General features: G+C 47.5%; 1 protein-coding gene across 1 annotated transcript; it reads left to right on the top strand.

The window, feature by feature from the left end:
- Positions 1 to 750: 750 nt before the first annotated feature.
- Positions 751 to 49,408, top strand: LOC138288404 (zinc finger protein 572-like). Its single transcript, XM_069229963.1, has 3 exons — positions 751 to 821; positions 35,331 to 36,475; positions 48,588 to 49,408. The coding sequence occupies exons 1-3, from the start codon at positions 751 to 753 to the stop codon at positions 49,406 to 49,408; spliced, it is 2,037 nt and encodes a 678-aa protein (XP_069086064.1).
- Positions 49,409 to 60,948: the final 11,540 nt, after the last annotated feature.

Below are 60,948 nucleotides of genomic sequence, written 5' to 3'. Positions count from 1 at the left end.
GCAGTGCATCGGGACACATGTGCTGGTGATAATTACATGAGCAGCAGGTGCAGTGCACCGGGACACAAGTACTGGTGATACATGAGCAGCAGGTGCAGTGCACCAGGACACAATACTGGTGATACATGTGCAGCAGGTGCAGTGCACCGAGACACAAGTACTGATGATGTTAACAGGAGCAGCAGGTGCAGTGCACTGGAACCAAGTACTGGTGATACCATGGAGGGCCTCGGCTGCTCCGGCACCTACTGCGCATGCGCGGGAGAGAAGTGCCGTTTCTGACTGCGCACGCTCGGAAGAGATGTGCCGTGTGCTACTGCGCGAGCCCGGGATAGCTCCTTCGTGCCTTACTGCACATGCCCGGGAGAAAGGTGTCCTGTCTTACCACGCATGGCAAGGAGTGTAGTGTCTAAACTGCGCATCCTCATGAGCTAAGTGCCGTGTCTATAGTACGCATGCCCATTAGATAAGTGGCGTCTGTTTACTGCGTAGGCCCTTGATATTTGTGTGTTTGCAGCGCATGCGTGAGAGATAAATGTACCCGCTGCTAAGATCTTGTGTGCCAGGAGAACGCCGCCGCTGATCCGAAAGTTCTTCTCATAGACAAAATATAAACCTCACCGGAAGTGGCTGGACACTACTGTTGGACACATGCGCAGACTGCCCACAGGCACCAGACGTAAACAGGAACTACTCTCCCACATGCGCAGACTACCCCCATTACCGAGAGGAGACACTACTCTCCCGCACATGCGCAGACTGCCCGAGTCGCCGGAGGACGAAAAGGAGCCTTTGTTTGGGCCTCGTGGGAAACTGAAAAGGTAACAAGGAGCCCGGAATTCTGTTATTTCACCTGCGTTTCATGTAGGAGACACAAACATTAGCCCCCAGCCCCTTACACAGCTTCAGGCCGAGACAGACAGGACTGAAGGGAGCTCTGGGGGTGATGCAGCCGGGGCCCCCCAAAAGAGGCAGAAACTCATTAAAAGGGAAAGAAGCAAAAACCTACACAAATCAAACAATCTGCTCTGCCTCTCACTCACTCTCCTCCTGCACTGTCACTCACTCCCTGCACTCCCTCTCACTCACTCCCTTCCGGCACTGTCACTCAATCCCTACACTCCCTCTCACTCATTCCCCTCCTGCACTGTCACTCACTCCCTGCACCCCCTCTCACTCACTCCCCTCCTGCACTGTCACTCACTCCCTACACTCCCTCTCACTCACTCCCTTCCTGCACCTCCACTCACTCCCTACACTCCCTCTCACTCACTCCCCTGCTGCACTGTCACTCACTCTCACTCACTCCCCTCCTGCACCTCCACTCACTCCCTCCACTACCTCACTCACTCCCCTCCTGCACTGTCACTCACTCCCTGCACTCCCTCTCACTCACTCCCTTCCTGCATTGTCACTCCCTCTCACTCACTGTTTGCACTGCCTCTCACTCCCTTCCTGTACTGTCAATCACTCACTGCACCTCCATTCACTTCTTGCACTGCCTCTCACCCACTCCCCTCCTGCACTGCCACTCACTCCCTGCACTCCCTCTCACTCACTATTCCATTGCCCCTCACTCACTCCCTGCACCTCCACTCACCCTCTGCACTGCCTCACACTCACTGTTTGCACTTCCTCTCACTCCCTCCCTCTCACTCATTATTTCCATTGCGACTCACTCCCTTCCTGAACTGTCACTCCCTCCCTCTCACTCACTGTTTGCACTGCCTCTCACTCACTTCCTTACTGCACCGTCACTCACTCCCTGCACTGCCTCTCACTCATTGTTTGCACTGCCTCTCACTCACTCCCTTCCAGCACTGTCACTCACTCCCTGCACTGCCTCTGACTCACTCACTCATGCACCTCCACTCACTCCCTTCACTGCCTCACACTCACTCCCCTCCTGCACTGTCCTTCACTCCCTGCACTGCCTGTCGCTCACTTCCTGCACTGTCACTGACTCCCTGCACTGCCTCACTCATTGTTTGCACTGCCTCACACTCACTCCCCTCCTGCACTGTCCTTCACTCCCTGCACTGCCTGTCGCTCACTTCCTGCACTGTCACTTACTCCCTGCACTACCTCTCACTCATTGTTTGCACTGCCTCTGACTCACTCCCTTCCTTCACTGTCACTCACTCCCCGCCTCTTAACCTCTTCCTGCAGTGCCACTGAAACCTCTTCCTTAGAGGAAGAATTCCTATTCTGTCCCCCATGATCTCCATGGATGCTTGTAGTGCTTTGTTTATCCCACTATGTTACTCATTTATGTACATAGTTTGATGTGCTCCCAAATTGTTTGCAGTGCCTCTCACTCACTGCCTGCACTGCCTCACTCATTGTTTGCACTGCCTCTCACTCACTCCCTTCCTTCACTGTCACTCACTCCCCGCCTCTTAGCCTCTTCCTGCAGTGCCACTGAAACCTCTTCCTTAGAGGAAGAATTCCTATTCTGTCCCCCATGATCTCCATGGATGCTTGTAGTGCTTTGTTTATCCCACTATGTTACTCATTTATGTACATAGTTTGATGTGCTCCCAAATTGATCTTCCTGTGTCGTTATCTTAGGCCTCCCTAGAGACAACTTGCTGTTCTTGTGAACTTCAGGTATAAGGTAAAACAGACAGTTTCGGTTAATATGTCTTCAGGAATCTGAGTTCATCATAGCTAATGTGTCCTTGATCTCTTCATTCCACTAAATCATTAGGGAAATCTTGTTTTTCCTTCAGATAATATGCCTTCGCATCTTTTTTATAGCACTCAGTATTTGAAAGTTGACTATATGATTCCTGCATATACAGCTCAGTTGGCTGTAGCACTGCATTGCCACCTTTGTCATGCACCTATGACACAATCTTTGTTATCTATCAATTTAGTGCTGGTCTGTTTATGATTACCCACGGCACTGTTGAGATGTGGCCAATCTCTTCCTGGTTGTTTTTATTTGCAAACTGCAAAGTTCTCTAATCACTGTTTCTTAAAACACATCTATGCTATCGGGTGAAATAATGAGTACAAAGAGTGGTCCAGTGTTTTGCTTTTCACTAATGACCGAGCTGACAGAAATCGCTGAAATGCACTTCTCAGTTCAAAGAATACATTTGTTATTTCACCACGAGGTTCCTAAAAGGAGATTAGCATGTTGAAAGCACACGTTTAAAAGTAGTCACAGCAATGAAAGGAAAATATACCAAAATGATTCTCCACTGCACTATACATAGCAAATATATGTAATGCAAAGCAAATAATGAATTAAAAATGCATCACCGTAGGGCCTGCCAGATTATTCATCTTTCTCATGCCAGCAAGACAATGACCCCGTTTGACTGAGAAAGAGATCTGTACCCTCACGGGAAAGATATCAGGTATCTGACGTCTAGAATCCTGATTGAGGCTACTCACACTCTCACTATCGCACTGGGTCTTTTTATATCTTAAAAAACAAAAGGAGCTTTCTAGAAAACCCCCTCATTTCGCAATCGAAACATGCTGGCTCGTTTAGGTCAGAGTTTAAAGAAACAGGTTAGAACTGGCCAGTTTCCCAAGGTGTCTCTCCCAAGCCAAAGCTGTTCCCTGCTGTACCATAAACATCAGTCTAGTACATCCTTAGCATGCTAACTGACTAACTCCTCCATATTATGTACTAGCTCTTCGGTGAGAAAGAGAACAAAAACAAGACAGAATGCACAGTTTACAATGTAGAAAATAATGGGCAGCTTTAACATGGTAGTGTCTAATGCTACGATAAAGTCAATAGGCAGAATGAATCTAAAGCTAAACTGAATACAAAATGTAGTCTGCAACTGGTGAACACTGGACAGCTAATCCAGGTGCAAAGTGATGCTACAAAGTCAGTGGTCAAAACACACATTTCACTATATTACGCCCTCTGATCAATGACTTTGTGTAAAGGACAGATTGAAAATCAATTTCTCTCTTTTTTTCCTCTTAAATTGTTTTTTTACAACCCATTGTACACAGCAACATAATGAAATGACAAAAGCAATCACTATAAAGAAATGGAAGTGGATTAATGTATTGATCTTATAACCAGTTAAACCAGACACACCTACAAGGAAAAGACTGAAGCTTATATATTCTGATTGGGATAATAACTGATTGAATAGTGTCTCTAGGATAGCAAGTTGGTTTAGAATAAGATAGAAACATCATGAGTTCTAATCATGTAAAGGTACACGGTACACCTGTAAGGTTTGCTGGAATATAAGTGTTCCCATACGAGAATAGTCAGCCAACTGGCAACTTAAACGTGCTTAATGAGACTGGCAGCAGTCATCAGATGGGTTAGTTTGAAAAAAAAATGTAATCAAACAGGTTAACAGAACATCCATGGTACTCTGCATTGTTCCCATGCAGAACTTTGATCTGAGAAGCACAATTAGCACTAAATGGATCCATAGGTTTTGTACTTTAAAAGCAGCAGGAGAGTTGCAGAAAAGTGAACAATCAGGTTCAAGTTGGGGGTGCGGTCCCTCCCTGACCCCACACGCAAACGCCCAAAGGGAGACCACACAGCACACTCATGGTCAGTGGCAAGTCGTAGTAAGATCTGTAAAAGAAACAAGTATGATTTTTCTTGCAAATAACAATTGTCATCTGAAAAGTGCTCCCATTTTTCCTTTCCTTGTTTTATTATCAGCAGGACGTTATTAAGGCCCTTGGCTATAATTTCTGCAGATTCTGGAGGGCCATTTGAGATTCAACCCACACTTTAGCACTGAGGTTTTTATCTGCTGAACTTCCCTTTCCTCGCACTGTCAGAAGGGCTGGGGCAGTCCCCTTCATCACCAATCCTCCATACACTGCACTTATGACAAGTTGGGCAATTCTCTCTCCAATCTTTATTAATAAATCAGCTTCTCCATTATTTAACAGAATAGGTTTGATTTCTATCTGTCCTGGTAACTTTCCTCTCCCCAATTGACCTTTGACTGTTGGTGGGACAGATCTCTGTTGTGTGTGCTGACAAATAGGACATTGCACAATCACAGTTTTTATCAAATCTAGGGGAATGTGCATCCCTCTCATCTCTTCTCCCCTGTAAGTGGCTTTTTCTCCCAGGTGTCCAAATTTCTGGTGCGCCCATTTAGCCATCCCCACCAAGTCAGAATTCTGGGTTGCCACACCTGCTTCTGAAATTTTGGCTTTGTCGTCTGCAAGGGAATTGAACCAGTGTTCTAGTGAGTCAGTGGGACAATGAGCATCTATGACTTTATTCTGTTCTAACATTTCCAAAATTTCTTGCCACAACTCTTTGCTCCACACCTCCTTTGAATGAATGAACCAGTTATGTGCATGCCATGTGGGAAGCCAAATGGCTTTTCCATTGGCAGTGGACCAAGAATCAGTGTAAACATGACAAGTCCCAAGTAGCTCTTGCTTTATAGCTTGAGACACTGCATACAACTCTGCATATTGGCTACTTTTTCCTTCTCCTGTGGTGGTCAACAACTTTTCATTAACTGGATTGTATAACACTGCTTTTCAAGGTCTTTTGGTACCCACGTATTTGAATTAACTATTAGTGAACCAAGCATGCTTCCTATCCTTAGAGGACACAAATTCAAATGGCACACCCCATTTCACTGGTGACTCTTTTACCTGTGGTACCTCCTGCACCCTCTACTCATCCTGTACAGGGGCTTGTGACACCTGTTCATGTAGGGCTGCAGTGCCTGCCGGACCTACTTAAGCCTGTCTTGTATGTACCATTTCCAGCATATGATACTAGCCTCTTGTGCATGTCCTGTACGGTGAGATTTAGGTGAACTCATCACCCACTTCATAATTGGTATTTCAGGTCTCATAATTACATTATGACCTAGTGTTATTTGCTCAGTATCCACTGGAGCCCAATAACAGGCCAAAGGCTGTTTTCCAAAGGAGTATAGCGCTCCCCAGAGTCAGGTAGTTTTCTAGTCCAGAATCCTAGGGGCACCCTCGGCCCCCATTTAACTGCTACATATTCCAGTTTGCATATTGTCCCTGAACAGTTACATGCAACTCAATGTCTCCCTCTTGCACTGGCCACAAGTCTAAAGTAAGTTGAATTATTTCATTTGTCAAATCAGAAGCATACTGCTGCTCTTCACCCCATTCAAACTCATGTTTTTTTCCTGGTGACTTTTTTACCAAAGGGTTAAGATTTTACTCTGATGAGGGTCATACTGTTTCCAAAAATCAAACAATCTCATGAAACTCTGTGTCTCTTGTTTAGTGCGAGGAGTAGCAAAATCTTTTGTTTTACCTGTAACAACATCTCTACGTTCTGGATTCCACTGAATTCCTCAAAACTGCACATTTTGCAACACCCCCTACGTCTTGTCTGAATTAATTGTACACATCGTACTCTGCAAAAGTTGTCTGAATATACCGGTAACATTGTCAACTTCTTGCTGTGTATAATCTTTTAAAGAATGCATTTAAACTCCTGCCGACAACTGTGGGCTACTCTCCGCACAAATTACGTTCTGCTCATGCAGCTCATTCTGGCCCCCACCTTTTTTAACCTCCTCATTACAAGAATATGAAAAGTCAGATTCCCCTGTAACAGCTTGGCAGTTTTTAGCTTTATCTTGTAATAACGTGTTCTGGCTAAATTGCTCTCTTAATTTCTTATTTTGATATTCTAACTGTTTACATCTCATGCATTTTTCTATAAGCAGACAAAAGTATCCAAACCCTCCTGTCAAGAACAAAAGGGATATCATGCCATTCAAAAAGCACCTTTTCTAAACATGTAAACACATTTAATAAGTTTGTTTTATCCAAGCACCCATCCCAAAATTTAGAAAATCCTGATAAGCGAGAAAACACATTTGCCAAGGCATTTTAATTTCACATGCATTTTCAAACATGGTTTGCGGTGCGTCCTTTAACTCTCTGAATAAAAACATATTTACACTTTTAAATTGTGCACTTCTAACCTCTGTTTTTAAACTGTCCGATCTACGCCAAAATGTTCTGCTTTTCACTAATGACCGAGCTAACAAAAATCTCTGGAATGCACTTCTTAGTTCAAAGAAGACATTTATTATTTCACCACAAGGTTCCTAATAGGAGATTAGTATGTTAAAAGCACACGTTTAAAAATAGTCACAGCAATGAAAGGAAAATATACCAAAATGATTCTCCACTGCAATATGCATAGCAAATACATGTAATGCAAAGCAAATAATGAATTAAAAATGCATCACCGTAGGGCCTGCCAGATTCTTCATTTTCTCATGACAGCAAGACTATGACCCTGTTCGACTGCGAAAGAGATCTCTAACCTCACGGGAAAAATATCAGGCATCCGACATCTAGAATCCTGATTGAGGCCACTCACCCTCTCACTGTCGCAGTGGGTCTTTTTAGATCTTAAAAAAACCTTCTCATTTCGTAATTCAAACATGCTGGCTAGTTTAGGTCAGGGTTGAAAGAAACAGGTTGGAACTGGTCAGTTTCCCAAGGTGTCTCTCCCAAGCCTAAGCCGTTCCCTGCTGTACCAAAAACATCAGTCTAATACATCCTTATCATGCTGACTGACTAACTCCTCCTTATTATGTACTAGCTCTTCGGTGAAAAAGAGCACGAAAACAAGACAGATTGCACAGTTTACAATGTGGAAAATCACGGGCAGCTTTAACATGGCAGTGTCTAATGCTACGATAAAGTCAATAGGCAGAATGAATCTAAAGCTAAACTGAATACAAAATGTAGTCTGTAACTGGTGAACACTGGACAGCTAATCCAGGTGCAAAGTGGTGCAACACAAGGTCAGTGGTCTAAACACACATTTCACTACATCCAGGTCTAAATGTGGTACCTCCTTCTTCAGTAATTTATATAGTCTCATTCTGACTATCATTTTTTCAGTAACACTCCCAGTGCTGCTTGCACTTTTATTCTCCAGTTCCAATAATTCTTTCATTACGTCTAAATCTGATTTCGGCATATTCTGTATCCAGTATTGGTGGAGTCTCAGTATTTTACACAAATTACTAACATTGTTTTTATAAACTTTCATTAGCTCGAGTTCCTAATATATTTATACAGATCTATTTTAGTCTGAATATAAGAAAATTCTAACTTTTCACAAAATGATAGTCCCTGAGTTAGTACCTTTATTTCTGTGCGTTCATCTTCAATTATGAATGATGGAACTCTTGTTCTACTTCTGTGGATGCAGGGTGTGTGCCAGTGAGAATGATGCTGAGCGAAGTTGTCTGTTTCGTTGGTGGCTGAGCGAAGTTGTATGGTGGGATGGTGAAAGTAGAGCTGTTGATTAAGGTATACAGGTGCCATGTTGTGTTGTGACTTCAATGCATCTGTGAGAAGTTTGAACTGGCATCACTTCTGGATGGGGAGCCAGTGGAGCTGTCTGTGGTGGCATGGTGTGGTGTGGGTTTGGTGCAGGAGGTCGAGTATGAGTCTGGTGGTGGCATTTTGGATGTTTTGAAGTCTGTGTAGAAGATGGGATGGGATACTAGCGTAGAGTGTGTTGCCATAGTCCAATCTGCTTGTGATTAGTGCAAACATGATGGTATGTCTGGTGCCCAGTGGGAGCCACTTGAGGTTTTTACATAACATGAAGAGGAAGTGGAAACATGAGGAGATGACGGTGTTGATCAGGGACTTCATGGTGAGGTTGGTGTCGAAGATGAGGCCTAGGTTCCTAGCTTAGTCAGTTGGGGTGTGTGGGGTCCACGTTCAGGGGGAGTCACCAGGTGGGGTCTTAAGGTGAGCTTTTATTCCTGAGGATTAGCACTTCAGTTTTGTTGCTGTTAAACTTGAGGCAGTTTTGTTTAATCCAATTGGCCACGTTGATCATGCAACAGTGTCCGGGGGGGCAGGAGCCCAGGAAACCCCGGATGAAGGTGCAAAGAAGCTGCCTCCGGTTGGAAGAAGTGTGGGGTTCTGCCAGAAAGAAGAGGACTAGGGACTTCTCCTTTGGAAGACTGATGTCCCACGTCGCGATGAAGATTGCAGAGGTGTTCCCACGCAGAAAGACCGCAAACAAACCTTGCTAGCTGCAAAGGTCGCAGTAGAGGTTTTTGGGTGCTGCTGAGGGCCAGGAAGGACCAGGATGTCACCTTTTGGAGGAGGAGACAGAGGGGACGCTCAGCAACTCAGAGAGCCCTCACAGAAGCAAGCAGCACCCACAGAAGTACCCCAACAGGCACTTGGAAGAAGAGTGAACCAGAGTCCATGCGAAGTTACAAAAGGGAGTCCCAAGACGTCGGAGGACAACTCAGAAGGTTGTGCACTACAGGACGGAGTGCTGGGGACCCAGGCTAGGCTGTGCACAAAGGAAATCCTGGAAGAGTGCACAGGAGCTGGAGCAGCTGCAAATCACGGAGTACATAGCTTTGTAGTCTAGCGTGGGGAGGCAAGGACTTACCTTCACCGGACTTGGACAGAAGAGTCACTGGACTGTGGGAGTCACTTGGACAGGGTTGCTGTGTTCCAGGGACCACGCTCGTCGTGCTGAGAGGGGACCAAGAGGACCGGTGATGCAGTCTTTTGTTGCCTGCGGTTGCAGGGGGAAGAGTCCGTCGACCCACAGGAGATTTCTTCAGAGCTCCTGGTGCTGAAAGGAGGCAGGCTACCCCCAGAGCATGCACCACCCGGAAACAGTTGAGAAAGCCGGCAGGATGAAGCGATACAAGGTTGCTAGTAGTCGTCTTGCTAGTTTTTTTGCGTTTTTGCAGGCGTCCTGAGCAGTCAGCGGTCGATTCTTTGGCAGAAGGTGAAGAGGGAGATGCAGAGGAACTCTGGTGAGCTCTTGCATTCGTTATCTGAAGAATTCCCCAAAGCAGAGACCCTAAATAGCCAGAAAAGGAGATTTGGCTACCTAGGAAGGAGTATTGGCTACCCAGAGAGGTAAGAGCCTATCAGAAGGAGCCTCTGACATCACCTGCTGCCACAGGCCACTCAGAGCAGTCCAGTGTGCCACAGACACCTCTGTTTCCAAGATGGCAGATGTCTGGGACACACTGGAGGAGCTCTGGGCACCTCCACTGGGAGGTGCAGGTCAGGGGAGTGGTCACTCCCCTTTCCTTTGTCCAGTTTCGTGCCAGAGCAGGGCTGGGGGATCCCTGAACCGGTGTAGACTGGCTTATGCAGAGATGGGCAGCATCTGTGCCCATCAAAGCATTTCCAGAGGCTGGGGGAGGCTACTCCTCCCCAGCCTTCACACCTATTTCCAAAGGGAGAGGGTATTACACCCTCTCTCAGAGGCAAACCTTTGTTCTGCCTTCCTGGGCCAGGGCTGTCTGGACCCCAGGAGGGCAGAAACCTGTCTGAAGGGTTGGCAGCAGCTGCAGTGGAGACCCCGGAAAGGCAGTTTGGCAGTACCCGGGTTCTGTGCTAGACACCCGGGGGATCATGGAATTTTCCCCCCAATGCCATGGCATTGGGTGACAATTCCATGATCTTAGACATGTTACATGGCCATGTTCGGAGTTACCATTGTGACGCTGTACATAGGTAGTGACCTGTGTACAGTGCACGCGTGTAATGGTGTCCCCGCACTCCGGGGAATTTGCCCTGAACGATGTGGGGGCACCTTGGCTAGTGCCAGGGTGTCCACACACTAAGTAACTTTGCACCCAACCTTCACCAGGTGAAGGTTAGACATATAGGTGACTTAGAAGTTACTTAAGTGCAGTGGTAAATGGCTGTGAAATAACGTGGACGTTATTTGACTCAGGCTGCACTGGCAGGCCAATGTAAGAATTGTCAGAGCTCCCTATGGGTGGCAAAAGAAATGCTGCAGCCCATAGGGATCTCCTGGAACCCCAATACCCTGGGTACCTCAGTACCATATAATAGGGAATTATATGGGTGTACCAGTATGCCAGTGTGAATTGGTAAATTTAGTCACTGGCCTGTTAGTGACAAATTTGTAAAGCAGAGAGAGCATAACCACTGAGGTTCTGGTTAGCAGAGCCTCAGTGAGACAGTTAGGCATCACACAGGGAACACATACAGGGCACATACTTATGAGCACTGGGGCCCTGCCTGGCAGGGTCCCAGTGACACATAGACTAAAACAACATATATACAGGTATATATGGGGGTAACATGCCAGGCAAGATGGTACTTTCCTACAATAAGAGCCACAGATAGTTCCAAGGAAAAACAAAATACATATCTTTAAGCCAACACATCAGCTTACGTGGACCTGGGTCAGTAGTTGAAGAGGCAAACGAGTCCGATAGTCCATCGTTGTTGTTGGCAAAGTACCCAGAGGCAGTTTGTGCAAAAGGTGTCGCCGTATTCAATGGAGGAGTTGGTGTTTCTCACGGTGGTACACTGTAGATAGCACCATCCTCCACGTCAGAAATCATGGTGACTCGATCAAATGTTTCTAAGTTATTTGTTGTCAGTGGAACTAATGCAAGATCATCATCCACCCTCCCCAAGATCGGAGAGGCAACAGTGTTGGTATAGATAACTTGAAGCGGAACATCTTCCCCAGTAGTGAGAGGGATTTGGGAACTACTGGACGTTCCTCTTGGTCTGCTGTGCAGAATCGGCCACATGTTGTAACTTGACATTGTCAATAGAGACAAAGCGATTTTTTTTGGCACCTGGCAACGGTGGTAAAATAACAGTTCTCGTTCCGTGTATCCCCAACACAGGGACTGGTGCTCGATAAGAAGGGCCAAATTCATTTTTCACTGCGACCTTTTCACGCACAAGATCCCCAACTCTGGTAATCCAGCCAGTAGGTGTTACTGGCACATCCTTAATTCCTGTGGAGACAGCACTTTTAGAAGAGTTATCTTCACGGAACTGTTGTAATTCCTGCAAAACAGTGACACGGTCATTTATGTCAAAAGGTGTTTCCGCTGCCTCCACACCAGGACTATCAAGATCCGGACCAAACATTCGTGTTCCGAGCAGGCACTCATATGAAGTACGACCCCCCCAGGGACCTTCTAGTCAGGTTATTCATGCTCTCTGAACTCCATACAGGTGGGTTAGCCAACTACGACCTTACCTAAGACTCTGGCTGTTAAGGATTGCTTTAAATCGCGGTTTAATCGCTCCACGACAGAATTTCCCTCAGGATGAAATGGAGACGAGAAGTGGAGCTGGACCCCAACGAAACCATGGTGTGCCTGAATGCCCTTGAGGCAAAAACAGGGCCCTGGTCCGAATGGAATGCTGCAACTGTATATGTACCGACAAAGACACACAAATCTTTAATAACAGTTCGAGCGTCAGCCGAGCGATGTGGCCACACCCACCCAAATCTGGAGCAAGAATCAACAGCGACTAGTATATATTTGTATGCACTATCCGGTGTGAGTGGACCGCAATGATCCAAGTACACACATTGTAATGGTCTGTTGGATATTAAGAGGGGTGTCTGCGGCGGGCGCTTAGCTGTTGAAACTTTAATTTGTTGACAGATGTCACAACAAAGGACATACTGCCTAGTCTCTTTATAGAGACCAGGCCACCAGTAACTGGCCTGTAATAGCGAAATTGTGGCGGCCACGCCAGCATGTGCAGATGCCACTCTCTCATGTGCTGCATTAATCAATTGTGGTCTTACAACTTTATTGGGGATCTCGCGTATGCCTACACTAGGTATTTTAACCTCAGCGTTGAGCATACTTCCCATGAAGTATTGATATTTATTAGGAAATCCTTTAGGATAGGGCATGCCATCAACCGTAGCTTTAATGGCAGCCAGAATCTCTGTGTCTGGTTTGGAACTCGAACAAGTCACTGTGGCCACAGTGGCAACTGCCACTGCCGACTTTGTGGCTTCATCAGCCAAAGTATTCCCAGCAACGTGTATTCCAACAGGCTGGTGTCCAAGAGCATGTACAACATGGACTTTGGGCAGCGTCTCCTTCAGGTCTGATACCTTCCCCCACAGTAGTCTCTGTTTTATGGTGTTGCCTTTTGAATCTCTGAACCCATTCAAGCGCCAGTAATGTAGGTATTCATTAAAAGACTGGACACAATACGAATCACAAACAATCAGTGTGAACTGTGTCGGATCTGTATGTTCTAATGCCATCAATAGAGCTTTCAGCTCAGCCAATTGTGCCGTACAATCCCCTAAGGTTTGTGTATAAGTATGTTGGGGCAGAATTTCTCCCCCTCCAAATGGCCGCTCATTACTGCACATGCAGCAGAATATTGGTGTTTTGTTCCCACCGCCGGTTGCGCAGAGCCATCGGTGTACATGACTACTTGATATTGATCAATAGGCAACGTGTCAGAGGGAATAGGATATTCAACTTCATATTGCAGAAATTCTTGAGTTTGTAATTTTGGGTCGAAAATGTAATCTACATCAGTGGCTGTCAAAGACGTAGCCACTGTATCCATCACGGGTGCAGTGCTTTTGCGCGCGGAACGCTAGCTTTTGTAACAGCCTCCAGGGCTGGAATTGGGGAAACAACAATAATGCGTTTACCCTGGGCAAGAGGTCGTTCTTTAATAACAGCCATCTGTACAGCAGTGAGTATTTTCTCTGTGGGTGCAAATCGTTGATCAGCAGCCGAATACAAGTGGGACTTGTATCCAATCGGGACTGTCTCACCTTCATTAAATGTTACATACGTAAACCCAATGGCCCCAGCTATCACCCTGATGACCAAATGCGTCTTATTGTCCCATGTATGTAAATGTTTTGCAGCTAGGAGATCTGCTTGTAACTCCCGAAGAGTATGTGTATGTTCAATTGTCCCGAATTTGCTTGAAAAATCAGGACGGATTAATTCGTATAAAGGTTTTATGCGTGTAGCATAATCAGCAATGTATGTTGTGCCAAAATTTAGAAAGCCCAACAATGATTGGAGTTTCTTAATCGTATTAGGTGGTTGCAATTGTGCACACTTTTCTAAAAAATTGTGGCGCTAGGCTCTTACCTTCATTTGAAAGCTCATATCCCAGGAATATGCCGCTGAGGAAGGCAATTTTAGATTTTTTGCAGTTAAATTTGTAGCCAATTTTGGCAAACCCCACAACAATGCGGGCTACCCGTGTCAAATGTTGTAGTAACTCGTCATCTGTGAGATATATATCATCTACATATGACAATGCTTCAGGGTCCAACTCGTGTAAAATTGCCGTCACACGAGCCGCAAACAGTCCCGGGCTATTCTTATACCCCTGAGGCAAACAACAGAATTTTTTCTGGGAGCCTAATGCGCTAAAGCTTGTGATATCCCTGCTTTCGGGTGCTATATTCTGGCAGAAGAATCCATTCGAGATGTCTAAAGTCGTTTTATATTTTTTCTGCACAATGTTATTCATCAGCGCGGCGCTATGTGAATTTTGTATAGCGTATGTACGTGTACATCCGTTCAGATGTCTGTAGTCTAACACTATTCTATATCGAAGGTCCGGTTTAGGGATTATTCATCGGTGAGACACAGGGTTCAATTACCCCCTGGTATTCCAGTTGTGTAAGTATTTCTCTCACCGGTGCCCTTGCTTCATGTTTTATGGGATACTGCGGTTGTGGCTGAGGTTCGCCTTTAATCGGAATTACATGATATGGAGAATCCCTATCCCACCCTACGTGATTTCTATATAAGGCAGGTGCTCGTGCTAGAGCCCATTTGATGCAATAGGACTCTGCAAGTTCCCCTGTAACACGTGGTGAGAACGAAGGTTTAATAACCTTCTCCCCAACTGGGCAGGTGCGGACAAAGTCAGGCGGCCATTCCTGTTCAGCCTGCAAAATGTCATATATCTTGACTAGACAATCCCAAAATATTGCGTGTATCGTGCGTTCAATGTCTCCTTCCAATTGTAAAGTCATTGTATACACCCTATCGGGTTCAGAGACACGCATATCTGCTGTTTCAATTTGTATGAAGTCATCAGTTGCTTTCACCTCCAGATGCTCTAGAAGATTCCGGCGAACTATTGTGACCTCTGCCGCGCTGTCTAGTAGTGCTAGTGCCCATGTCTTGTTCTTCAAGAGAACTCTCTTCCTGTGTGGCATGTCTAAGTGAGACTGCCGCCACCTTTTTCTTTTTAAACTGTTGTTTTTGTTGTATCGGTTTCTCTTCCTTCTTGACAGAAACCTCCGAAGAGCGTTGCGATTCCTGTCTTGGTTTCACGTACTCTGTTCTCCGCTCTGACCGCCCACCTCTCTCATTTCTCTTTTCCAATGAGTCCTGAAAGGAACGAGATTGCCGTGTATCAGTGAATTGATATCTATCAGGCGTTTTCAGGTTATCTCTATTTCTGAGATTATACCTATTCTGTGGGGTCTCCGTACGTGGAGATTCTCCCCTTTCTTTTTTAGGTGCCTGTTGTTTTTTCTCCCAGCGCTTCTTATTACCCTCAGGTTGCTGTTTAGCATTGTCTTTACTAATTTTTCCTTGAAACTGTGTTTTTTGCCGTCTAGCCCCTAAGCTATATCGACCGATACTGGAATATGTTTCCGCTGTTATTTTTGGCAATTCCCGCTCTTGATCTAGTTGCGGGACGTCACGAAGACGCATACGCACTGCAAGTGCAACTGCCTCCCTTTTAAGATTACTTAGTATTATTGAAGAAACCGTGGCAAAGTTGCCCATCAGTTGCATTCCTAAATCTAAGGCTGGGGCAGCCCCGTATTCATCCTGAATTTGTTTAAGCACTTCCGGTAGGTTGGCCAAGGTCGGTGTACTGTGTGCCGATGTATAGAGCGCGGCAAACACCGTGCCTAATGTATTACAATGTTCCACTGTGGGAACCATGCCAAATGGTAAACACATAGCTAATATTCTAGGTCTGTCCTGAGGTCCCGTATGGGGAAATACCGCCTCCAGCGTATTAATTTTCTGTGCCAGCCAAAATTGAGTTCCTCCCGTTTTGCTGGAACTTTACCCATGATAGAGTGTACAGTCACCGGGTTTATACCTGGTGTAACTGCATGTGATTGTGCTGGAGCAGCATGCGCTGGGTTTGTATTTAGTGTCTGCATCACAAATTGTACTAAACGTCTATATGTAGCCGTTAAGTCCGTATATAAACGACGAACTTCAGCCACCGGCATATTTGCAACCGCAGGATGTGGTGTATATGTGGCCAATAAAGGCCAGGTCGGACCATCATTACTTAGTGGACCTAACCTTACTGGCAATATTGTATGGGGTAGCATGCCATCAAGCCAATTATTATGTTCTTGATAAGATAGAGGTATCTCTAGGTATGCGTACGCCCTGTACTGGCCAGGCGCGTTCGCAACCGTATATGTGTGAAATGTATTTGTATTCCCATCAGCTGCTGGAAATGTGACCCAGGAGTAGAAAAGTTCTGTCCTATAGGCTGCGTGGGCGGCCACCACAAACGTGACTGGACCACCCTGGATCGTAAGACCATGTGCAAGCAAATGTGCTGTGAGCGGCTGTCTCATATTAAGAGCTATTTGTATTACCTGGGGATTCGCCATTAGAAAAACAACGATGGTTCAGAGAAGGCACACCAAGACGGGGTCTTTCCTTTTAAGGCTGAAGCTTGAACAACCATCCGCTATAATTAGGGTTACCTATATCGCGGTGGTGGAAGTCCTCAGTGCCACGGACGTCTCCATTAAAGGAACTGAGGGATCATTATAATATATGAGACCGAGAGAGACTGGTGGACCCGAAAATTAGAGCCAGACCATTCGTTGGCGGCACCATGTCGCGTAGGCTCTCATTATCCTAATGAGACTACTGGATTTTTGGGCGGCAAGATCGTTCACAGTGTGGGGGACTAAGTCTAACCCATGGCGAAGGACCTTTGTCACCCCAAATCCAGGTTGAGCTCTGGCTAACTAGCAGTGCCTTATCTCTCCCAAAGGGAAGAGACAATTGGGCAGCCGAGCGCATGACATCTTAGTGCTTCCCAGGGAAGTCGTGGTCACTCAGGTCCCAACCAGTTCTCTCATACACAGTGTGGTCTCATATATAAATGACAAAGGCAGTTTAAGTTTTAAAGATTGGTTTAATAAAACTACTGCATTTTAGATAACAAGGCGTGAGCCGCAATAACCAGAACCATACAACACAGTAGGATTGAAATAGTAACGAGGAGAGTGAAACATAAGAATAATGCTATAATAGTGCAACTAGATTACATTCTCTCTCTAAGTTCCATTTTAAGCACAGCATGTTAAGCTCTAAGCCTGCCTTTCAGGTTCCCCCGGGAGGACATCGACCCTCATACCTGAGCAAAGGCCTGTGATTGGGATCAGCATCTGCAACAGGGCAGTCAGCATCTAGTTGTGGGTTCCTGGTCGGAATCTCCCTCTTACGTGTACCAGGACTAGGAAGTGTTTTTATAACTAACACGCCGGTGTTCTAAGAAACGTCCCTACGTAAGAATGTGCACTTTCTACGAACCCTAAAGACTTAGGGCCAGATGTAGCAAGCAGTTTTGCCCATTCTTTGTCTATGGGAAAATGTGTTCATACATATGACCCTAAACTTCTACCACGTCTATCGGCAATGTACCAGACTGTACCCTTGACTGAAGCACAGAGCAAGCAAGAATGTATTGTTTGAGAACTTCAGTGCTAAAGTAAGCTAAACAGTGTGATAGAAGGAAATAAAACAAGACCGTGAAACTGGTTATTGTAAAATAACAGTGCGAGGCTAAATAAAATGCATCTAGGGCAAAGTGCACAGAGGCCTAATACTTTAAGCAAACGCGCAGAAAGCTACATTAAAAATGGCTACACTACAGTGCTTGTACCAAAGCCTCACACAAAAGATGGAAAAAGGGAGATGAGATTTTCTGTAGACTACAGTGGTCTCAATCAGGTAACAAAAACTGATACTCACCCTATACCCAGGGCAGATGAGATCATTAATACACTGGCATCTGCCAAGTATCTTAGCACTTTTGATTTGATTGCAGGATATTGACAGATCAAATTGGCAGAAGAGGATAAACCTAAGACTGCATTTTCAAGTATTGGAGGGCACTACCAATTTACAGTGATTCCCTTTGGTTTGAAAAATGCACCTGCCACTTTTCAGAGGTTGGTGAACACAGTCCTGCAAGGGTTGGAGGCTTTCAGTGCAGCATATCTTGATGATATTGCTGTCTTTAGCTCAACCTGGGATGAGCACCTGGTCCACCTTTGGAAAGTTTTGGAGGCCCTGCAAAAGGCAGGCCTCACTATCAAGGCCTCAAAGTGCCAGATAGGGCAGGGTAAGGTGGTTTATCTGGGACACCTGGTAGGTAGAGAACAGATTGCACCACTACAGGGGAAAATCCAGACAATCATGGATTGGGTTCCCCTACAACTCATACCCAGGTGAGGGCCTTCTTAGGCCTCACAGTGTATTACAGGAGGTTCATTAAAAACTATGGCTCCATAGCGCCCCTCTTAATGATCTCACAAGTAAGAAAATGCCTAAAAAGGTATTATGGACAGCTAGCTGTCAGAAAGCTTTTGAGGAGCTCAAACAGGCCATGTGCTCTGCACCTGTCCTAAAAAGCCCATGTTACTCCAAGAAATTCATTGTTCAAACTGATGCATCTGAATTAGGGGTAGGGGCAGTCTTATCACAACTGAATTCTGAGGGCCAGGATCAACCAGTTGCTTTTATCAGCAGAAGGTTGACCCCTAGAGAAAAGCGTTGGTCTGCCATACAGAGGCAGACCTTTGCTGTGGTCTGGTCACTGAAAAAGTTGAGGCCCTACCTGTTTGGCACTCACTTTATTGTTCAGACAGACCACAAACCTCTACTTTGGCTAAAACAAATGTAAGGTGAAAACCCTAAATTGTTGAGGTGGTCCATATCTCTACAGGAAATTGACTATACAGTGGAACATAGACCTGGGAGTACCCACTCCAATGCAGATGGACTCTCCAGATATTTCCACTTAGACAATGAAGACTCATCAGGTCATGGCTAGTCTTATTGTCCTTTGTTTGGGGGGGGGGGGGTTGTGTAAGAAAGTACCATCTTGTCTGGCATGTTACCCCCATATTTCACTGTATATATGTTGTTTTAGTCTATGTGGCACTGGGACCCTGCCAGGCAGGGCCCCAGTGCTCATAAGTATGTGCCCTGTATGTGTTCCCTGTGTGATGCCTAACTGTCTCACTGAGGCTCTGCTAACCAGAACCTCAGTGGTTATGCTATCTCTGCTTTACAAATTTGTCACTAACAGGCTAGTGACTAAATTTACCAATTCACATTGGCATACTGGTACACCCATATAATTCCCTTGTATATGGTACTGAGGTACCCAGGGTATTGGGGTTCCAGGAGATCCCTATGGGCTGCAGCATTTCTTTTGCCACCCATAGGAAGCTCTGACAATTCTTACACAGGCCTGCCACTGCAGCCTGCCTGAAATAACGTCCATGTTATTTCGCAGCCATTTACCACTGCACATAAGTAACTTATAAGTCACCTTTAGGTCTAATCTTCACCTGGTGAAGGTTGGGTGCCAAGTTACTTAGTGTGTGGGCACCCTGGCACTAGCCAAGGTGCCCCCACATCGTTCAGGGCAAATTCCCCAGACTTTGTGAGTGCGGGGACACCATTACACGTGTGCACTATACATAGGTCACTACCTATGTATAGTGTCACAATGGTAACTCCGAACATGGCCATGTAACATGTCTAAGATCATGGAATTGTCACCCCAATACCATTCTGGTATTGGGGGGACAATTCCATGATCCCCCGGGTCTCTAGCACAGAACCCTGGTACTGCCAAACTGCCTTTCCGGGGTCTCCACTGCAGCTGTTGCCAACCCCTCAGACAGGTTTCTGCCCTCCTGGGGTCCAGGCAGCCCAGGCCCAGGAAGGCAGAACAAAGGATTTCCTGTGAGAGAGGGTGCTACACCCTCTCCCTTTGGAAATAGGTGTGAGGGCTGGGGAGGAGTAGCCTCCCCCAGCCTCTGGAAATGCTTTGTTGGGCACAGATGCTGCCCATCTCTGCATAAGCCAGTCTACACCGGTTCAAGGATCCCCCAGCCCTGCTCTGGCACGAAACTGGACAAAGGAAAGGGGAGTGACCACTCCCCTGACCAGTACCTCCCAGGGGAGGTGCCCAGAGCTCCTCCAGTGTGTCCCAGACCTCTGCCATTTTGGAAACAGAAGTGTTGGGGGCACACTGGACTGCTCTGAGTGGCCAGTGCCAGCAGGTGACGTCAGAGGCTCCTTCTGATAGGCCCTTACCTCTCTTGGTAGCCAATCCTCCTTCCTTGGTAGCCAAACCTCCTTTATTGGCTATTTAGGGTCTCTGCTTTGGGGAATTCTTCAGATAACGAATGCAAGAGCTCATCAGAGTTCCTCTGCATCTCCCTCTTCACCTTCTACCAAGGATCGACCGCTAACTGCTCCAGGACGCCTGCAAAACCGCAACAAAGTAGCAAGACGACTACCAGCAACATTATAGCACCTCATCCTGCCAGCTTTCTCTACTGTTTCCTGGTGGTGCATGCTCTGGGCGTAGCCTGCCTTCACCCTGCCCCAGAAGCTCTGAAGGAATCTCCCGTGGGTCGACGGAATCTTCCCCCTGCTAACGCAGGCACCAAAAGACTGCATCACCGGTCCTCTGGGTCCCCTCTCATACTGACGAGCGTGGTCCCTGGAACACAGCAACTCTGTCCAAGTGACTCCCACAGTCCAGTGACTCTTCAGTCCAAGTTTGGTGGAGGTAAGTCCTTGCCTCCCCAAGCTAGACTGCAAAGCTGTGTACTGCGTGATTTGCAGCTGCTCCGGCTCCTGTTCACTCTTCCAGGATTTCCTTTGTGCACAGCCTAGCCTGGGTCCCCAGCACTCCGTCCTGCAGTGCACAACCTTCTGAGTTGTCCTCCGACGTCGTGGGACTCCCTTTTGTAACTTCGCATGGACTCTGGTTCACTCTTCTTCCAAATGCCTGTTGGGGTACTTCTACTAGTGCTGCCTGCTTCTGTGAGGGCTCTCTGAGTTGCTGTGCGCCCCCTCTCTCTCCTCCTCCAAAAGGCGGCATCCTGGTCCTTCCTGGTCCTCAGCAGCACACAAAAACCTCTACGGCGACCCTTGCGGCTAGCAAGGTTTGTTTGCGGTCTTTCTGCATAGGAACACTTCTGCAAGCTTCATCGCGACGTGGGACATCAGTCTTCCTAAGGAGAAGTCCCTAGTCCTCTTCTTTCTTGCAGAACTCCAAGCTTCTTCCAACCAGAGGCAGCTTCCTTGCACCTTCATCCAGAGTTTCCTGGGCTCCTGCCCTCCCGGACACTGTCGTGACTATTGGACTTGGTCCCCTTGCCTTGCAGGTCCTCAGGTCCGGAAATCCATTGGCGACATCATGGTCCCTCCTGGGCAACAGCAGCACACAAAAACCTCTACTGCAACCCTTGCAGCTAGCAAGGCTTTTTTTAGGTCTTTCTGAGTGGGAACACCTCTGCAAGCCTCATCGCTACGTGGGGCATGCACCCTCCAAAGGAGAAGTTCCTAGACCTCTTTTTTCTTGCAGAACTCCAAGCTTCTTCCAACAGGTGGCAGCTTCCTTGCACCCTCAGCTGGCATTTCCTGGGCTCCTGCCCACTCTCGACACTGTCACGACTATTGGACTTGGTCTCCTTATCTTACAGGTACTTAGGTCCAGAAATCCACTGTTGTTGCACTGCTGATGTTTGTTCTTCCTGCAGAATCCCCCTATCACAACTGTTGTGCTCTCTGGGGGTAGTAGGTGCACTTTACTCCTACTTTTCAGGGTCTTGGGGTGGGGAATTTTTCTAACCCTCACTGTTTTCTTACAGTCCCAGCGACCCTCTACAAACTCACATAGGTCTGGGGTCCATTCGTGGTTCGCATTCCACTTTTGGAGTATATGGTTTGTGTTGCCCCTATACCTATGTTCTCCTATTGCAACCTATTGTAATTCTACACTGTTTGCATTACTTTTCATGCTCTTACTTACCTGATTTGGGTTTGTGTACATATAACTTGTGTATATTACTTACCTTCTTACTGAGGGTACTCACTGAGATACTTGTGGCATATTGTCATAAAAATAAAGTACCTTTATTTTTAGTAACTCTGTGTATTGTGTTTGCTTATGATATTGTGCATATGACACCAGTGGGATAGTAGGAGCTTTGCATGTCTCCTAGTTCAGTCTAAGCTGCTTTGCCATAGCTACCTTCTATCAGTCTAAGCTGCTAGAAACACCTCTTTTACACTAATAAGGGATAACTGGACCTGGCACAAGGTGTAAGTACCTCTGGTACCCACTACAAGCCAGGCCAGCCTCCTACACTTACCTACAGTGGGTGCAACTGTTACACACAGCACCCAAGGCCAGGGCTTGAACAGGGCCTTATATCTCTGACTCGCAGGTATCTCCCTTATCCTGACTAGAATAAGGGTCCCTACAGGGTGAAAACCGACCCCATTTCTAACATTGGCTGTCAGGGGTGAGGATAGGACTTGCACTTGGCTTACAGTGATTGGTGTACACTACCACCATATCGCAGACCACTATGTGCCGCATACAGATTTTTGGGTTTTCAAATTTATTTCTTTGATCTGTTTTTGATGTTGAGTTCAAGTGAACCCCAACTACATTATGTCTCAATCAAGAGCATCTTCAGTTCCATCCCAGGATTTGATTTTTGAGGAGGATAGGTTGGAAACCTATACTGTAGAAGAGCTGAAAGCAGTTTGTAAAAACCTCAAAGTTCAGGTCAGAGGCCTCACCAAAAAGTAGGGGCCACAAAAGACGCTGATGGCATGGGCAGCCACCAGAGCTGCCAGTGGACAGTCTGAGGATCCAAATGGAGATTTTTCTGACACAAATTCTAGTTAAGATGTACTGAGGGTGCAGGAGCTGCCAGGGGGGGAGGTACCCCCTGTGCCAAGCAGCATTGGTGGATCAAAAGGCCTGACTCCAGAGGAGTTGGAGGACAGCAGAGAAGCCAGGAGGCACCAGATTGAGTTGGAGAGATTAAACATGGAGGCTCAGAGGGAGCAGTGAACCATAGAGGAAAGAAAGATGCTTTTGGACCATGAGCTCAGAGTGAAAGAGCTGGGTGTGAGGAGCAGGTCCAGCCAGGATGGTGGCATCAGTTCATCAGTGCAGTCAGACAGAATTGTGCACATTCCTAAAAACGTAGTGAGAGAATACAAGAAGGGAGATTACATTCAGAGGTGGTTTGCTAGCTTTTGGTAAGGGGGTACAACCTCACCTACGCTGACATGAAGGAGGCCCTTCTCACTCGGTATGGTCTCACTCCTGACAAGTACAGGGATCAGTTTAGGCAGAGTAAGAAAACTGAAACTGAATCCCAGACCTGGTTAGAATGTGTAGATTTGTTTTGCAGAGCACTGGATGGTTGAAAGAAGGGCAGTAATGTGACAGATTTTCAGGGGCTGAACAACTTAATTGCGTGGGAGCATTTGTCTAGTCTGTGTTTTGCAGAGCTGCGCCAGCACTTGACTGATATTAAGCGGACTGACCCCAGGAAGCTTGCTATGGAGGCGGACTGCTGTGTGAGTATCAGAGTCCACAAAAAGGTATATGGGGAAGATTCTGAAAAAGGTGGGCAGGGTTCCCAGCAACAGAGTAGGGGGGAACAAGGTAAACAAAAGGAGTTTCCCAAAGGGCCCCAATCTACTAACCCGGGTAGGAAATCTCACCCCCAAGGAGATAAGAAACCATGGGCCTCTTCAGGAAAGCCTGCAGAGGCAGCGCTTTGCTTATGACCAGGAGCGTCACATGAAGAGAGATCCCAAATGTCCCAAGTGGACACCACCACCCAGCGGTGGGCAGACCAAGGGGTTGACCAGTGTAGTGCTTGGAGAGGAGGTGTCCCAGGTTGTGTGGGGATCCCACAAGGGACGGCGAGATGGTCCAGACAAACCTAATGCCTGATAACACTAAGAAATACAGGCAGTGGGTGACCATCATTGGGCAGAGTGTAGAAGATCTCAGAGACACTGGAGCCAATGTGACCATGGTCCAGTGTCACCTGGTGTCTGAAGAGCACATGGTTCCTGGTGTATTCCACCAAGTTGTTGCAGTGGACAAGTCGGAGCGCCAATGTAAGGTGGCGCAGGTTCCCTTTGAGTGGGGCAGGATCTCAGGTTCCTTGAGGGTGGCTGTGAGTCCTACCATGCCAGTTGACTGTCTGCTAGGCAACGGCCTGGAGGCTTCCACCTGCAAGGAGGTGGAGCTCAGGTTGCACTTGGGGATGTTGGGGTTGCCAGAGTGGGCATGCCTGACCACTCGGTCTATGGCAGCCAGTCAGGGTGATCAGACAGACCTGGAGCCTGAAACAGTGCCCCAGGTGACCACCAAGAGAAAGGGCAAGGGGCGTGGGAAACCCACCCCAGAAGGTCCCATGGTCTGGGAGGAGGCTGACCTCGAGGGGGGAGCCCCAGCACCTACAGGGGAGCAAGTGGCTGAACTGGGAGACTAGCTGACCTGACCCACTGGCAGCAAGCGCGCGGTCCCATTAGGGAGGAGTTCTGCACAGAGCAGAAGGTGTGCCCTACTCTCATGGGTCTTAGGCAGCAGGCCAAAGACCAGGACCCTGGTACTGAGCCCAAGGATCACCTGATATACAGGGAGAATGATCGTCTGTATAGCCATCCTAAAATTGCTGAACTTGGGCAGCCCGTGTGCTGGTGGTACCCAAGCGCTTCAGAGCCTTCCTACTGGGTTTGGCTCATGATATGCCTTTGGCAGTACATTTGGGGCAAGGCAAGACCTTTGCCAGGCTTGTTACCCACTTTCATTGGCCTCAAATGTGAAAACATTGAGATGCGTTCTGTGGATCCTGCCAGACTTGCCAAGCGAGTGGCAAAAGTGGAGGGAAATGTAAGCCCCCTCCAACCATTTCCTGTTGTGAGCACCCCTTTTGCTTTGACATAGTGGGGCCTCTGGACCCCAAGACAGCCCTAGGCAACAGGTTCATCCTGGTCTTGGTGGACCATGGTACCCAGTACCCGGAACCTATCCCTCCGAGAACAGTGACAGGTCCTGTTGTGGCCAAGGCACTGATGGGGATCTTTACCTGAGTGAGTTTCCCCAAGGAGGTGGTATCTGACCGGGGTACCAACTTTATGTCCATGAACATAAAGATCATGTGAAAGGAATGTGGAGTGAACTACAAATTCACCGCTCCTTAACGCCCCCAAAGTAACAGGTTGGTTGAAAGATTCAAACGCACCCTGAAAGGCATGATTGGGGGTCTGTAAGACTCCATGAGGCGTAAGTGGGACTTCCTCTTACCATGCCTTTTCTTTGCCTACCAGGATGTACCAAAGAAGGGGGTTGGCTTTAGACCCTTTGAACTGTTGTATGGGCACCCGGTCAAAGGACCTCTGAATCTGGTGAAAGAGGGCTGGAAGCAAGCTCCTAGGAAGCCACCCCAGGATGTATTTAGTTACATACTAGCCTTCTGAAACCAGACCGCCCGCTTCAGGAAGCTCTCCCAAGAGAACCGTGAGGCAAGCCAGGAGGACATGAAACACTGGTACGACCAGAATACCACTCTGGTTGAGTTTCAGCCTGGCCAAAAAGTGTGGGTCAGGGCCCCCGTAGAGCCTTGTGCTCTGCAGGACAGGTGTTCAGGGCCATTTGAGGTGAAGGAGTGCAAGAGTGACGTCACCTACTTGGTGGACTTGCAGGCTCCTAGGAACCCCTTGAGGGTTCTACATGTGAACCGCCTCAAACCTCACTTTGAGAAGTCCAAGTTAACCATGCTTCTGCCTACAGATGATGGGGCAGAAGAGGATAGTGAACCTCTCCCTGACCTCCTGTCTGCCAAGGAGCAAGATGGGTCAGTAGAAGGCGTAGTCCTCTCCCCTTCTCTGACTCTAGAACAGCAGAGTGAGTGTCGCCAGTTACTGAAACACTTTGCCACTGTATTCACACTCACTCCTGGTGTCATCCTTCTATGCTTGTATGATGTGGACACTGGGGACAGCCTGCCTGTGAAAAACAAAGTTTACAGGTTGGCTGATAGAGTGAAGGCCAGCATCAAGGAAGATGATGAACTTAGGGGTGATTGAGCGCTCTAGCAGCCCTTGGTCTAGCCCATTGGTCTTAGTACCCAAGCCTGCTGCACCTGGTGCCACACCAGAACTTCGGTTCTGTGTGGACTACCGGGTGCTCAATGCTGTCACCAAAACAGACGCCCACCCCTTCCCCAGAGCTGATGAGCTCATAGATCGGTTGGGGGCAGCCAAGTTCCTCAGCACATTTGATTTAACGTCTGGGTACTGGCAGATTGCCTTAACCGAGGGGGCCAAGGAGAGGTCAGCATTCTCAACAACAGAGGGGCACTTCCAGTTCTGGGTCATGCCCTTTCAGAGGACAGCCAATCAGGTCCTGGCTGGGCTTGAAAACTTCAGTGCCGCCTACCTTGACGACATTGCTGTTTTCAGCTCCAGTTGGGAGGGCCACCTGCACCACCTCTGGGAAGTGTTGAAGGCGCTGCAGGCTGCAGGCCTCACTATCAAGGCCAGTTAGCGCCAGATAGGGCAGGGGTCGGTGGTGTTCTTAGGACACCAGGTAGAAGGTGTCCGGGTGGCACCCCTACAACTCAAAATTGATGCCATTCGGGCTTTGACACCCCCCAAGAACCAGATAGAGGTGAGAGCCTTCTTAAGCCTCACCGGGTACTACAGGAGGTTTGTCAAGGAATATGGCACCAGTCCTGCCCCCTTGACAGAACTGACTTCTAAGCAGCAGCCTAGACAGGTGATCTGGACTGAGGCGTACCAGACCCCATTTGACAACCTGAAGGATGCCATGTGAACAGCGCCCGTCCTCCAGCCTCTAACGTCTCCAAGAAGTTTGTGGTACAGACAGATGCTTCTGAGCATGGTGTGGGAGCAGTACTTTCACTCCCTAGACCAGCCTGTAGTCTTCCTTAGCAGGAGACTACTCCCCAGGGAACAGAAGTGGTGTGCAATTGAAAGGGAAGCTGTGGTCTGGACATTGAAGAAGCTAGGATCCTACTTGTTTGGGTTTCACTTCCGCGTTCAGACCGACCACAGGTCCACAGACCCCTCAGATGGATAATGCAGATAAGGGGTGAGAACCCAAAACTGCTGAGGTGGTCCATTTCCCTACAGGGGATGGACTTTACGGTGGAACACCGCCCTGGCACAGAACACGCCAACAATGATAGTCTGTCCATGTTCTTCTGCCTTAGTGAGGAGGACTCCCTAGGGGTTGAGTAGTTCCCCCTGCTCTCAGCTGGAGGGACATGTGTTTGACCTGGCAGCTTTTTGGCGGTCTCCTCTGTCTTTTTGCCTTCTGACCTGGTTTTATGGTGTACTGGACTCTGTTTTTGCTGGTTTATTGTCTCTGCGCACTGTACCACTGCTAATCAGTGGTAAAGTGCATGTGCTCCCCATATAAGTTGTACTGTGGATTTGGTACTAATAAGTCCCTAGTGAAGTGCACTAGAGGTGCCCAGGGCCTGTAAATCAAATGCTACTAGTGGGCCTGCAGCACTGGTTGTGCCACCCACTTTGGTTGCCCTGTAAACATGGCTCAGACCTGCCACTGCAGTCTGTGTTTGCAGTTTTCAGCTGCTAATTCGACTTGGCAAGTGTACACCGGTGGCAACCTAGTGGTGTCAGTGGTCCGACCGCGGCGGCTCTGCCACGGTTGTAATGTGACTGCCGGACTGGCACGAGCGTGGAGGTCTGACCACCACTGCGGGCCTGGCAATCCTAGGACCACAATCAATCAATCAAGCAATCAGGAATTACACTACTCACCCGTAAGGGTCTCAAGGTGCTGAGGAGGGTGGGGGAGAAGGGGGCGGAGGTGCTGCTACTCCTCGAACAGCCAGGTCTTGAGAAGTTTCCTGAAGGTAAGGAGGTCTGTGGTCTGGCGCAGGTGGATAGGAAGAGTGTTCCACGTTTTTGCGGTGAGGTGAGAGAATGATCTACCGCTGGTTGTAGTTCTGCGGACGAGTGGGACGGTTGTGAGGGCAAGGTCGGCGGAGCGGAGATGTCGGGTCGGGGTATGACCGCTAGGGTCATAATGAGGGCCATTGTGTCTAATAAAAAACTGAAGGGGCCTAACAAATAGTTAACCTTGTTGAGCTTTAACTATCACAGTTACCTTATTTTTCCAGTTTGTAAGAAAAATTAATTGGTGTACTCCTTGGAGAGAACCATAGGCCTGATTTTTGATTCCTGAGCCTCTGAATGTACTGTATGATCTTCACACTCTCATTAAACTTTGATACAATCATCACTTATTAGATGAAATTACCAAAACCCTTTTAAAACATGTTAACATTCTAAAGAAACCACAATCAAAGCATCAATGTAAAAACGAAGTAGAACGTAAGAAGGAAAGTATATAATCTGCCCATCTTGGAAGTCGTTAGACTCCGTCTGGAATGAATGTAAATGGCTGGAACTCTTCATCATTATACAGCAAAGAAACAAGAAAAGGCTTTAGGGGACAGTAAATACTAGAGATTGAAATATTTAAACTATAAAAACCTTTCATGTAAAACCACGTACTTGGGTAAACTGATTGGCAAAGGTTTTCAATTCGCATTGTTTAGATGTTAATTTCCCTTCACATGTACATGCAGAGGATGTAGAAACTCTTGCACATGCGCACATAGATACTGCTGAAGTCAGAACGGCTCCTGCCCTTACTAGCCGTCCGGTAGATCGGTTTCAAGCTTGCCCCAAGGTTTTAGACAAAAGTTTAATTATGTTCCTCAAAAATACTTTCTCTTCAGAACTTATTCTAGATTCTTGGTGTGACCCTTTGATAGATCGATATTTAAAAAGGAAGATCAAAAAGAGATGAAAAACTATGGCCTCGTAGCCCGTCTTGGTAGTGATGCTCAAATCTTTACTAAAATTGTATGAACCTAAAGAATGGTTAAAGCCACTTGGATTTCTCCCATTTTTGCAATGACGTACCCCGCCACTGACAATATATTGACTTTTGCAGTGCTGCAAAGTAAATACACAAAACTCATTAAGGATGACAAACTGTATACATGCTTTAAAGACTATTTGGCTGTATTCAATAAGGTGCTTGAGTTAAGCTTTGACAGAAACTACACAGCTGAGATATTTCTCGTTCATTGTTAATACTTCTTACAGATCACAATATTGACACCTGGCAACGGGTACGAGTAGGGCTGAACGATCAACTGACCAAACATATTTACTCTATTTGTGGTGCAAAGCAGCAATTTATTCTTGCTTCATGTTTCGGCCTCTATTCTTCTGATTTGTCCAACAAAAAGTTGCACATTCTTTCCGTAGGTGAAGGGACAAAGACATAAGAAGGTTAATGTACTGTTTGATAGGTCTTGTGAGTAAGATCAACTGGAAGAGTGTAACAAACTAAATGATTTGACAGATAATTTAACCAAAACTAATACTTTTGTGTTTGGTTCTTGATTTTCTTTTACATTCAAGTGTTTTCTGCAAACTTCATCTTTCATACATACCAGCTCTGATACTTACCCAGCAGTGCCTCGAGCAGGGTGGATCCCTCCAGCCTGACCTCGAGTAGGGTGGATGCCTCCAGCCTGACCTCGAGTAGGGTGGATGCCTCCAGCCTGACCTCAAGTAGGGTGGATGCCTCCAGCCTGACCTTGAGTAGGGTGGATGCTCCAGCCTGAACTTGAGTAGGGTGGATTTCTTCAGCCTGACCTCAAGTAGGGTGGGCCCTCCAGTCTGAACTTGAGGAGCGTGGATCCTTCCCAGCTCTTGACATGTGCTAGTTATTTTGTTGTAGTGACCAGTGTTTTAAGCTGGTAGTTGAACTATTGCTGAGAGAGCTCCTAGAGCTGGGGTGGGAGGTTGGTGGGAGGTAAACAGGACTGGTACAGTGAGTTCTGCACACAAATAATGTAGAGCATTAATTCAGTGTGAGGATCTGAGTATACTATGTAATAGGGCTAGGTAGCCGTATTGTGAAGTACACTCCCAGGGAGCTTTGGGAAAGAAAAGTTTTGTTTACTTCACCTCTAGTTCAACCCTGGGCAGCTGTGGCAGGGAGCAGTAAGGCACAGTAAACAAACTAAGTGTAAAGCATTTAACCACATGTTATATAGCGAAATAAGAAAATCACACACCAACAGACACAGCAACAATTTATAACAATAGAGTGTATTTTTATTAATTTTTGGAGTCTTTGATCATTAAAATCGTCCAGAATGTTCTGGAGTTACAGATTTTAGAATGTTTAAATACTTTTAAGTGCAACCACAAACAAGCATTGGCAAACATAAAGTAGGAAAACTTTTGGGAGGTCTGGATAACTTAGAGTGTTCTGGCCCGGCTTGGGTGACCAAATCCGACAGGGACGAGCACCAGAGGGCCAGAAAGGATACTTTGCAGAGTTGGCTGCCCTCCAGGGCAATTTTTAAAGCAAGTTTCCAACTTTGAACACGACCGCCATAGGAAACAACCGAGTATTCCTGATGCTAGATACAGGCAAAGATGCTCACAAAGATGCTCAATTTGTGGTCCGGTCAGTTGGGGTGTCTCTGTGGTTCTTCAGTCCATGGGTAATGTGGGGGCAAACCTGGTCACGTTGATCAACGTCCCTCGAAGTCCTTTCTTTTGCAGTAGTTGCACAGGTGCTGCTGTATGTAGGAGGCTGGACTGGCTTGTAGTGAGTACCAAGGGGTACTTGCACCTTGCACCAGGCCCAGTTATCCCTTATTAGTGTATAGGGTGTCTAGCAGCTTAGGCCGATAGATAATGGTAGCTTAGCAGAGCAGCTTAGGCTGAACTAGGAGACGTGTGAAGCTACTACAGTACCACTTAGTGTCATATGCACAATATCATAAGAAAACACAATACACAGTTATACTAAAAATAAAGGTACTTTATTTTTATGACAATATGCCAAAGTATCTTAGAGTGTACCCTCAGTGAGAGGATAGGAAATATACACAAGATATATATACACAATAGCAAAAATATGCAGTATAGTCTTAGAAAACAGTGCAAACAATGTATAGTTACAATAGGATGCAATGGGGAAACATAGGGATAGGGGCAACACAAACCATATACTCCAAAAGTGGAATGCGAACCACGAATGGACCCCAAACCTATGTGACCTTGTAGAGGGTCGCTGGGACTATTAGAAAATAGTGAGAGTTAGAAAAATAACCCTCCCCAAGACCCTGAAAAGTGAGTGCAAAGTGCACTAAAGTTCCCCTAAGGACAAAATAGTCGTGTTAGAGGAATAATGCAGGAAAGACACAAACCAGCAATGCAACAACTGTGGATTTCCAATCTAGGGTACCTGTGGAACAAGGGGACCAAGTCCAAAAGTCACAAGCACGTCGGAGATGGGCAGATGCCCAGGAAATGCCAGCTGCGGGTGCAAAGAAGCTTCGACTGGACAGAAGAAGCTGAGGTTTCTGCAGGAACGAAAAGGGCTAGAGACTTCCCCTTTGGTGGACGGATCCCTCTCGCCTTGGAGAGAAGTGTTTTCCCGCCGGAAGGACGCCAACAAGCCTTGCTACACGCAAATCGTGCGTTTGGCGATTTTGGACGCTGCTGGGGCCCAGGAGGGACCAGGAGGTCGCAAATTGGACCTGAAGAGAGAGGGGACGTCGAGCAAGACATAGAGCCCTCACTGAAGCAGGTAGCACCCAGTGAAGTGCCAGAAACAGGCACTACGAGGATGCGTGAAACGGTGCTCGCCGAAGTTGCACAAAGGAGTCCCACGTCGCCGGAGACCAACTTAGAAAGTCGTGCAATGCAGGTTAGAGTGCCGTGGACCCAGGCTTGGCTGTGCACAAAGGATTTCCGCCGGAAGTGCACAGGGGCCGGAGTAGCTGCAAAGTCGCGGTTCCCAGCAATGCAGCCCAGCGAGGTGAGGCAAGGACTTACCTCCACCAAACTTGGCCTGAAGAGTCACTGGACTGTGGGGGTCACTTGGACAGAGTCGCTGGATTCGAGGGACCTCGCTCGTCGTGCTGAGAGGAGACCCAAGGGACCGGTAATGCAGCTTTTTGGTGCCTGCGGTTGCAGGGGGAAGATTCCGTCGACCCACGGGAGATTTCTTCGGAGCTTCTGGTGCAGAGAGGAGGCAGGCTACCCCCACAGCATGCACAAGCAGGAAAACAGTCGAGAAGGCGGCAGGATCAGCGTTACAGAGTTGCAGTAGTCGTCTTTGCTACTATGTTGCAGGTTTGCAGGCTTCCAGCGCGGTCAGCGGTCGTTTCCTTATCAGAAGGTGAAGAGGGAGATGCAGAGGAACTCGGCTGAGCTCATGCATTCGTTATCTAAAGTTTCCCCAGAGACAGAGACCCTAAATAGCCAGAAAAGAGGGTTTGGCTACCTAGGAGAGAGGAAAGGCTACTAACACCTGAAGGAGCCTATCAGCAGGAGTCTCTGACGTCACCTGGTGGCACTGGCCACTCAGAGCAGTCCAGTGTGCCAGCAGCACCTCTGTTTCCAAGATGGCAGAGGTCTGGAGCACACTGGAGGAGCTCTGGACACCTCCCAGGGGAGGTGCAGGTCAGGGGAGTGGTCACTCCCCTTTCCTTTGTCCAGTTTCGTGCCAGAGCAGGGGCTAAGGGGTCCCTGAACCGGTGTAGACTGGCTTATGCAGAATTGGGCACATCTGTGCCCAACAAAGCATTTCCAGAGGCTGGGGGAGGCTACTCCTCCCCTGCCTTCACACCATTTTCCAAAGGGAGAGGGTGTCACACCCTCTCTCAGAGGAAGTTCTTTGTTCTGCCATCCTGGGCCAGGCCTGGCTGGACCCCAGGAGGGCAGCTGCCTGTCTGAGGGGTTGGCAGCAGCAGCAGCTGCAGTGAAACCCCAGGAAGGGCAGTCTGGCAGTACCAGGGTCTGTGCTACAGACCACTGGGATCATGGAATTGTACCAACAATGCCAGGATGGCATAGAGGGGGCAATTCCATGATCATAGACATGTTACATGGCCATATTCGGAGTTACCATGGTGAAGCTACATATAGGTAGTGACCTATATGTAGTGCACGCGTGTAATGGTGTCCCCGCACTCACAAAGTTCAGTGAATTGGCTCTGAACAATGTGGGGGCACCTTGGCTAGTGCCAGGGTGCCCTCACACTAAGTAACTTTGCACCTAACCTTTACCAGGTAAAGGTTAGACATATAGGTGACTTATAAGTTACTTAAGTGCAGTGTAAAATGGCTGTGAAATAACGTGGACGTTATTTCACTCAGGCTGCAGTGGCAGGCCTGTGTAAGAATTGTCAGAGCTCCCTATGGGTGGCAAAAGAAATGCTGCAGCCCATAGGGATCTCCTGGAACCCCAATACCCTGGGTACCTCAGTACCATATACTAGGGAATTATAAGGGTGTTCCAGTAAGCCAATGTAAATTGGTAAAAATGGTCACTAGCCTGTCAGTGACAATTTGGAAAGAAATGAGAGAGCATAACCACTGAGGTTCTGATTAGCAGAGCCTCAGTGAGACAGTTAGTCACTACACAGGTAACACATTCAGGCACACTTATGAGCACTGGGGCCCTGGGTTACCAGGGTCCCAGTGACACATACAACTAAAACAACATATATACACTGAAAAATGGGGGTAACATGCCAGGCAAGATGGTACTTTCCTACACTGTACTACTGGGGCAATACACCGCAGTTGGAGGCAAAACCTTTGGCGGGGGCTTGTCCCCTTGTAATCCAACAAATCTGGTCACTGATAGCTCTCCTGGGTCTAGCAGTCTTTGTTCTATCTCTGATTCCTTTGTTGGTGCGCCCGGGGACAGGTAGTAGGGAAACTTCCACAGAGGCTACCAATTTGTCTATTTGGGCCCTTTCAATTCTTGTGTCCCTGATGTCAGTTCAAGGACCAGCCACCTGATCCTTGGAGTCACTGGAGTTGGTGAAGTTTGGAAATCAAGTTTTCCAGAGGTCAAGAGCCACAGGCAGGTTCCCAGCTCACTAGGCCAAAAGTGCAGCAGATGCAGTCCTTTCAGCGGTGCAGCTTCTCTTTGCACAATCGAAAGCCAGCAGGATAAGCCTTCTCCTGTCCTTTCTTCTTTTCCAGTGGTGAACTAAGGGTAAGGATGCCAGGGTTGCCCATTTTATCTTAGAAACATGCCTTTAGAGGACCACGCGATTACTGGCCAACGGGCTATTGGGTCCCCTCCTCTCTGTTGATGCAGTTCCTGTGATGTGTGGCACCATGCTATCCCAGAAGTGCCCCTTCTTTCCCCTTCCAAAATGGCATGACCCTTCCTTGGTTTTGAGGAGCAGGTTACCCACCCTCTGGGTGTGGCTACCGGTGGGCTACATGCCCATATCAAATCTGGTTCTAACCATGGTCTCCCCCTCTTGGCCCTGTCTCCTAAATGTCTGCAGAAATAAAAGGCATACTGCTCAGGAGTGTTGTTCCCAGCAACCCTTCAAAGGTGCTTCGCCTGAAGCTCAACTTTTACGCTAACACCCTTTGCACCCTTCCTGGGGAGGAGGTCACACCTCGCTCCATGGCTAATGCCTTTGTTCCCAGGTAAGGGAGTCATTCACACATCTCCCCAGGCGGCCAGTTTAAATGGCCGTTTTGAGGCCACTATACTAGCTGCAGTGCAAGGTAGCAACTTTCTAAAAGTTGCATAAAATTAATAGTGACATTAAATCTGATCTGACCATCAATCGGATTTAATTTCACCATTAATTTGATGCCTTACTTTACCTGGTTAGGTGGCTCCCTTCAGGAATTAGACGTGTTTAAGGGTAAACCATTTAACCCTGTGTTAGCTAATGGGGCTTCTAATTTTCCCCAGCAAAATGACAATTTGGAAGTGTTGCTGGAAAGATATATAAAAACATATGCTTCATTCACAAATATACTGCTCCCTGCCATATGACTTTGTAGCCCTGCTTTAAAAGAGTCTGACACTGCCCTTTCAAGTATTCAGTGGCACCCCGAAGTGTCTTTCACGATTTGTGCACGCAGTCTGGCACAAACAGTGCTGCGGTCCTGTGTGGACACTCTGCCTTTTATGTCTTGGGTACCATATATTAGGGACTTATAAGTAAGGCAGTGCTTGCCAATTGGGGGGTAGCCAAAGAAACATACTTTTGTATAGAGTTAATCACTGGCACTGAGGTATGGTAAGCAGGCCTCAGTGAACTCTTAAAGTAAAAAAAACAAGCAGCATCAGTTCCAAAAAGTGGTGGTGAACATGCAAAAGGATGCATTTCCTTACATTTAGATTTTAGTAATCTGAAAAGGGTGGCATATAGCATTACAAATAATGAATCATATGTTTACTTAAAGCTGAAACTGAGAACACAGGGGCTTGGCAAGACAGGATGGAGTATTGTGACTTAATTATCATGTGATGATGTGTTTTTCTGTTCTCTCTTCTTCCTTTCACAGGCACTTGAATATCAGAATGGGGAGAAGACCAGCTCCAGGAAAAAAAAGAAAAGTACAGTGTTCACCTGAACCCGTACGAGTCACACTTCCATCTTCTCCTGTCCGTAATGTTTCAGCTTCAAGATCCAAAAATAATGCTGAGAGGAACCATCAGCTGGAGCCGCTATCTGGGAACCTTCCCAATGTGATCCTTTTATCTATGCTAGAGAAGTTGGATGCCAAATTGGATAACTTGCAGAATACCCTAGAGGATTTACCGTCTAGGGTCACTGGGCTTATGGAGCAAATATGGATAGCACGGGGTCAATATCACCTTGACAATGGTAGTGTGTCTTTGGAGGTGGTCAGTCCGGTGACAATTGGAGAATATTCTTTCAGTAGGTCCCCTCCGGTCCCTCTTTCAGTCAGGGCAAGGGAGCAGAACCAATACCTTCAACCTACACCCCCATACGGGTGTGAACCACAGCAGAGCCAGCTCCTCAAGCCCATGTCTCTGGATGGCCGTGAACCACAGCAGAACTGTACTGTCTCCAGGTGGCCTCCCGATATTCCAGTCATCCCAGGTGAGCCAAGCCTTGGTCTTCTGCCAGTGACTGATGATGAACAGGAATCACAGCAGGACCAGTACATACAACTAGTGATCCCAGATGAACACAAACCAGAGGAACACTTGAAGAAGGAACCATTGTATGCAGACATTTGGGACCCACAACAGAACTTCTTCATGCAGCCATCAATTCACGAAGAGCATGGGACACAGCAAAACAACTGCAGACAGCCAGTGCTCCCAGATGAGAAGGAACCTGATGAACAAGAGCTGTTGTGGTTTGATCGCGAGGGTCCACATCAAAACCACTGCACACATCCAGCATTTCAAGAGGACCAGAGTCTACAGCACAACGCATCCCTGCAGCATGTGCTCTCTGCACATGAACAACATCAGAGCTGCAAGACGGAGCCAATGCACCCTGAAAACCTCGATCAGGAGTATGACCTACAACAACCGTGTACTGATGCGCATGGCCTGTCTGTATGCTCATCATTCTTGGCAGAGAATACTGCTGATAGGGGTGGAGCTACCACCACAGATCCATCAGAGAGAGGACATATGGAATCAGATGTATTGCTGTCCAAAGACATTCCAGGTATTTGTTTTGTAATAAGTGGGTACTAAACTGTGTAGTTCTGAAGAAGGAATTTAACATAAAATTCTCCCAAGTGGATGTTTCCAGATTTTTAGTAACACCTGAAGTGGGCTGAATTTGAGTTGTGTGAAGTGGTATCTTTGGGGGGCCGTGATTTGGGTGAACCCTCACAATTTATGAATACATCTGAAGTGGTTCTGTACCTGGTATCTCCTCTATTTCCACAATGGAGTTGTTCCATACTCTTCAGAACTAGGCTGAGAATTGGGACTCTGCATATGAAAAACAATGAGCATTCTGGTCCATGCATAATAGTCCACATTCCGGTCTCAGGAGCTCTGAGGAATTAGTGGCAGAATCTGGGATTTAACCCCAAGCACCTTCGTACTCCTCGTCCTTTAAGTGTCAGATGCAAGCGAGATGTTAATCACTGAGAGTAAAAGACAGCGTCCTTTTTTCTTGCTAGTGCAAACTAAACATATTAAAGATGGCTCAGGAGGGGAGGGGAGGAAGACCGTGTGTAGAGGAGAAGGTGATGTGTAGGTCAGGCTTGGTCTGTAGTGATGGAATGGATAGGGCAAGGGCCATGGCATCTACAGTTTTTTCTTAAACATTGACTGTTTTACTTTACTTTGTAAGGACATGTGTGTAGAACTGGTGGACCTGCAGGTCAGAGAGGGCCGGTTTTGTACTGTTTCATGTAGAACAACATATCAGTTCAAGGGGGTTTGAACATTAATTAGGGTCTGTGATGCTGTAGTCTGTAGGCTTATGCACACAGTATAAGGTGGTCTGAAGGTCCAGCTTGTTTAGTTGTATTGTAGTATACAGGCATTTGCTAACATTTATTATATCTGAAATGGGCACCATTATAATGCCCCTGCTGTGCCTGCAGGTATATATCCCTTTACATTTCTGTCACTTTTTCCCACCACTAAGTCCCCAATATCAGCAATACCAGTAACTCTGCTGCGGGGTGGTTGAAGGTAATGGTGATTTTTCTGAGATATGTGGAATTACTGGGGAAATATGACATCTGCTTACCCCGGTAATTCTAGAGTAGGTTGATTTCTGAAGAAATTGTTCGCTCTATGACCATGCCTGTGCGAACAATAGCTTTGCAAATTCACATGCATTTCTTAGAGTCGATTCATATTTTCGCCATCTTTAGATGGCTAATGTATCTTGGCGCCTGTGTAGACTATCCAATGTACATTACGTTGAATGCACTAAATGGTGCAGTACCCTGTGTTAGGATAATCCCAAAGCATAGTCCTCCACTTTGATATCTGCCACCAAAGAACCTCTGATACACTCACTGACTACTCTATTCATCCTCTCTGCTTGCCCATTACTCTGTGGGTGATAAAGACTAGTACATTTATGGCTGATAACAGTTCCACCAAAAAACAAAAAAACTCCATCTCCCTCAAGACAAATTGTATAACTTTATCCAGTACCAATTCACCAAAAACCCACTTTGGCACATACAAACCTCACTTCCAAGCACCTTGGTATGTAGTCCACAAGCACAATGGCAAATTTCTGATGCACATGAAGCATCTGAAACAGATCCAAAAAATCAGTGCAATTATCTTGGACTGGCTGCTTGCAACCAACCCAAGTGCTGTTAATTAGATACAAATCAAAAAGGACGCTCAGTGAGGTGCATCACATACGTATCTGATGCATTATAAATTTAATAAAACACTAGCACAAGCACATATATTGGCAATGATAGTTAAACAGTATATATATATATATATATATATATATATATATATATATATATATATATATATATTTATATATAGAGTGTTTTTATTCAATGATGGTTATAGTTAGAGGTAGATCATAAGCTAGCTACAATAAGTCATGATGCAGTGAATTGAAGTAATTCTGTCACTGAGACTAACAAAGGAGAATCCAGCCTTTCAACCTAGATACTGACCCCAATGGCCAAATTAGTCTCAGAATAATATATAAGCACAAAGTACACTACTAGCACAATAGTAGTGAAACACACAGAGGGTCATTATGAGTTTGATGGATTGAACATACTCTGCAAGAATGTTTAGAGATCTTTGTAGCCTGACCTTGTCCGCGTAAAGTAGGTGTGTCAATGAGCACCCTCCCAGGTGAGGGGGGTGGACGTTTCCGGAATCCAGAGCAGGTGTTAGGTCTGCCATAAATATATTGGACAGATGAGAGCGAGTAAACAGCTTTGTTTCAGGCCAAGGGTTGTAGAGATTTTCCTTGAAAGCCTTGTGCCATCGCCCATCTTTATCCATACCCATGTGTCTAAGTATAGAGCAATTATTGCGTTGAGAAGGGGGGCCTGAAGGCCCCATTGCATAAGCTTGCTCCAGAGCAGATATCTGTTCACTCGATCGAAGGCGGCTTCGAAATCGATGAAGCCAAGATCTAGTTTCCTATGCCGCCATTTACTCTGCTCTACCAGGAGGGAAGTTATTAAGATATTCGTCGTAGTACCCACTCCTTTCCTGAAGCCTGTTTGTTTGATGGGGATGATTTTATATTTTTGAGACCATGTTGTTAGTGCAGCAAGGAGCAGGTAGGCGTAGGTCTTTGCCTCAATGATAATAAGGGCGATTAACCTGTAGTCCCCCGGATTGGCTTTATTGCCACCCTTGAAGATTGTATTGATTATAGAGCCTCGCCAGCTCTCAGGGATGCCTCCTCCTAAACTTGCTTCTAGGTAGTAAGGAGGTTAGCACTTCTGAACAGAAGACTGTTTCTTCCCTAAAAATGACTTGTGGAAGGCCATTTGGGCCCGGGGCTCCTTCCCGGTTGGCCTTAAGGAGTGCTCGGTACGTCCTATCAGACGACTGGGTGAGTTTGATCGTCTCCCCGTTGTCCAGTGAGATGTTTTCTGTGTCGGGTGTCCATGCTGGCAGTTGCGGGGTGTTACCCTGGGGTTGTGCTTTGCTGTAAAGATTGTCTTAAGGTGACTTACCCAGGCCTTTTCCGGGATGTTTGAGTTGTTAATTGAGTTTCCTCTCATATTTAGATTATTGATAATACTCCAGAATTCCCTGGGATTTTTCCCTTTAGCGGCATGTGTTATTTTTAGTCAAAAGGAGCTCGTGACTTTGGCCTTGTCTTTATGTATTTGTCTTTTGTGCGCTTTCTTTGAGTTCTTCAGTTGTTCCCAGAGTAGCAGGTTGCCTAGGCGTGCCTTCAGAAGTCTCGCAAGCTTCCTTTTAGCTTTTTTGAGGAGTTGAGCTTGTTTTGAGAGGTGGGCCAGAGTGACTCGACGAGTTGGCTGTGATGGGTTGTGATGGGAATAATGGTCCAGTATTTTCACGCGGAAGTCCTTCCAGGCATCCATTATGTGTTCGTGGGTTTCAAGGTTCTCCAGCATCTTCAACTTTGCGGATAAAGATAATGCTTCTATTGTGGCAGATGACCAGCGTAGTCTCTTCAAGCTCGTTAACTCTATTGGCCCCATTTGTGGTAGGGCAGGTTCGTGAACAGACAAGGAGGACCTTAGGGTCAGGATTTGATACAAATGGTCACTGGAAATGGTATATTCTATTTGAAATTGCTGTACTAATGGGATCAGGGGTAGCGTGACTAGGGTGTAGTCTAGAATAAACCGTGAATTAGGGCCGTGGAAGGTGTGGTTCGGGGGGAGGGTCACCAGTGAGCTTTTCGTTTAATACCCATAATTTGAGGTATTCCAGTTGTGAGAAAGTAGCCTCTTTCTAGCCTTGTTACCCCCACTTTTGGCCTGTTTGTGAGTATATGTCAGGGTGTTTTCACTGTCTCACTGGGATCCTGCTAGCCAGGGCCCAGTGCTCATAGTGAAGACCCTATGTTGTCAGTATGTTTGTTATGTGTCACTGGGACCCTGCTAGCCAGGACCACAGTGCTCATAAGTTTGTGTCCTATATGTGTTCCCTGTGTGATGCCTAACTGTCTCACTGAGGCTCTGCTAACCAGAACCTCAGTGGTTATGCTCTCTCTGCTTTACAAATTTGTCACTAACAGGCTGGTGACTAAATTTACCAATTCACATTGGCATACTGGTACACCCATATAATTCCCTAGTATATGGTACTGAGGTACCCAGGGTATTGGGGTCCCAGGAGATCCCTATGGGCTGCAGCATTTCTTTTGCCACCCATAGGGAGCTCTGACAATTATTACACAGGCCTGCCACTGCAGCCTGAGTGAAATAACGTCCACGTTATTTCACAGCCATTTTACACTGCACTTAAGTAACTTATAAGTCACCTACATGTCTAACCTTTACCTGGTAAAGGTTAGGTGCAAAGTTACTTAGTGTGAGGGCACCCTGGCACTAGCCAAGGTGCCCCCACATTGTTCAGAGCCAATTCCCTGAACTTTGTGAGTGCGGGGACACCATTACACGCGTGCACTACATATAGGTCACTACCTATATGTAGCTTCACAATGGTAACTCCGAATATGGCCATGTAAAATGTCTATGATCATGGAATTGCCCCCTCTATGCCATCCTGGCATAGTTGGCACAATCCCATGATCCCAGTGGTCTGTAGCACAGACCCTGGTACTGCCAAACTGCCCTTCCTGGGGTTTCACTGCAGCTGCTGCCAACCCCTCAGACAGGCATCTGCCCTCCTGGGGTCCAGCCAGGCCTGGCCCAGGATGGCAGAACAAAGAACTTCCTCTGAGAGAGGGTGTGACACCCTCTCCCTTTGGAAAATGGTGTGAAGGCAGGGGAGGAGTAGCCTCCCCCAGCCTCTGGAAATGCTTTGTTGGGCACAGATGTGCCCAATTCTGCATAAGCCAGTCTACACCGGTTCAGGGACCCCTTAGCCCCTGCTCTGGCACGAAACTGGACAAAGGAAAGGGGAGTGACCACTCCCCTGACCTGCACCTCCCCTGGGAGGTGTCCAGAGCTCCTCCAGTGTGCTCCAGACCTCTGCCATCTTGGAAACAGAGGTGCTGCTGGCACACTGGACTGCTCTGAGTGGCCAGTGCCACCAGGTGACGTCAGAGACTCCTGCTGATAGGCTCCTTCAGGTGTTAGTAGCCTTTCCTCTCTCCTAGGTAGCCAAACCCTCTTTTCTGGCTATTTAGGGTCTCTGTCTCTGGGGAAACTTTAGATAACGAATGCATGAGCTCAGCCGAGTTCCTCTGCATCTCTCTCTTCACCTTCTGATAAGGAATCGACCGCTGACCGCGCTGGAAGCCTGCAAACCTGCAACATAGTAGCAAAGACGACTACTGCAACTCTGTAACGCTCTCACGTTATTTGGGCGGTTGGCAACCCTTTGTCTGTCTTCACCACCACCATATTGACCACCTTCTTTCTAGTACTATTCCTGCATATTCTACCTAAAGTCCCTAACAAATTTCATTTAACACATTCTTCCCTTCTAGGAAGATACTGTTAGATGAATCTACATGATTCACATCTGAAACAACAATTATCCATTTTGAAAAATGTTCTCCTTGGAGGTGGTGGTTTTGCTTCAACTTTACCAGATGTTTCCTCAATTCCGTTGTTTAATTCTTTTTTTAATCTTATTTGCTGTTTCTTCGACTGCTTTTTCTAATGATAGATTTGTACATGTATTCTCTTATTATAGCTCCTTGTCACCAGTGTGTATCCAGTTTATAGCTGAGCATGTTACCTCTAGTATAATATGCTCTACTCTTAGTATAAAAATCATAATATTGGATTTTATGTAATTTGTGTAATTGAAACTATCCATGAAGTTGACAAAGCTCTTCAAAAGGTCCTGCAGTACTAGAAATCAAGATAGCTTCATTAGCATACAGTGAAGCTGGTACTGACTGGCAGCCTACCTTAAAAAGGTCGCAATCTACCGTTCAAAGAACCTTATTCAAATTATTGATATACAAAACCAGTAAAATAGGCCTTGATATACAACCATGCTTGACTTCCCTATTCAAGGCAAATTTTGAAGTACACTCACCTGAAGACCCATAATGAACAGTAGCAGTGAGATCAGTGTGAAGCTCACTAAGAAATCTCATAGTGGACCTGTCAACACCCATGGCCAGCATAATGCCCTGGTCCACCGTACCCTTTCCAGCCTGAAAACCATATTGTACCTCCGACAGAATCTGCTGCTTGTTAGCCCACTTGGTCAACCTGCCTAACAGATTTATCCCCATCACCTTTACAGTGGAAACAATCATAGAGATGGGGCCACAACACAGATCGTCATTTTTTTCACCCTCAGGAACAATGACAGAATTTGACCATGAGGACGGAAGTTGTTGTCTAATGGCTAGATTGATATAAAGAGATAAAAAGGGTGTTTAGTGAAAAAGAGGGCTCCTACACCATGTAGTTGTCATGGAAAAAGTTTTTTTAGATCCAACAAAATAGCGATTGAGAAAAGAGCACAGAAAGCACTTCCTTCCTCATTAGCAACCAGCTCTAGCTGCCTCGTGGTCACCCCGCAACTGCATTCCAACCGCGACTTTCTTGGGAACCCTAAATACGTGTCATAACACGTAAACCCTAGAGCAGGGTACCCAAAGGTCAACATTTGATTTAAAAGCAATGGGTGGTCCAGCATCAGAGCTGGGGCTTTATTCTTTGTGAGATCAGTAATGGAAACCCTAACTTCTTCTCAATTGAGCACTAACAAAGACCAAAGAAAGGGACGTAGACTTATCCAGCTGCACATCTGTGCCACCATCAGGGGCAGGGACATCCTAAATGGTAGCATAGCGCTTAAGCCATGACTATACAGAAATAACCTGAGAATAACACTCCTCGAAGAACAAGTTAAAAGAGGACAATTAATTATTTCCCAGCATTTCAAACATTCTTTGGAATTATATGAGCTCACCAAATCTTCTCAGACTTCTTGCCTTAATATCAACTTCCTGCTCCTAATGGCAGAATGATAATCGCAACAAGATTTGACTTTAGTTTTTTTTTCTGGGCTTCTCCTTTAAGGCTTCCATGGGCTTTTCGTGAGTTAGTGAAAAAGAATGGTCAAATCATCTAGGAGTTAGAAGACTAGTCCTACTGGTCATAATGATGGATTTCACCTCAGTGCAGATGGTAGTAATAGAGGTTGAAATCTACTGGTCTTCGTAAAAGCAAGTAGAAAAATCCTTGATAGAGTTGACTGGGAATAAATTTGTCCCAGCTAATTCCCCATCCCTGATCTTTAATAGAAACTGGCTCGCACAAATCGTGATTGAAGGGTACAGAATTATTTGCCCAGGTGAAAGTAGCATTAAGGGATTATGGTTGCTTCAAGAGTCCCAAAACACCTCAAAGTTCAATAAAGAAAGAGCCAATCCCAAGGAAACAAAAATAAAATAAATTACAGAAAAATAGCTTCTCCTGAAGAAGGTGGGCCCACTCAGAGAAAGACTCATGAATGAGCTAAGATCTTAAAGCAAGACCAGGTTGAAGCTGCTAAAAATAGATTTTAACAGTTCACCATCAGCAGAGAGACCAAAATGGTGCGCAACTGGGGGAGAGGAGACCACTTGCAAGCATCCTGAATGGGACCGGCCTCACACTGGTGAGTGTTAAAATCACCCAGAAGCACTGTGGAAAGTAATGCTTATCCAACAAATCTCTTAGCTTGAGTGCATTGTCATCCGGGATAGGGACGGGTTTGCGTTTATAAAACTAACAAGCAAATTATTTCCATAATACCGAAATGAGAAGCAAACAGCATGCAAATTCAGGGAACTAGTATCCATTTGCTTAGCATCGGAGGTCGGGCTTAGAGAAATAAAAACTAAGAGACCCTTTTTAGCTCTACCCGAGCCAAAACCTGTCACCTGGACTATAAAACCCTTGTAACCCTCCAGTAACAAACAGTTCGATGCCCCCCAAGTTTCATGTAAGAAAAACACTTTGTGCTTCCTCAGCAAAGAGACCCACCCAGCATTATTAGCATTTTCGGATACCCCAGCCTTATTCCAACTTAGAATAACCGGTTGACCTTAAGCAAACTTTTCCAGAATCCTGTCACTGTGGTGACGCTGTCGTCAGAGGGCGTGCCACGGGAAAGTCATTCATTGTCATTGAGCCAAATCAAAGGGCCAAACCTATTTTGGGTAGAAACGCCTTGAGTAAGGTCTCTAACTGCAGCTCCAGCATGAGTAAGTAAGGGCATTTGATGGGGCATTTTAGGAGCAGAGGATTTAATTGTAGGTCTATAAAAATAACACAAAGGGAGGGACTGCTTAGTGGCATGGGTCATACACAGATGTGAGAGCCCCATCAACAAATGGCCAGCAATACTAGGATTATTAAAGTTCACAACAATACAGCCCTATTTTAGGTAGCCTGCCGAACCAGCCTACCTTTCGTGCCATAATAATAGAATTATACAAATGTAGATTTTTTTTTCTTAACTGCCCCTCTAACCAATGAATAACTTCGTTTTATTTTAACTGTGGGAAACCTTTGACTGGAGCTAATCAACTAGATGAGCTGGGATGGTATGCTGATCACCGGTTTCTGATGATGTTAAGTCCCGGGACCGTACTGTTGTAATAATACCAGACAGAACCCCTAACGCAGGCGACTGAGTAGGTGGTAATGTCTCAGCTCGATCGACAAAGCAAACTTTCCCTTAGCCAACCAATCATTACAAGCTGGAAAATTAGATTGTAGTGCCTTTTGCAGTTCATGAAAGTGATTTACATGCATGTCACCCACAAATTCCGGTGACACCACAACATTGCTATGGTGCCCCGACTTTTGCAACTTTCTTTCTTTTCCGAAGAGGCTGAGGGGTGGTGATGGTCGAACAGAACCCTCTGCAGGTGGCTGAAGGCCTCAACCAAATGTACATTGCCCGCTGTGGGTGAACTGGAGACCTCACCTGTGGAAGGAACACCCCCTGCAGGTGAAGGCCTACAGCCAGTGATGCGATTGTTATGTATGGCAGCAGATGCGCCTAGACCTTCTTCTACTGAGATGATTTCGTTGGTTATTGCGTCAACAGCAGAAGTCCAAAACTGTTAGAATACTGGAACCCCTGCACTGTTGTTTTCGGTCACAAGGTGCGGGAGGTTGTTTAGGTTTTCCCTTGACACCAGCTAGTGCTGAAAACACATAGAGACTACGGAACTGCCCAGTTGTATCTGGAGTTAATTGTGAGCAACGAAGGCAAACGGTGGAGTCGGTAATAAAAAGACAGTGAATGTTAGAGGGGTGGCTCAGCCCAGACTCCACTGGACTCTGACGGGCGTGGTCAGCCTGTCCTTGTCCCAGGCTTCGGCTGCGTGCCTCCAACGCTGCAGGACAGTGGAAAACGTTGTTTATAGCTCAGGCTCTTCTTGTCTTAGTCATCTGGGGCAGCGCTTAGGATCCTGGGATAGGTAGTCCCTGATGCTGGCATTGATCTGTGTGATCTCATGAGTGAATGTTAGGTTCAGATCATGTTTAGTCAGTCTCTGGAGAAAGCTTTCAGCTATTTCCTACGTTCTTCCCACATTATTTTGTGATGTCCAGACCACCTGCTTCTCTCGTCAGCCCTTGAATAAACGTGCACAGTTGGGGAAAGCAGCTGCCATTGCTGTACCAGAGGTTTGCCTGAAATACATACTTTAAATATGAAAATATTGTTGTGTAGGCAAAAGTCTAAACATCAGTGTATATTCATTTTGAGATATTGTTCTATTCCAAAACAAGTGTTTGCATGCGCTTAAACCTTACGTGTGCTATTTACGTACATTTAGTGAAATCACATCCTAGATAATTATCAAATTATTGTTTGTTGTAACTGTTGAGTCGCAACAGTGCAAAACACAATAAGTCCGAATTTTCTACTCCATCCTTATACAGTGCTTGGCAAGAGATTTTATCCCACATCCCCACCTTATCGGAGGACTTTATGATAATGCTGTTGTCATTGCGTAATGTGTTAAAGATATCCAGATTGTCATGAGGCAGTGAGGAGTTATATGTGGGTTTCCTTTTGAAGCCACATAGGATCCCCTGATCTATCTGTACCCCCGTTCTAGCATGGCTTCCCACTCTTCTGTTGCACATATATTTCCATTATCCTGCCCCAATGATGTTTTAAAGTATCAGTGTCACTTGAACACGTTACTGTTTTTGGCTCCGCTAGTCTCCTGTTCATTGGCTTAGGCCTGATTTGATGTGCCTTAACCAGCTTCAGGTCTCTTAGAAACAGAAATAGGTAAATTCTACATGGACTGTAATCAAAGTGCCTACTGGGGCAGGAATATAAGCCAAGGTTCAGGAGATACTGTTCATCCATTGTCAGATTGATAATAGAGGGTTTATTCCCACCTATGGTCATGCCTTGACTTGCTCATCACCTTTATCTCCCTGTGAGGCGAGTTGTCTTTTTGTCTTCCAGCTGCTCCTTCTTCTCTTCCTCTGTTGGTGCCACTTTTGTTGTGTCTTCCCTCTTTTATGACTTTCCACTGTCCACCCCAGTCTGAGTACCTGTACTAGGCTAATGAAAGTTGCAGTTAGGGTTTCTTCTTCTAGGGGAGTACCAGCAGAATCTCCTGAGTCCGAGTGACCTTCTGAGCTGGACTCCACTGTCAGAAGCTCCTGTTGTCTTTGTGTCAAAGTCATTTTTTACCTCTCTCCTTACTTCATCGTATTGTGTTGCAAAGGTTAAGACTCTTCCCGGTCTGTGCTCTTGCTTTTCCGGTTAAAAATGGCTTCTTTTTTTAGCCTTTCCCTTTTCCTCATGTTTTGTCAGTCTAGCTGTCATCCCTTTTATGAAGTTAATCACTGGTTCGTCATTCTCATTCCCTTAAGACCAGCTCTTATTTTCAAACACAACAAATGCGTCGGAGAACTCCAATAGACTGCAGACTTACAAGTGTAACAAAGAAAACAACATGTTAGCAGGCCTTTTCCATCTATGGACAAATGGTCAGGAACAAAATCCTCATATCCATCAGGACCGTCCCGGGGCTGGTCCAGTTTAGGACAGAGTTGAGGACTCACCTCTTTAAACAAACTCTGTGCTTGTCTTTGTCCCTGTACAGTGCTCTGCAGCTTTTAGGATAGGTTTGCACCATAGAAATCTATACACATATACATAAATAAGCTGGCCCAACCTACACTTACGTTTAAGTACATTTGACAAAACTCTAGTTAAAACGTTTGTGGAAGGGTTGAGAAGGGTTATTGCCACCTAGAGGACTCTGGCTCCCAGTTGAGATTTTAATGCATTCAGAATGTGATGGTGGTGGCGTGGTGTGTAAAATAACGACTAATTACCAATGAGATTAATTCAAGCATTCCATCCATCACTTTATGTAAACTTTAATATGTCATCCTAAGTGGGAAGAGTGTGCTCAGATGTGGGTAAGGTGTACACTGTGTCACTGGAACCAAGCTATACCCAGCCGATGAGCCCTTAACAAGGGTGAAAACAGCCTTGGATTGCTTGTGTTCGGTTCAGGGGAGACCTGGCTTGACAGTTCTGGCTGGACTGTTTCCCATTGGAGCAAGGTCAAGACCAATTTGCATATAGCTTGGTTCAAACTGAGGTGGTATGGTGTGCGAAAGTAACGAAGGACTGGGATGTGTCCCAAATAATTACCAAGGGCTGAGATTAACACAAATACCTCTTTTTCCCTCCTCCCCAAATGTAAAGATTTTTCTAAGTTGTTGCACAACATGGTGCCACACCATGGTGCAAATGGAAAATATTACTTGTAATGTTGTCGGGTCACACGTGCGCCACCTACTTGCTGTGTGGGTGGAAAGTATATAGGTTACTCATTTTCACTAAGCAGTTTATTTTCTATATTGCACATGTAAACAGATGTTTGTTTATGGAGAAAACATACAATAATTTAAGTTGGAGTCTGCGTGCTGAAGCATTCTGCATTTCAGCTACAGGATCACGGTCGTCCTCCAAATCGAAACTCAATGTTTGAACTAAACATGTTTTTTCAGAGCCCAGAATGTGACGGCAGGATAGTGCACCACATGTGATCTGCAGTACGACAAGCAACAAACGATTGCTTACAGGTAGTAACATTCCCCTTATTTCCTAGATATTAGTCCACCTTTCACGTATTATAGCAATGTATTTGTTTCAAGAAATATTTCCTGTGTGTAACTTTCAGTGTTGTTTTCACTCCACAGCACCGCAGTCTCGGAGAGAAAGTCTGAATGGTAACGAGATACAGCACGCTTCTGCTGGAAGGAAGAATTTTGCTCACAAAATGAATGAAAAGAAACACCAAAGGTTACACAAGAGTGAGAGTTTTAACAATGTTGCACTTCTAGGGCCCAAAAGAAAACAGAGCGGCCTAGGAGCGTATCCGTGTGCTGAGTGTACGAAGACATTTACTGGAAAGACGCATCTTTTACTGCACGAAAAAACACACACAGGACTAAGACAGTGTCCCTACCCTGAGCAGGAAACCAGGTCTGCTGCTGAGGCAACTCTTATACACCATGAAATAACTCACAAAGGAGTGAGGCCCTTTCACTGCTATATCTGTGAGAAAAGCTTTACTCAGAAGGGAAATCTTCAGAGACATCACAGAACACATACAGGAGAGAAGCCTTATCAGTGCAGTCTGTGTTTTATGAGGTTTGCTTATAAGGAAAGCCTTGTATTCCATCACACTATACACACAAGGGTGAAGCCTTATCACTGCCCTGTGTGTGGCAAAGGCTTTGACCGCAAGGAACGCCTTGCAGGACATCAAAGAACACACCCAGGAGAGAAGCCTTATCAATGCAGTGTGTGTGCAAAGAGGTTTAATCATAAGAGAACCCTGGCACACCATCAAATCACACACAGAAGGCCTTTTCACTGCAGTGTGTGTCGCAAGAGCTTTGACTGTAAAGAAAAACTTTTAGGACATCAGAGAATACACACAGGAAAACGCTATGTTGCTGCACAGGGTATGAAAAAGGTTTTAAACAAAAGGCGGCTCCTCAGCAACATCAAGTAACACATAAAAGACAGAAGCCTTTCCAAAGCACTGCCAAAACAGCATCACTTAAAAAAAGAAAGCTGATCTTTTACGTTATCTAAGAATGTATAGATGAAATTAGTCCAGCTACAGCATCTAAGGATCCATCAGGGCTGAGGTTCTCACTTTCTCAGAGTAGAGACTGTGCAGTCTCTCCGATGTGAGGCAATCAAGTGTGTAGATAGTACCTTCACTGTGTTTTTAGAGTAGTCCAAGTGTTACAAGTACAGTTTGCACCATTGTTGGTTCCGAAGACAACTTATGGAGTTTAATAGAGTAATTGTTTTGGAAGCACATTTGTCGCTTGGACTTTTGTATCCACTGAGCTTATTGTTTGGATTCATATAGACGGATTACTCTGGGCCCTATGCCATCAGTGAGTGCACAAGGCTTTCCTTCAAACCTTTACGTTGAAGCAATTGTTCTAGTGTATGGAGTCATGAAGCATACTGGTGAAGGTTGTCTCCTCTCCCATTCCCCCTCTGCCCCCCCACAAAAAAGATCCAGCCACATTCATCTGTGGCCTTGAAGCATGGGACCTACAGATGCCCGGTATTAGGCCTTGTGTGAGGCTGCTCTGGAGTCACGCAGACACCAGTGTCCAGCTCACCACCCACAGCTGGGCGTGTGTGGGGCTGCTCTGGAGTCACGCAGACACCGGTGTCCAGCTCACCACCCACAGCTGGGCGTGTGTGATGCTGCTCTGGAGTCACGCAGACACCGGTGTCCAACTCACCACCCACAGCTGGGCATGTGTGAGGCTGCTCTGGAGTCACGCAGACACCGGTGTCCAGCTCACCACCCTCAGCTGGGAGTGTGTGGGGCTACCGGTGTCCAGCTCACCACCCACAGCTGGGCGTGTGTGAGGCTGCTCTGGAGTCACGCAGACACCGGTGTCCAGCTCACCACCCACAGCTGGGCATGTGTGAGGCTGCTCTGGAGTCACGCAGACACCGGTGTCCAGCTCACCACCCACAGCTGGGCGTGTGTGGGGCTGCTCTGGAGTCACGCAGACACCGGTGTCCGGCTCACCACCCACAGCTGGGCGTGTGTGAGGCTGCTCTGGAGTCACGCAGACACCGGTGTCCGGCTCACCACCCACAGCTGGGCGTGTGTGAGGCTGCTCTGGAGTCACGCAGACACCGGTGTCCGGCTCACCACCCTCAGCTGGGCGTGTGTGAGGCTGCTCTGGAGTCACGCAGACACCGGTGTCCGGCTCACCACCCACAGCTGGGCGTGTGTGGGGCTGCTCTGGAGTCACGCAGACACCGGTGTCCAGCTCACCACCCACAGCTGGGCGTGTGTGAGGCTGTTCTGGAGTCACGCAGACACCGGTGTCCAGCTCACCACCCACATCCGGGCGTGTGTGAGGCTGCTCTGGAGTCACGCAGACACCGGTGTCCAGCTCACCACCCACATCTGGGCGTGTGTGAGGCTGCTCTGGAGTCACGCAGACACCGGTGTCCAGCTCACCACCCACATCTGGGCGTGTGTGAGGCTGCTCTGGAGTCACGCAGACACCGGTGTCCAGCTCACCACCCACAGCTGGGCGTGTGTGAGGCTGCTCTGGAGTCACGCAGACACCGGTGTCCAGCTCACCACCCACAGCTGGGCGTGTGTGAGGCTGCTCTGGAGTCACGCAGACACCGGTGTCCAGCTCACCACCCACAGCTGGGCGTGTGTGGGGAGGCGATGTTGCTTGTAGCAAGACCTGGATCTGAAGCAGTAGTGGATCCTATTAGTTTTTATCGGGAATCAGGAGTTCAGTTTAGCCTTTAGGCTTGAAGGTCTGTGTCCCGTCACCTAGTGACTTTTAACCTACGTGGGCTGCTCTGTTTTAGCACCTTTATTTAATTATTTCTTCAAACATGGCTGCCATGTTTATAGTTAGGACGATGTTTATATTACACATTATCAGTGCTACTTCGTAAAGGTGTCCTTATCAGTGTCAGATGAAGTTATGTAGGTATTCACATTAGGTACTTTCCTACTTATGTGCGACAGTCACCAGAATGTGCTTTTCAAGGAATTGTTTCTAGAATTGCCATCCAAGTATTCCTTCTTATAAGTTGTTTGAGAACACACCTGCGTCAGCGGTCCCACCAGATTTGTATAAATACATCTCACACAGACAAGGCCATCAGAGGGATTCCTACCGATGCCATCAACGCTATCTATGCTACACGTTGCTTTGATGCAGACCCAGCCTTCGTGTCCTCACGGAGTCTGATCTAGAAACCTCATTCCAAGGTAATGAGGGTTGGGGGCGCTTTCCATGGACATGGCAGTGGCACGTTAGGTTTATCAAACCTAGCTCTCTTCTAGGTTAGGGGTTAGGTTTTCCATTCTAGGGTACTAGGCCTATTTCACAACTATTCATACTTCATGTATTTGCAAGATGGTGGGGTTTTGTGTTCATGACTCTCATTTTTACCATTCTGTTCCTTGCGTTGTTCTTTATCCTAATTATTGCAGCTCATGCACTTTACAGTAGATCGCAGTATTGTTGAAATAAAACCTATTGTAAACTTCACTGCATCTCCTTCATTGCCTGTGTGTGAATGAGACTTATTGCTCATGTCAGAAAACGCTAATCTCCGTTTAACCACAACCTCCCTGAGATGTCGTCTTATTGAGTCCAAGCGTAAAGGTTGGTACAAATCACCTTTTACTGTTATGTGTTTGGTGAGGTAATGCTTGTGGGCTGGGAGGGTTGGGGCGACAGTTGTGACTTGTTGTAGGATAGGCATAGTCGGCTACAAACAAAAAAGTGCTGTCAACCTTAAACCAGCAGTCTTGCCTAGAGCAAGAGTCAAACTACGACACCGCGAAGTCAAAGAAAAAGGATGTAAGAGTAACGAAAAAACATGTAAAATGTGGCCACTGGAATGAGTCCTAAGGAAGCAGCCCCCTGAGTGAAACAAAAGAAACAAATAACAGGGGAAAGAGCACATGCTTCTTGTGTGTAGGACAGAGCCGTAGCCTAGGACATTTCACCAGTTTCCTTGTCTGGCCAGTCACTGGTGTCACTCAGTCCACTCTATAGAAACAATGTAGTTTTAAGATGGCAAACTTGAACTGGGTGCGCACACAGAATACCATAAACATAGGGCTGATCTTGGTATGTATCTGCTTAGGTTGCAATTATCACACTGAAACCTAGGTGGAAACAGATACAGAGTAAGGGAATAAGCTAAGATACCAACCTCCATCCAAGAGTTAAGATACCAAGCTACAGACTGGTTACAATATGGTCTGAGTTATAGGTTCTAAAGACCTTCTGGCAGCACAGATCGCAGCAACATGCTAAAATAACAATAAAGAACTAGGTGAACAGTAAACCACAAAGCCCCTTTATTTCCTTTAGGGTGCCATTCTGATTTTCTGAAATACATGAAGTAGTTGTCCACAAAACCATGCTTGGTGCCCTTGATAGCCCAACAGGAGTTCTAAGTAAAGCAGCGCTCTGTATGTACAAACATTTTCTGTGTTTGGATCTACAGGACTGAAGTGTAGACATGAGTAACACATATAGGGACTCATTACAACCCTGGCGGTCGGTGTTAAAGTGGGGGTAATACCGCAAACAGTCCGGCGGAGAACAAAATGGGATTACGACCGTGGTGGAAACCGCCAACATAGACAGCCACTTTAACACTCTGACCGCCACGGTGGTACAAGCAAACAGCACGGCGGACACCGCCAACAGACAGGCGGAAGACAATGTACCGCCCACCCTATCACAACAGGCCTACCCGCCACCTTTTCCAGGGCGGAACTAACGCGAACAAAAACACGGTGGAAACAGTACACAGAAGGGAAAACACTCAACTCTCCACACCTCACGAGGAACCAGGACGCCATGGAGCCCGAATTGCAGATACTGCAGATGATGGTCTTTTTGCTCCTCTATCAGGAGCTCCAATGACGGCGGCGACGACCACGGTTAGTACTGCACCTACAACACAGGGGAGGGAAAAGAGAGTGACACACAACACCCCCACCTCCACCCTCACCACAACACCATACACACAAAATACATGCTGCAACATTACATATACACCCCCCCCACCCCCTGGAAGAACGCAAGGACAAAAGGAAATGATTTGAACAAATGTAATCATGTGAAATATCATTATCAAAATTCAAAATCCAGTATATACAATTATGTACACCAACTACACAAGTCTGGATAGTGCACCAATCATTGTCCTTGGACCACTGGGCCCAAAATGCATGGGCGAGGCCCACACATGATACCGGACTCCAAATGGAGAGAACACTGGAGGGGCATCAGATAGAAAATATACAGGCAGCTCAGGGGGAGAGGGAGGTGGTGCACCTCAGCCTGATGAACGCACAGCGCCACTGCTCCACGAGGGGGCTCCATGCCCACAGTTTGGTCCTGGGGGAGTGCAAAGCCACAGTCTCTCAAGTCTTTCCAGTGGGTGGTTTGCCCACTGCTTTATCCTGGGGAGTGCAAAGCCACAGTCTGTCAAGTCTTTCCAGTGGGTGGTTTGCCCACTGCTTTATCCTGGGGCGTGCAAAGCCACAGTCTCTCAAGTCTTTCCAGTGGGTGGTTTGCCCACTGCTTTATCCTGGGGAGTGCAAAGCCACAGTCTCTCAAGTCTTTCCAGTGGGTGGGTTGCCCACTGCTTTATCCTGGGGAGTGCAAAGCCACAGTCTCTCAAGTGGATAACAGTCTCTACTGGTACTGGAGGGGGCATGGTGCCCAGAGTGCTTCATCCTGCCAAGGACTGAGGTAGTGGATGTGATTCTCCACTGGTTCTGGAGGGGGGCTTTGTGCCCAGAGTGCTTCATCCTGCCAAGGACTGAGGTAGTGGATGTATTTGTCCACTGGTTCTGGAGGGGGCTTTGTGCCCAGAGTGCTTCATCCTGCCAAGGACTGAGGTAGTGGATGTATTTCTCCACTGGTTCTGGAGGGGGCATGGTGCCCAGAGTGCTTCATCCTGCCAAGGACTGAGGTAGTGGATGTGATTCTCCACTGGTTCTGGAGGGGGCATGGTGGCCAGAGTGCTTCACCCTGCCGAGGACTGAGGTAGTGGAGTTGATTCTCCACTGGTTCTGGAGGGGGCATGGTGCCCAGAGTGCTTCATCCTGCCAAGGACTGAGGTAGTGGATGTGATTCTCCACTGGTCTGGAGGGGACATGGTGCCCAGAGTGCTCCATGTGCAGTGTGGCCGGAACAATACACTCACCTGGGTGTGTGTGCCACGAGATTGCAGAGGTACAGGTAGCATGATACGCCATGGAGGCAGTGACATACCCCACACTGCTGCGGCTTCGCATTCCATATGCAGATGACAACTATGATGACAGTGATGCTTCATGGAAGCTGCCCAGGGTCCTCACCACCAGCCTCGGACGACTGACCACTGGGGATGGTAGCCATGTCTGCAGTGGTGCCACTGTCTGAGGACGTCGCGGTGCCGCTGGCGGTGCTTGCGGCAGTGTCAGTCGTGGTGGTGCTTGCGGCAGGGTCTGTGGCGGCGGGGTCTGTGGCAGCGGTGCTGGCGGCGGGGTCTGTGGCGCGGAGCATGTGTCAGCACCAGCTGAGTAAGAAAGCAGGATGTCTCCGGCAGCCTTGGACGGCTGCCCACCGGGTAAGAGGCTGGGGACTGTCGCAGCGGCTGTAGACGTGCCAGAGGCAGTGCAGGTAGCGGTGCAGGTGGCAGTGTTCTCCGCCGTACAGGTTGGTGTGGACGTGGACAGAAGGTGTGACACTGGTCCCTCAGTCGGTGCCTCATGCCCTCTCCTGACCCGCCCTTCAGTTTTTGGCCCATCCCCACCTTTGATGGTGGCGCAGTTGTCTTGCCACTATCCCCTTTCGTTTTCGCTGACCGCTTGGTGGCAGGTGTTTTCGGCTTCTCCCACCGGGATGTGGGCACCTTTTTAACCTTGGCAGGTGGCAGAATGTCCTTGCCCTCGCTCCGTGGCACACTGGCAGCCCTGATGTTTGGCGCACTCCATGACCCCGCAATTGCTGGCACCACTGTGCCTGGGGATGTGGTGGCTGAGGTGCTGGTCTGAGACCTGGAAAGCCTGGCCCTAGGGGAAGGACGGGGGGGGAGGTGTAGGCAAGAGGTCAGCCAGGAAACGTTTTTTAGATACACTGGGACGGGTAGATGGAGGGGGTTTGGGAGTAGAGCAAGAGGTAAATCAAAATCAAATCATTAACATTTATAAAGCGCGCTACTCACCCGTGCGGGTCTCAAGGCGCTAGGGGAAAAGGGGGGGTTATCGCTGCTCGAACAGCCAGGTCTTTAGGAGTCTCCGGAAAGCGGAGTGGTCCTGGGTGGTCCTGAGGCTGGTGGGGAGGGAGTTCCAGGTCTTGGCCGCCAGGAAGGAGAAAGATCTCCCACCCGCCGTGGAGCGGCGGATGCGAGGGACAGCAGCAAGTGCGAGGCCAGAGGAGCAGAGGAGGCGGGTGGGGATGTAGAAGCTGAGGCGTCTGTTGAGGTATTCCAGTCCCTTGTCGTGGAGGGCTTTGTGTGCGTGGGTGAGAAGTCGGAAGGTGATCCTTTTGCTGACTGGGAGCCAATGCAGGTGTCTCAGGTGTGCGGAGATGTGGCTGCTGCGGGGTACGTCGAGGATGAGGCGGGCCGAGGCGTTTTGAATGCGTTGCAGGCGATTTTGGAGTTTGGCTGTGGTCCCGGTGTAGAGGGTGTTGCCGTAGTCCAGGCGGCTCGTGACGAGGGCGTGGGTCACGGTTTTTCTGGTGTCGGCGGGGATCCAGCGGAAGATCTTACGGAGCATGCGGAGGGTGAGGAAGCAGGCGGAGGACACGGCGTTGACTTGCTTAGTCATGGTGAGAAGAGGGTCCAAGATGAAGCTGAGGTTGCGGGCGTGGTCTGTGGGGGTCGGTGCGGTGCCGAGGGCCGTGGGCCACCAGGAGTCGTCCCAGGCGGACGGGCTGTTGCTGAGGATGAGGACTTCCGTTTTTTCAGAGTTCAGCTTTAGGCGGCTGAGCCTCATCCAATCTGCGACGTCCTTCATACCCTCTTGTAGGTTGGTCTTGGCGCTGGCGGGGTCCTTGGTGAGGGAGAGTATAAGTTGGGTGTCGTCGGCGTAGGAGGTGATGATGATGTCGTGCTTGCGTACGATGTTGGCGAGGGGGCTCATGTAGACATTGAAGAGTGTCGGGCTGAGTGATGAGCCTTGAGGTACGCCGCAGATGATCTCGGTGGGTTCTGAGCGAAACGGAGGGAGGTAAACTCTTTGGGAACGGTTTGCGAGGAAGGAGGCGATCCAGTCCAGGGCCTGGCCTTGGATCCCGGTGGAGCGGAGGCGGGTGATTAGGGTGCGGTGACAGACAGTGTCAAAGGCAGCCGAGAGGTCGAGGAGAATGCGGGCGACTGTTTCACCATTGTCCCTCAGGGTTCTGATGTCGTCTGTGACTGAGATGAGGGCGGTTTCAGTGCTGTGGTTGGTTCGGAATCCGGTTTGTGAGGGGTCGAGCAGGTTGTTGTCTTCCAGGAAGGTAGTCAGTTTGTTGACGGTCTTCTCTATTACTTTGGCTGGGAAAGGCAGAAGAGAGATGGGGCGGAAGTTTTTCAGGTCGCTCGGGTCAGCCGTAGGTTTCTTTAGTAGGGCGTTGACTTCGGCGTGTTTCCAGCATTCGGGGAAGGTAGCAGAAGAAAAAGAAGAGTTGATGACGGTCTGGAGGTGCGGGGCGATGATGTCGTCGGCTTTGTTAAAGATGAAGTGCGGGCAGGAGTCCGAAGGGGCTCCGGAGTGGATAGAGTTCATGATGGATTTGGTTTCTTCCGTGTTGATGTGGGTCCAGTTGTTGAGGGTGAAGGCCGGGGGTGCGGGTTCGGTGGTGTTTGGTTGGGTCTGGTGTCCGAAGCTGTCGTGGAGGTCGCTGATCTTGCGATGGAAGAAAGTGGCGAGGGATTCGCACAAATCCTGTGAGGGCGTGACGGCGTTGGCGTTGGCGCTGGGGTTGGAGAAATCCTTGACGATGCTGATGAGTTCTCTGCTGTTGTGGCTGTTTTTGTCCAGTCTGTCGGTGAAAAAGTTCCTTTTGGCAGCGCGGATCAGGTGGTGGTGTTCACGGGTAGCGTTCTTGAGGGCGGTCATGTTTTCAGCGGTGTGGTCCTTGCGCCAGGCTTTCTCAAGGGCGCGACAAGTTTTCTTTGATTCTTTGAGGGTGTCAGAGAACCAGAGGTTTTTTGGTGTTGGTCTGTCGATGCGTGCGTTTGAGGGGAGCAAGGTTGTCTGCGCAGTTGGAGATCCAGTTTGTGAGGTTGAGGGCTGCGTCGTTGGGGTCGGTGGTGAGGGTGGGTTGGTTGGCGGCTAGTGCGGAGAAGAGTTGCTCTTCAGGGATCTTGTTCCACTGTCGACGAGGGATGGGTTGAGTGCGGAGGTGGCGGGTCTCGCGTCGGAATGTGAAGTGGACGCAGCTGTGGTCGGTCCAGTGTAGGGCGGAGGTGTGGCTGAAGAAGACGTGTTTGCTGGCGGAGAAGATAGGGTCGAGCATGTGTCCGGCGATGTGGGTGGCGGTGCTCACCAGTTGTTTGAGGCCGAGGTTGGCGAGGTTGTCCAGCAGGGTGGTGGTGTTGGGGTCGTTGTTTTGTTCCAGATGGAAGTTGAGGTCGCCTCGGAGGATGTAGTCCAGTGAGGCGAGGGCGTGCGGGGAGATGAAGTCGGCGATGGCGTCGCTGAAAGGGGCGCGTGGTCCGGGAGGACGGTAGACGAGGGATCCTCTGAGGATGGTCCTTGGGTCGGTGCGAATCTGAAAATGCAGGTGTTCAGCGACGAGAGGGGTGTCTTCGGTGGAGGTGGTGACGCTGATGGAGTCTTTGAAGACGATGGCGATACCTCCTCCTGCTTGGTTGGTGCGGTCTTTCCTGGAGATCTTGTAGCCTTAGGGGATGGCGGTGGTGATGTCTGGAGCAGAGGAGGCGTTCTTCCAGGTCTCCGTGATGAAGGCGACATCCAGTGCTGTGGAGTCCAGGAGGTCCCAGAGTTCAACGGCGTGTTTGTGGACGGAGCGAGCGTTGACTAGGATGCACTTGAGGTGGTTGATGGCGCGTGGGCTTGTGGTCGTGGTAGTAGCGTGGTGGAAGATGCGTTTGCAGGAGTTGCAGGCGAAGGGTCCATGGGTGCGTTTGGGGTGAGCTTGGAAGCAGGTGTTGGAGCGTCCTGGGTTGAGGGCGTGGAGGGTGGTGGGGTCGTAGCGGATCAGCGGGGCTTGGGAGAGCTGGAGACCTGGGGTCGTGGCGCTGGGCGTGTAGTGTGGTCAGTTTTACGTATATTCTGCGCATTAGCTTCAGGCCTTAGGCCTCTGTGCACTTTGCCCTAAATATATTTTATTCATTTGCTAACAGCTTAGAGCCTCTGTGCACTTTACTCTAAATGCTTTCTATTAGGCTTCGTACTGTTATTTTACAGAATAGCCAGTTCTACAGTGTTGTTTTTTATTCATATCACACTGTTTTGCCTACTTCAGCACTGGAGTTCTTCATAACATATTCACTCTGTGCTTTAGTCAAGGATACAGTCTGGTACATTGCCGATAGATGTGGTAGGAGTCTAGACTTGCCATTCCTGCGTAGGAACATTTTGTGATCACGATGACATGTTAGTTATAAAATCACTTCCTTGTCCCAATACATTCAAGAGGGAGATTCCGACCAGGGAACCACAACTAGACGCTGACTGCCTCGTTGCAGATGCTGAACCAGATCACAGGCCTTTGCTCAGGTATGAGTGTGTCCGTCTCCCTAGTGATACAGAAAGGCAAGCTGAAAGCTTAACATGCTGTGCTCTAAATAGAACAAGCAGAGGGAGAGTAGAAACGGTTAGGAATTATGATAGCTTTATTTCTATGTTTTACTCTCCTGGTTACTATATCAATCCTACTATGTTGTATTGTTCTGGTTATTGCGGCTCACGCCTTAATATCTAAAATACAGTCGTTTTATTAAAATATTATATAAAACTTATACTGTCTCTGCCATTTGTATATGAGACCATATTGTGAATGAGAGAGTTGGTTTGGATCTGAGTGACCACGACTTCCCTGAGAAGTTCCAAAGATGTCATGCGCTCGGCTGCCCAATCATTTCTTCCCCGTGGGAGAAATGAGGCACTGCTAGTTAGCTGGAGCAACAACCGGATTTAGGGTGACAGAGTTCCTTACACGTGGGTCAGACTCAGTCCCCCACACCGTTATCGATCCTGCTGCCTAGAAATCCAGTAGTCTCATTTAGGATAATGAGAGCCCACGCGACATGGCGCCACCAACGTTTGGTCTGGCTCTAATGTTTGGGTCCGACTGACTCTCTCGGTCTCGTATATATTTTGACTCCTCGGTTCCGTATACGGAGACGTCCGTGGGGCTGAGGGTTTCCGCCACCACAGGCTGGGTACATCCTAATACTTTGTGGTTGGTTGTTCAAGCTTGAACTTTGAAAGGAAATACCCCGATATTGGTGTGCCTTCTCTGTCCTAGAGCTATTATTGTAATACTAATGGCGAATCCAGTTGTAGTAAATATACCGCTTAATATGCGATTTCCGCTCACGGGTCATCTGATAGCACATGGACTGACGGTCCAGGGGGGTCCGGTCACTTTTGTGGTGGACGCCCATGCAGCCTATAGAACAGAACTTTTTTATTCTTGGGTCGTATTTCCAGCAGCTGATGGGGGTACAAATACTTTTCACGAATATACTGTTGCGAATGTCCCTGGACAATACAGGGCTTATGCATACTTAGAAATACCTTTATCTTATCAAGAACACCATAATTGGCTTGATGGCGCCCTCCCACATTCAGTAACACCAGTAAGGTTAGGTCCGTTGAGTAATGATGGTCTGACCTGGCCTTTATTGGCTACATATACACCATATCCTGGAGTGGCAAATGTGGCAGTGGCTGAAGTGCGTCGTTTATATGTGGAATTAACTGCAACATACAGACGATTAGTTCAGTTTGTGATGCAGACATTGAATACTAATGCAGCGCGTGCTGCTCCAGCTCACCCACATGCGGTGGTACCGGGAATAAATCCGGCCACTGTACACTCTGTAATGGGCAAAGTACCGGCTAAACGTGAGGAGACTCCATTTTGGCTGGCGCAAAAAATTAATACGCTGGAAGCAGTATTTCCCCATACGGGACCTCAGGATAAGCATAGAATTTTGACGATGTGTTTGCCGTATGGGATGGTTCCTACGGTGGACCTTTGTAATACTTGGGGCACGGTGTTTGCCGCACTCTATACTACAGCACACGGTACACCGACTTCGGCTAATTTGCCGGAGGTGCTTAAACAAATTCAGGATGAATATGGGGCTGCCCCTGCCTTAGATTTAGGCATGCAATTGATGGGTAATTTTGACGCGGTTTCTTCTATTATTTTGAGTAATCTCAAAGGGGAGGCTGTAGCACTGGCAGTGAAAATGCGTCTTCGGGACGTTCCGCAGATTAATCAGGAGCGGGAACGTCCGAGAATAATAGCTGAAACATATTCTAGTATTGGTCGTGAT

This window comes from Pleurodeles waltl, chromosome 4_1 (assembly GCF_031143425.1).
Source record: "Pleurodeles waltl isolate 20211129_DDA chromosome 4_1, aPleWal1.hap1.20221129, whole genome shotgun sequence".
NCBI classification, from domain to species: Eukaryota; Metazoa; Chordata; class Amphibia; order Caudata; family Salamandridae; genus Pleurodeles; species Pleurodeles waltl.
This window is presented reverse-complemented; position numbering and strand designations above follow the sequence as displayed.

Coding starts and splice junctions, on each gene's coding strand:
- LOC138288404 (XM_069229963.1), top strand. CDS start 751: ATGCGCAGACTGCCCGAGTCGCCGGAGGACGAAAAGGAGCCTTTGTTT. Junction 822..35,330: donor CCTCGTGGGAAACTGAAAAG/GTAACAAGGAGC, acceptor TTCCTTTCACAG/GCACTTGAATATCAGAATGG. Junction 36,476..48,587: donor GCTGTCCAAAGACATTCCAG/GTATTTGTTTTG, acceptor TTCACTCCACAG/CACCGCAGTCTCGGAGAGAA.